The following is a 72089-nucleotide window of genomic DNA, read 5'->3' as shown; positions in this document are numbered from 1 at the left end:
AATTCCAAGCAAACTCATCACCAAGTTACGAGACCTAGGACTCAACACCTCCCTTTACAACTGGATCTTTGACTTCCTGACCAACAGACCGCAATCAGTGAGGACAGGCAGCAACACCTCCGCCACGATTATTCTCAACACTGGTGCCCCACAAGGCTGTGTCCTCAGCCCCCTACTCTACTCCCTATACACTCATGACTGCATGGTCAGATTCTGCTCTAACTCTATCTCCAAGTTTGCAGATGATACCACCATAGTGGGCCATATCTCAAATAACAATGAGTTGGAGTACAGGAAGGAAATGGAGAGCTTAGTAACATGGTGTCATGACAACAACCTGTCCCTCAATGTCAGCAAAACTAAAGAGCTGGTCATTGACTTCAGGAAAGGGAGCAGTGCACATGCTTCTGTCTACATCAACGGTGCTGAGGTCAAGAGGGTTGAGAGCTTCAAGTTCCTAGGAGTGAGCATCACTAATAGCCTGTCCTGGTCCAACCATGTAGATGCTTACTAGCACTTCTACTTCCTCAGGAGGCTAAAGAAATTTGGCACGTCCCCATCAACCCTCACCAATTTTTATTAATGCAACATAGAAAGCATCCTATCTGGATGCTTTACAGCTTGGTATGGTAGCTGCTCTGCCTGTGACCGCAAGAAACTGCAGAGAGTTGTGGACACAGCTCAGCACATCACAGAAACCAGCCTCCCCTCCATGGACTCTGTCTACACTTCTCACTGCCTCACTAAAGCGGCCAACATAATCAGAGACCCCACCTACCCCAGACATTCTCTCTTCTCCCCTCTCCCATCAGGCAGAAGATACAAAAACCTGAAAGCACGCACTACCAGACTCAAGGACAGCTTCTATCCCACTGTTATAAGACTATTGAATGGTCCCCTGGCACGATAAGATGGACTCTTGACCTCACAATCTATCTCGTCATGACCTTGAACCTTATTGCCTACCTGTACTGCACTTTCTCTGTAGCTGTGACACCTTACACTGCATTCTGTATTGTTTTACCCTGTACTACCTCGATGCACTGTGTAATGAATTGATCTGTATGAACGGTATGCAAGACAAGTTTTTCACTGTACCTCGGTACAAGTGACGATAATAAACCAAATCCAATTCCTAAATTAATTGATGGCCACTAGGGTGATCAGTCTGCTGCTGTACAATGTGCTAATCTTGCTAATGGGCCCACTGCTTAAAGTCCAGTACTGCCAACAGCTCAAGGCCAAGGCCTTGGTGCAACCGAATTGCCCTCCCTCTGTGTAGTGTCTGGTTACTTGTGTAACCACTTGGTAAGAAAGTGAAAAGACTCACAAACTCAAGAATGCTTCTGCAGACAAGTGACACAACCCAAGCAAAAGTTAATCATGTGAGTCCATGCTGAATGAGTCACTACTTTAAAACCACAATCTTTAGTAGCAAATACTGAATACTTCACTCCTCCTGAGAAAGTCAGCATGTTATTTATACATATACGTCAATTACAGATTTTAACTGTATCTGAGGTCTTTTCATTCCCGGACCTCCACAGTACTGCTCTTCACCTGTGTTCCTTGGATGTCAAATGTTCATCTCCTTCAGAAATGGCCAGGATTTCTCTCAGCCTCTCTGTTACATCTTCCAATGCAGCAACTTCTGCAATAAAATCGTCTTCAAGCACTTTTTGGGAATCACAGCTGGGCCCATCATTCCCCTATATTCCTCTGTTTTTATAATCAACTTGTCCAAGTTTAGCCCAAATTTCCTGATCTCTGTCAAATTCAAAACTGAGGCCTACTGTTCAACTACAAAAGACAAAAAAAAAGACATCGTCAATCACCTCATTCACAAAATAACCATTTTCTTCAACAAGTAGCAATGTTCTCCTTTCCAGTGCTGCTGGTCTTTCGCCCTTGGATCATTGAAACAGTGAACTCTTCATTGTTTCTTGCACTTGGATTGAGGACGGGTCAGATTCAGACACTTCCCATCCTTACTTCAACAGGTTTTGGATCACATTCCTGCAAAACTCTGGAATTTTCACAAGCCTTATTTCTGGTGCTCCCACCTTCTGATGCTTTTGTTGACCCTCTTCTGCTGGTCGCTTTTATCCTTGCTTTGCTGCCTCTCTTCTAGAGTTGCTTCTCCTCATCAGTCTTGTTACTGCTGCTCCTGTCTGTCTCTCTTCTGGTTCTGTCAACTGCCTTGTCTCTGGTACCCTCGTCGGTTGAACTTCTAGTATTATTGTCCAAGTTCTGGTTCCTCTCATTTGTCTTGCTGTTATTGCTCCCTTATGTCCTCCTTCTGGTGCTCTTGTCTGCCTCAACTCTACTGTACTCATCTGCCTCATTTCTTCTTCTTTCATCCACCTTGCTTGTGCTCCCTGCATGTCTTGTTGCAGTAAACTTTGTCTGCCTTGTAACTGTTGCTCCTGCCATTCTAACTTCAATATTCTCATTCTCTTCTGGTTATCCTTGCTTCTGCGGCTCTCATCTCTCTCGTCATAGGTCCTCATCAGTCACCCTTCCAGTCCTTTTTTTTTGCCTCGTATATGTGTCTTGTTTCTGGTGCCCCTCTCCATCTCACTCGTGGTACTTCCACAAGTCTCCCTTCTATTACACTTGTCTGCAGCTCTCATTTGCCACGCTTCTAATGCCCATATTGTCTTGTTTCTGTGTTCTTACCTGTCTCACTTCACAAAGTCATACAGTCATACAGCACAGAAACAGGACCACCCTGGTCTTACGTTCTATGCTTGGCTAATGAAGGCAAGAATCACATATACCGCCTTCCCCACCGTCAGGAATCCTTGGACTTCTACCCCAAAGTCCCTCTGTTCCTTAATACTCTCCAGTGCCCTATCATTCATTCAAGATTCAAGATTCAATAATTCTTTATTTGTCATTGTACTGTTGCAACAACAACACAACGAGATTACGATGGCACTCCCTCGCCTAATAAAAACCAAAACAGTAAATTAATAAGAGCAATTATAACTATAAAATAAAACAAACATATTTACACAAATATAAAGTATAAAAAAAGGCAGTGTGCAAATGAACCATGATAATAATAATAATCAGCTGCATATCAATATCAATATATTAAATAACACCATGATGAGTCCAGCCGGTAAAGGGGGGAAGACATAATATGTGTATGTATGTATGTATGTATAGGAGGTGTCATGGTGTATGACCTTACCCTTATTAGCAATAAGAGACCTTGCAGGAGTTGGGAGTTGGAGAGCGAGGTTTGGAGAGGGAGATTTGAAAGAGATGAGTCCTTTGTGCTTGGGAGTTTCACTTTGCAGGAGTCTAAAAGAGGCACATTTGCAAGTTGTTATAGTTGATTGGCTCATTGGCTAGTTAACAGCAGCCAATAAAAAGAAGTAAGGGTCAAGTGGAGTGGCCATTTTTGGAGTGTGCCAGTGTTAGAGTGGGGAGCTGAGGCTTTGGCAAGAAGAGGGTGGAGGCTAAGGAGTTGGTGACTTGGAACAAGAGCAGGAGATTTGAAAAGAAGTTAGTCTCCTTGCTTGTGAGTTTCACTTGCAGAAATTTTAAGAGGCAATTCAGCTAATTGTTAGTTAGTAAGTGATTAGCTAATTAGCTAATTATCAGCAGCTAATAAAAAGTTAGGGTCAAGCAGAGTGGCCATTTTGAGAGTGAATACCAACCTGTGAATACTGGGCTTCAGTGAGGAGGGTGAGCAACGTAAGGTAAGGTGAGGGTAGGTTCTTATTCATTTTTTCTATCTTTTTTTCCTCAAAGCTTTTTAGTCATGGCAGGTGAGCTCCGACCCATGTCATGCTCCTCCTGCACAATGTGGGAACTCAGGGAGGCTGCCAGTGTCCCTGATGACCACATGTGCGGGAAGTGTGTCCATCTGCTGCTCCTGAGAGACCGCATAATGGCACTGGAGCTGTGTATGGATTCACTTTGGAGCATGTTGTGGATAGCATGTTCAGTGAGTTGGACACACCACAGTTTAAAGGCCTAGGGAATGGGTGACCAACAGACAGAGCAGTAGCAGGAAGGTAGTGCAGGAGGTTCCCTCTGTGGTCTATCCCTCCAAAACAGATATAATGCTTTGGATGCTGTTGGGGGAGATGGTTCATCAGGGGAAGGCAGCAGCAGTAGCCAGGATCATGGCACTGTGAGTGGCTCTACTGCACAGGAGGGCAGGAGAAAGGTGGCAGAGTGATGGTGGTGGGGAATAGGCAGGAGCTTCTGTGGCCACAAACAGGACTCCTGGTTAGTGCCTTGCCTCCTGGTGCAAGGGTCAGGGATGTCTCAGAGCGGCTGCAGGGCATTTCTGGAAGAGGAGGGTGAACAGCCAATTGTCGTGGTGCATGTAGGTACCAATGATCTAGGAAAAAAGCAGGGATGAAGTCCTACAAGCCAAATTCAGGGAGTTAGGAGATAATTTTAAAAAGTAGGATCTCAAGGGTAATAACCTCCGGATTACTACCTGTGCCACGTGCCTGTCAGAGTAGGAATAGCAGCACAGTTTAGGATGAATAATAGTGGCTTGAGCGGTGGTGCAGGAGGGAGACAGAGTCTCAGATTCCTGGGGCATTGATGGAACCGGTTCTGGGGGAGGTGGGACCAGTACAAACTGGACAGTTTACACCTGGGATCAATGTCCTAGGGGGGGGGGGGGGGGTTTTTTTGCTGGTGCTACTGAGGAGAGGTTGAAACTAATATGGCAGGGGAATGGGATTACCATGCAGGAAAGACAGGGAAGCAGAGCAGGTTACTAGATTCTAAAAGAACAACGATTGGTAAGGGCACTTTATCCGAATACCTGTAGTATTCGGAGCAAGGTCAATGAACCTGTGGCACAATCCATACAAAGGGGTTATATCTAGTGGCCATCCCAGAAAAATGGTTTTCAGGGTGGGGATGAGTGGGAATTAAATATCCAAGAGTATCGGGCAATATAGAAGGATAGGCAGGAAGGTAAGGGAGGTGAGGTAGTGCTCTTTATTAAGAATAAGATCAAAGCACGAGTGAGAGATGATATAAGATCCATGGAGCAGAATACTGTCCATCTGGATGGAGATTAGGAATAGCAAAAGGAAAAAATAACTGGTGGGAGTTGCCTATAGACTAAATAACATTACAGTCGCACAGGCAATAAACCAAGAAATGTTCAATGCCTGTAAGAATGGAATGGCAGTTGTCACAGGGGACTTTAACTTCCACACAGATTGGGTGAATCAAGTTTGTTGCAGCAATCTTGAGGACTTCCTAGAATGCATCTGTGATAGCTTTCTTGAACAGCATGTGAGTGAACCTACAAGGGAAAATGCTACCTTAGATCTGGTCCTGTGCAATGAGACAGGTAAAATTAATGATCTTGTAGCTGGGGATCCTCTTGGAAAGAGTGATCATAGTATGATTGAATTTATCATAGAAATGGAGGGTGCAACCAGTGCTTTATTCCTAAACAAGGAAGACTATAACGAGATGAGGGAGGAGTCAGCTAGTGTAGACTAGGAACACAGGCTATACGGTGGGACAGTTGAACTGTGAAAGACTTTCAAAGGTTTCATGGTACTCAACAAAAGCATATTCCAGTTAAAAGCGAGGACAGTAAGGGTGGGGAGAGCCAGCCTTGGATAACTAAGGAAATAAAAGAAGGCATTAAGCTAAAAGCTCACGCATACAAATCACCAAGAATAGTGGGGAAACTGGAAGATTGGGAAAACTAAGAACCACTAAGCAAGCAATAAGGAAAGGGAAGATAGATTATGAAAGTAAACTAACACAATCTAAAACCAGATGGTAAAAGCTTTTATAATTATATAAAACAGAAAAAGGTGGCTGAAGTGAACTTGGGTCCCTGAGAAGGTGAGAAGAGGAAATTAATATTGGGTAATGTGGAAAATGGCCAGAGTCTTGAATGACTATTTTGTGTCAGTCTTCATGGTAGAGGACATGTCTAACATGCCAAAGAAAGATGTTATTGATACAATGGGAGGTGAGGACATCAACACAATTGCTGTCACTAAAGAGGTAGTGATGAGCAAACTAGTCGTCCTAAAGGTAGACAATTCCCCTGGTCCTGATGAGATGCATCCCAGGGATACTGAAAGAAATGGCGGAAGTTGTAGTAAGGCACATGATAATTTACCAAAATTCTCTGTACTCTGGGCAAGTCCCAGCAGATTGGAAGACAGCGAATGTCACGCCATTGTTCAAAAAAGGATGTAGGCAAAAGGCAGGTAACTAGGCCAGTTAGCTTAACATCTGTAGTTGGAAAAATGCTTTGAAGCTATCATTGAGGAAGAAATGGTGAGATATCTGGACAGAAGTGGTTCCATCAGGCAGGACACAGCATGGATTCAGGAAGGGTAGGTCCTGTTTGACAAACTTACTGGAGTTCTTTGAAGGATATAAGGAGTGCAGTGCATAGAGAGGGGAAACAGATGGATGTTGTATACTTGGATTTCCAGAAGGCGTTTGATAAGGTGCTGCATAAAAGACTTAGCATAAGATAAGGATGCATGGAGTTGGGGGTAAAGTATTAGCATGGATATTGGTTAACCAATAGAAGGCAAAGTTGGGATAAATAGGTGCTTCTCTGTTGAGCAATCAGTGGTGAGTGGGGTGCTGCAGGGGTTTGTGCTGGGCCCACAACTGTTCACGATATACATTAATGATTGGAAGAGGGGACCGAGTGCAGCGTATCTAAGTTTGCAGGAATGACACTAAATTGGGTGGAAAAGCAAATTGTGCAAGAGGATGCGGAGAGTCCTGCAGAGAGATATAGACAGGTTAAGTGAGTGGGCAAGGGTCTGGCAGATGGAGTACCATGTTGGTAAATGCGAGGTCATCCACTTTGGAAGGAAAAATAGAAGATCAGATTATTTAAATGGTGAAAGATTGCAGCATGCTATTGTGCAGAGGGACTTGGGAGTGCTTGTGCATGAATCGCAAAAGGTTGGTTTGCAGGTGCAACAGGTTATCAAGAAGGCAAATGGAATGTTGGCCTTCATTGCTAGAGGAAATGAATTCAAGAGCAGGGAGGTTATGCTGCAACTGTACGGTGTACTGGTGAGGCCACACCTGGAGTACGATGTGCAGTCTGGTCTCTTACTTGAGGAAAAATATACTGGCTTTGGAGGCAGTGCAGAGGAGGTTCACCAGGTTGATTCTGGAGATAAGGGAGTTAGCCTATGAGGAGAGATTGATTTGCCTGGGACTATAATCACTGGAATTCAGAAGAATGAGAGGGGATCTTATAGAAACATACAAAATTATGAAAGGGATAGGTAAGATAGAGGCAGGAAGATTGTTTCCACTGGTAGGTGAGGCTAGAACTAGAGGACATAGCCTCAAGATTTGGGGGAATAGATTTAGGATGGAGATGAGGAGAACTGCTTTTCCCAGAGAGCAGTGAATCTGGAATTCTCTGCCTGGGGGAGCAGTAGAGGCTACCTCATTAAATATATTTAAGACACAGTTAGACAGACTAGGAGACTTAATAGTTGTGGGGAAAAGGCAGGTAGGTGGATCTGGAATCCACGGCCAGATCAGCTACAATCTTATTGAATGGCAGAGCAGGCTTGACAGGCCAGATGACTGACTCCTGCTCCTATTTCTTATGTTCTTATTTACACAAGATGATTCATATCACATTTAATGGATTAAATTCCATCTGTCATTGCTCTGCCCACTTTACCAATATTGTCCTGTACCCAAAGACCACCCTCCTCAATGTTGACACCACCAAATTTGACCAGGGTTTTGCATCCTGTTGGAACTCAGAGCCCCCTGCTGGATGTGGTTTAAAATCACAGCAAAGTCAATGATGCAGAGAACGCGGCAATTTCCCCCTGCGACACCATTGTTGTGTTAGTGAGAGTGAAGTGAGATTAAAAACACTTCCGTCTCCACTGTGAGCCTAAAAACGATTCAACCACAGGATGTGTAACATCTATCATTTCACTTCTCTTCCCACCATCCAGGATTCCAAAGAGTCTTTTCCAGGTGAAGCTGCAATTCACTTGCATCTCTTCCAGTCTTGTGTACAGGACTTCCCTGGGTAATGAACAGATGTCTGTAAGTCAATTTTATCCATAAATTGGAAAATATGCAAATCACTTGATATTTTAAACCATATCTCTACAATGTTGTAATAAATTGCATCAAAGCACATAGGACTGGTATCCATAATTTGGGCATTCATAACCCTAACTGCATTTGACGTTCACAAAGCAGATTCCTCTTCACTGGGGAAACCAGACATAGATCGGGTGACAGTTTTGTGGAGCACCTGCTCTCTCCCTGCAGGAGTGACCCTGAGCTTCCATTTGTCTGCCACTAATTCATTATCCTACTTCCACTCTGATCCTTCTGCACTGTTATCAGAATCAGGTTTATTGTCACTGTCTTATATGATGTGAAATTTGTTGTTTTGCAGCAGCAGTAGTGCAAAGACATTAAAAAAAAATTACAAAATAAAGCAAAAACAAAGGAACAATGAAGTTGTGTTTGTGGTTTCGTGGACCGTTCAGAAATCCAATGACGGGAAGAAGCTGACCTTGAATCATTGAGTGTGGGTCTTCAGGGTCCTGTACCTTCTCCCCAATGGTAGTAATGAGAAGGGGGCATGTCCTGGATGGTGAGGGTCCTTAATGATGGATGCCACCTTCTTGAGTCACTGCTTCTTGAAGATATCCCCAGTGGTGGGGAAGGTTATGCCTGTGATGGAGTTGGCTGAGTCTACATCCCTCTGCAGCCTCTTGTGATCCAGTGCATTGGAGCCTCCATGCCAGGCTGTGATGCACCTGTCAGAATGCTCTCCACCCTACATCTACAGAAATTTTCAGCAGTTGTTGGTGACATAACAAGTCTCCTCAAACTCCTAACGAAGTAGAGCTTCTGGTGTGCCTTCTCTGATTTCATCAACGTGTTGGGCCCAGGACAGATCCTTGGAGATGTTTACACTCAGGATCTTAGAGCTGGGACCCAACACAAGCTTGAGGACAACACTGATATCAAAAGAATATCAAGGAATATAGAGTGTAGGTGAGAACTTTAGGTATGTAATTAGGAGGGCAAAATGTGGCCATGAAAAATCCCTGGCAAGTAAGATTAAGGAGAATCCTGAGACATTCTATCATTCTGTCTGAAGGATATATCAGGGAAAGAGTGGCTCCTCTTAGAGACCAAATTGGTAATCTATGTGTGGAGCCAGATGTCAGCAAGGTCCTAAATGAATACTTCTCATCTGTATTCAGCAAGGAGAAGGATATGGAAGATAATGAGTTCAGGGAGGGGTAAGTGGATGATCTGGGGCAGGTCAATATTGGGAAGGAGGAGGTGTTAGATGTTATGGGATGCATAAGGGATGATAAATCCCCAGTGCTGGATGAGATCTGTCCCAGGTTGTGGTGGAAAGTAAGGGAGATGATAGCTGGGGTCCTAACACAACCGGAAGACTGGAGGAGAGCTAATGCTGTTGAAATCAAAAACTGCTTTAGATGCTGGTAATCCAAAATAAAAACAGAAAATGCTTGAAGTACTCAGCAAGTGAGGCTACATCTGTGGGAAGAGAAAGTGTTAACATTTCAGGTCAGTGACCCTTTGTCAGAACTAAAAATGAGACAAAAGAAGCTTGCTAAGGGAGGGTGGAGGTGGGGTTGTCTCCACCAGGTGACCATGGGGATAAGCAGTAAACAAGGGATCTAGCCAGTGAGTGAATGGGAGTGGTAAGAGGGTGAGAACAAAAGCAAAAGAATGGGGGAGTTATGAAATGCAGAGCAGGGGGACAAGCCCAGAGGCCATGTCCAGAAGGAGGAAATAGGGAACTGCTGAGCTAGTATTACAAATGAATGACCGATATAGAATGAGAAGTCAAGTTGTAGACTTCAGCATTGAGTCCAGAAGGCTGCAATGTGCCCAGATGGATAATGAGGCACTGTTCCTCAAGCTTGCATCAGGCTTCATTGGAAGGCTGCAGGAGGCAACAGACTGATAGACCAGAGTGGGATGAGGAATTAAAGTGGCAGGCAACATGAAGTTACTTTAATTCCCTGCCACATTGCCTGTCAATTTAATTTTTGGAAAGTTAAGTAGAAGTAGGACATAGAGGAGTCATGGAGTCATACAGTACAGAAACAGGCCCTCCAGCAGAACTCCTCCACGCTGACCAAGGTGCCCATCTAAGCTAGTCCCATTTGCCCAAGTTTGGCCCATATCCCTCTAAACCTTTCCTATTCATGTACCTGTTCAAGTACCTTTTAAATGTTGTTAATGTACCTGCCTCAACCACTTCCTCTGGCAGCTTGTTCCATATACTGACAACCCTATGAGTGAAAATGTTGCCCCTTAAGTTCCTATTAAATCTCTCCCATCTCACCTTAAACCTATGCCCTCTAGTTCTTGATTCCCATACCCTGAGAAAAAGACTGTGCATTCACCCTGTCTATGCCCTTCATGATTTTATACACTTCTATAAGATCACCCCTCATTCTTCTACACTTCATTGAAAAAAGTCCCAACCTGCTCAACCACTCTCAATAACTCTCGCTTGAGTCCAGCAACATCCTCAAATCTCCTCTGCACTCTTTCCAGCTCAATGGCCCCTTTCCTTTAGCAAGGTGACCAAAATTGAACACAATATTCCAAATGCAGCCTCACCGAGGTCTTGTACAACTGCAACGTAACATCACAACTTCTATACTCGATGCCCTGACTGATGAAGGCCAGCGTGCCAAAAGCCTCCTTCACCACCCTGTCTACCTGTGATGCAACACTTAGGGAACCATGTACTTGTACTCCTAGGTCCCTCTGTTCTACAACACTCCCCAGGGCCCTACCCTCATTTGTCTTCCCAAAATGCAACATCTTGCATTTATCCGAATTAAACTCCATTTGCCATTCCTTGGCCCACTTACCCAATGGATCAAGATCCTTCTGTAAACCCTGATAACCATCTTCCCTGTCAATGACACCACCTATTTTGGTGTCATCTGCAAACTAACTGACCATGCCTTACATTCTCATCTAAATCATTGACCTAGATGACGAATAGCAATGGGCCGAGCACCGACCCCTGGGGAACACCATTCGTGACAGGCATCCAGTCTGAAAAACAACCTTCCACCATCTCCCTCTGCTTCGTACCATTGAGCCAATTGTGTTTCCAATTAGCTAGCTCTCCCTGGATCCCATGCGATCTAATCATGCACTAGAACATATAGATCCCCCTGAATCTGCAGTTTCTCTCCGTTTAGATAATAATCCACCTTTTGATTCCTCTTGCTGAAGTCACACTTCCCCACGTTAAACTCCAGTCACCAGGTTTTCTCCCAATCACTCAATCTATGTTTATCCCATTGCAGAATCACATTGTCCTCATCACAAGCACTTCCACCTAGTTTCATATCATCAGCAAGCTTGGAAACTTTTGTTCCCTCCTCACGGTCACTAATATAAGTAGTAAACAATTGAGGGCCAAGAGCCAATCCCTGGGTACTCCCCTAGCTACATCCCTCCAGCCTGAAAAAGACCCATATATTCCATCTCTTTGTCTTCCATGTGACAGTCAATGTTCAATCCATGCTAACACACTTCCTCCAATACTTTGGACTTTTATTTTATGCACCAGCCTCTTATGTGGCGCCTTGACAAATGCCTTTTGGAAATCAGAAGTACTACATCTACAGGTTCCAATCTATCCCTGTCGCATCACCAAAGAATTTAAACAAATTTGTCAAACATGATTCAGCTTCCATAAAACCACGTTGACTAGGTTTAATTCGTAAATGATTAATTACTTCCTCTTTGATTATTTATTCGAGCATTTTGCCAACGATAAATGTTAAATTAACTGGCGTATAGTTCCCCACCTTCTGCCTTCCTCCCTTTTTTGAACAAGGGAGTCACATTGGCCGTTTCCTAACCTTCTACTGCCCTCTGGAATGTAACGAGGTTTGAAAGTTTTCAACCAATGGGTCCACTATCTCTGCAGCCACTTTCCTTAAAACCCTTAGGTGCAGGCCACCAGGTCCTGGCAGCTTGATGCCTTTAGCCCCGTGGGTTTCTTTAATCCTTTGTGATTGGGATTTTTACAAATTCCTTCCTGTTATTTGAAATGATGCCATCTGTTAATCTGCTTCCACCTGCCATATGACTTCACCCTATCAGAGAAATGTCCTTCAGTCCACCCATCACCCTTCCCCACATTTCTCTGCTACCCAGACTAACTCGTTTCTCTCTTTCTCGTCTGAAGAAGGGTCCCTCATCTGAAACATTAACTGTTTCCCTTTCCACAGATGCTGCCTGACCTGATGAGTTTTTTTAAGCATTTTCAATTTTCTGTTTTTATATCATGTTGGCTCTGTTTGCTTGTCCTACTGTGTAAGTCTGGTCTGCTAGGCAGGTCCCAGCACCTTACCATTAACAACACATGACACGGACCAAGAAGCTCAATGTGCTGGGAACTGTCACCATTAGGCCATTTTAACTCATTCTATCACAGGCATTCCCTTTGTTCTACACATCCCTCCCTCACCTGCTCTCCTACTGAAAACTACCTAACAGTTCTGACAAAGGGAAACATTAACTGTTTCTCTTTCCACAGATGCTGAGTGACCTGCCAAATTTTTCCAGCATTTTCTTTTTTCACTTATTAATGCTCACTGTTTCATCTCCAACTTAACTACTCTAGAAACCAACCACTGTGCCACCATTGTACCATCCAACAGCGCACGTCTCTCCCAGTATTGCCTGTCCAACTGTCCAGCAACCCCTCGGTACTGCCCCTCCAAGAGTGCAGCGAACCCCTCAGTACTGCCCAGCCAACATTGCACTACCCTCTGACGGTGTGCTATTCTCCCTCTACACTGTTCTTCAGACAGTGTAGCAGTCCTTTGCCATTGTTCCTCTGACACTGGAGTGCTCCCTCAGTATTTCCCTTCTGACAGTGCAGCAGTCTGTCCGTCCTTTCCCTCAGCACTGCTTCTCTGACAGTTCGGTACTCCTTCAGCATTGTCCCTCCAGCGGTGCACTGCTCCTTCAGCACTGGCCCTCTGATGGTGTAGCAGTCCTTCAGTATTGCCCTTCCAATAAGGTGTGTGACAGTCCCTCAGCACTGCCTCTACAACAATATGGCACTCCCTCAGGACTGTCCTTCTAACAGTGCAGCAGTCCCTCAGGACTGCCACTGCAGCAGTGTGGTATTCTCTAAGGACTACTGCTCTGACTATTCAAGGTTCCCATTGGTGTTTTATTAAGTTCCAATTCAGATTGTTTTTATTTCAGATTTCCAGCATAGAACATAGAACATTACAGTACAGTACAGGCCCTTTAGCCCACGATGTTGTGCTGACATTTTATCCTGCTCTAAGATCTATCTAACCCTTCCCTCCCACACAGCCCTCCATTTCTCTGTCATTCATGTGTCTATCTAAGATGTAATGAGCCTGGTTGCTACTTGGTGAATACCCCTTTAAGGCACCTGGACAGTAGTGTGTGTGTGTGTGTGGTGTTATCTAAGGACTGCAAGATTATAAATGGAGCGTACTGGCTATTGCACAGAGAGTTAGAGAGAGAGAGAGAGACATTGACTGCTGGTCTCTGTATCTATGGATGAAGAACAATAGCTGTGTCTGTCACTATACAATCCATGTATGGATTTTTGGTGCAATCTGTGGAGTCCATTTTGTCATTAACCTGTACTGGAAAACAGGTATTTCTGTGGGTGGCCACGTATCAAATGCCCTTGGTGTGGCAGATACTTTGGAACAAAGCAGTGGAGATCATCGGTGATTGAGGTGTCGTATTGGTTCCATCGTAGAACATGTGAGTTTCGTAAATTCTCTCTACATTCCCTCTACAATCTACTGTGGTTTTTCAAAAGCCTTTGCTCATCCTTCTACCTTATGACTTACTGAACTGAACTTTAAGAGCTATTCCTAGACTTGGGGTTTGGGAATTTGCCACACACACACTTCCAGTTTATATTTTTGGGGTCATTGTTTAATATCCAATGCTTTTATTTCTCTTACTATTACAAGTAGTTATTAATAAATAGATTCTGACACTTATACATGGCTCTTCGTGTTTCTATTGTTGCTGGTACGCAACAAAGAGTCTCATATATCCCTAATGTATCTACCCCCACAACTTCTGCCGGCAGTGCGTTCCACGCACCCACCACTCGCTGTGTAAAACAAAAACTTACATCTGACGTCCCCCTTATACCTTCCTCCAATCACCTTCAAATTATGCCCCCTTGTGATAGTCATTGTCACGCTGGGAAAAATTCTCTGACTGTCCACTCAATCTATGCCTTTTATCATCTTGTTCACCAAGACCTCAACGGTGGAACAGGCGGACAAAGTCATTTTGAACTCAACAGCTGTGAAGGCAGATGAAGGCTGCAACAAATCCATCAGCTCTAATTGTCGTGGTTTCCATGCCATTGGAATCAGTTGGTTGATTTGTGAAGTATCGTGTACTTTTTGTAGGGCAACATCAAGTAAACGTTAAACAAATACACGCACAGGCGTGTTCGCTCTGTGGGTTTAATTTTCAGAGCCAAGATTGGACTCATAAGCCACTTGAGAGCCCATAAATAGATCAACGGAACGAAGACCATCATCCTCAACCTCGAGGGATAGCCACGACGACGACACCTCTATCAAGTTTCCTCTGGTCCTCCTTTTCTCCAAAGAGAAAAGTCCTAGCTCACTCAACCTATCCTCATAAGACATGCTCTCCAATCCAGGCAGCATTCTGGCAAATCTCCTCTGCACCCTCTCTAAAGCTTCCATATCCATCATATAATGAGGCGACTAGAACTGAACACAATACTCCAAGTATGGTCTAATCAGAGTTCGATAGAGCTGCAACATTACCTGTCAGCTCTTGAACTCAATACCTCAACTAATGAAGGCCAACACACCATATGCCTTCTTAACAACCCTATTGATCTGCGCCGCAACCTTGAGGGATTTAGACCCCAAGGTCCCTCTGTTCCTCCACATTGCTAAGAGTCCTGCCATTAACCTTGTATTCTGCCTTCAAATTGATCTTCCAAAGTGTATCACTTCACACTTTTCAGGGTTGAACTCCATCTGCCACTTCTCAGTCCAGCTCTGCATTCTATCAATGTCCTGTTGTAATCTACAGCAACCTTCTACACTATCCACAACACCACCAACTTTCATGTCATCAGCAAACTTACCAACCCACCCTTCCACATCCTCATCCAAGTCATTATAAAAATCACAAAGTGCAGGGGTCCCAGGACATATCCCTGTGGAACACCACTGGTCACCGACCTTCAGGCAGAATACGCTCTGTCTACAACCATTCTCTGTCTTCTATGGGCAAGCCAATTCTGAATCCACATCCAAGGTTCCCTGGATCCCATGCCTCCTGACTTTCTGAATGAGCCTTCCATGAGGAACCTTATCAAATACCTTACTAAAAGCCATGTACACCACATCCACTGCTCTACCTTCATCAATATGCTTTGTCACATCCTCAAAGAATTCAATCAGGCTTGTGAGGCACGACCTGCCCCTCATAAAGCCATGCTGACTGTCCCTAATCAGCGTATGCTTCTCCATAAATCCTGTCTCTAAGAATTTTCTCCAGTAATTTGCCCACCACTGAAGTAAGACTCACTGGTCTGTAATTCCCAGGGCTATCCCTACTCCCTTTCTTGAACAAATGAATAACATGTGCCCCCTTCAATCATCTAGCACTACTCCTGTGGCCAGTGAGGACGCAACGATCACCGCAAAGGCACAGCAGTCTCTTCCCTCGCTTCCCGTAATAACCTTGGATATACCCCATCTGGCCCTGGTGACTTATCTATCCTAATGTTTTTCAAAAGTTCCAGCACATCCTCTTTCCTCACGTCGACATGCCCTAGCGTATCAGCCTTTGGTACGCCATCCTCACAAACGTCAAGGTCTCTCTCACTGGTGAATACTGAAGCAAAGTATTCATTAAGGACCTCCCCTACCTCTTTCGACTCCAGGCACATGTTTCCTCTTTTATCCCTGATCAGTCCTACCCTCACTCTAGTCATCCTCCTTTTCTTCATATAAGTGTAGAACGCCTTGGGGTTTATCGTAATCCTACTCGGCAAGGCCTCATGCCCCCATTCCAGCTCTCCTCAGTCCATTCTTAAGGTCCCTCCTGGCTACCTTGTAACTCTCCAGACCCCTGTCTGATCCTTGCTTTCTAAACCTTAGGTAAGCTTCCTTCTTCCTCTTGACAAGATATTCTACGTCTCTTCTCAACCACGGTTCCTTCACTCCACCATCCTTACCTTGCCTCAATGGGACAAACCTATCCGTAACCCCATGCAAGTACTCCCTAAACAACCTCCACATTTCTGCTTTGCACTTCCCCAAGAACATCTGTTCCCAATTTACACTCCCAAGTTCTTGCCTAATAGCATCATATTCCCCCCCCCCCCCCAATTGAATAATTTCCCATATCTTCTGCTCCTATCCATCTCCAAGGCTATGGTCAAGGAGTTATGGTCATTATCTCCGAAATGCTCTCCCACTGAGAGATCTGAAACCTGATCCGGCTCATTGCCTAGTACCAGGTCCAGAATGGCCTCTCCCTCAGTTGGCCTGCCCATATACTGTGTCAGGAATCCTTCCTGTACACACCAAACTCTGTCCCGTCTATCCCCTTTACACTAAGGAGGTGCCAATCAATATTAGGGAACTTGAAATCACCCATGACAACAACCCTGTTATTTTTGCAACTCTCCAAAATCTGCCTCCCAATCTGCTCCTTGGTGTCTCTGCTGCTATTGGGGACCCATAGAATACTCCCAATAGAGTGATCGCTCCCTTCCTGGTTCTGACTTCAACCCACACTCTCAGTAGATGATCCCTGCCGTATTTTGCAGTAATAATGAGGCTGGAAAGAAAAATGTGGAAGAGGGCTCAGATCTTTCCACAGCAGCTGAGCAAACTGAATTTAGTCAACAAATAAATCTGGAATAAAAGCAAGTTTCAGTTTTAGAGAAAATGAAACTACCCAATCGCCATATGATTTACTAATGTACATAAGAGAAGGAAACTTGACATTATACTCATGGTCCAGACCTTGAACTGCCCTCTGAAAAAGCCCAACAGGCCTTTCAGTACCAAATCAGAGCAAAAGTTAATAAGAACCTGGCACTGGATTCAGACACCAGCCAACACCACCAGAGAGATTGTCCTCACCGATATCAACAGTGCGAAGAGAGTGCTGCACTGTTGGACGGGCAGTACTGAGGGAGGGCCCCGCTGTGAGAGGGATAGTGCTGAGGGAGTGATTCCCTGTTAGAGGAGCAATACAGAAGAAGTGTTGCATACAGAAGAAGAAGCTGCAATACAGAAGAAGAAGTGCTACACTGTCAGATGATCAGTACTGAGGGAATGCTGCACTGTTGGAGGGTCTGTACTGAGGGAGAAGTCACTACTTGAGGGAGGGGCTGCACTGTTGGAGGGTCTGTACTGAGGGGGCTGCACTGTTGGTCAGTACTGAGGGAAAAGTCACTACTGAGGGAGTGCTGCACCTGTTGGAGATTGTTGTACTGAGGTGAGGTCAGTACTGAGAGCGTGCTGCACTGTTGGAGGTCAGTTACCGTGGGAGTGCTGTACTGTTGGAGGGTCTGCACTGGAGGAATGCTGCACTGTTGGAGGGTCTGTAATGAGGGAGAGGTGACTACTGAGGGAGTGCTGCACTGTTAGATGATCAGTACAGTGGGAATGCTGCACTGTTGGAGAGTCTGTACTGAGGGAGTGCTGCACGGTTGGAGGGTCTGTACTGAGGGAGTGCTGCATTGTTCGAGTGTCTGTACCGAGGGAGTGCTGCACTGTTGGAGGGTCTGTACTGAGGGAGAAGTCACTACTCAGGGAGGGCTGCACTGTTGGAGGGTTGGTATTTTGGGAAGGGCCGCTGTGTTGGAGAGGCATGAGGGAGCACCCGTCAGTCATGAGGAAGTGCCGCACCGTTGGATGGTTTGTGCTGAGGGAGTATTCCAGTGTCAGAAGAGCTGAACAGAGACATGCAGCGTTGTTGGAGGTACTGTGCTCAGTAATCAACACCCAGTCAATGGGGAAATAGTGAAGGAAGCACTGCACTGCTGGAGATGTCACACCATTTGGAGTCCTGTCGCACAGTCGGGTCGATGGTTATATTCGTGGAGCCATTATCCCAGATAACCTGCACTACTGTCAGAACAGTTCAGCAGAGGTGGTTTCTGTGTCTTGGAGTAGGTCACCGGGCCTTCAGCAATGATCTCCGACCACCGAAAGTTTCGCAGCATCAGATCAAATAAAGTCAAAGAAACCGACTACAATTTATGGGATTGTAGAATGGTAGGAACAGAGAAGGCTGTTTGGCCCATTGTGTATGTGCTGCCCAATTGACCCCAAGTCTGTTGATTCTTCCCACTGTCCTGCAAATTGCCCACTTTCAAACAATTATTCAACTAGCTTTTGAAATATTTGCCCCCAACACTCTTTTGGGAAGTACTTCCCAGATCAAACAACCAGACTCAAGGATACTGTAGCCTTTATCCCGCTGTTTTAGACTATTTAATGTTCACCTCGTTCGATAAAACGGACTATTGACCTCATCATGGCCTTGCACCTTATTATCAGCCTGCACTGCACTTCCTCCTTAACTGTAACACTTTATTCTGCATTCTGTTATTTTCCCTTTGTACTAAATGCACTGATGTGATGAAATGATCTGTACGGATGTCATGTAAAACAAAGTTTTTCACTGTTCCTCGGTGCATGTGACAATAATAAACCAATTTACCAGTTAGTGTAACAATAAAAACCTCATGTTCTACCATTCATTGACCTTTTATTTCGACCCTCCAGTTTGCAGAAATAGTTTCTTCTAATCCATTTTAGAAAAGAAACTGATGATTGTGCACAGTAAATCTCTCTCTGCCCCAAGAAAAGCAACCTGAGCTCTTTTGCTTGTGCACATCTGCAGCCCCCACCGCCATTCCCTCCAGCAGCCCTTAACATCTCCCTCAACGCGGTCCGGTTTAACAGATGCACCCGATGATCAAAGAGCTGGTCGCTTCTGCGCTGAGACTCGTGTTGGAACCGCCAGTGGGTTTAAAGAGTTAAATTTGAAAAGCAGCTCAAACGAGTGACGTGTATGAAAGTGAAACCCAGGTTGAATTTCTTGGAAAGACTGTGCGTGGCGGAGTTTCTGTGAAATGCAGAGAGAGAGAGAGAGGAGGGCGGCGCTTCAAACGGCTTCACGAAGCTGACAAGCCGGCCAGAGAGTGAGGTGGTGGTGAGCGCCCCACCCCGTTCGGCTCAGCCGCCTGGGGCCCCAGCACTGGCAGGTCGGACACACGGTGGGCAATGCTCCGCCAGGAAACCCCCGTCGCCACAAAGCGCAGCGCCCCCGTTGCCCGACCCGCTCGCCGCTCTGGGGACTGTGTGCAGATCTTCCAGCACCCGAACGACCCCCCAGCTCCCCGGGGCTGAACCACCCGCTGGCCAAACACTTAGCGGGCAGCCTTTTGTTTAATTACCGTTGCGTTTAAAGGATCTTGAAGGAACGACATGATTGCATGATCGGGGTAAGTAAACTTTTAAAAAAACAAGCCAACCCTTTCCAAAAGTCTCTGCGGACCGTTGATTATTTTCTATCTTTTAAATACTAAGCAGATAAATATTAAGGAAAAATGTGGAGTTTAATTTTCTGCATCAAAAGTTGCTATCAGTTGGGTAACGCAGCCTCCTCGTTGCCTCGCACATTGAGGACTAACGTTGCAGTCACCAGTGATAACCTGACACTTATTTCTCAGACAACAACTCAAGCGGCTTCTTTTGGATGTCGTTGGTTCTGATCAGCTCCCGGGATGGGTGGGACAGTGTCCCGGCTGAGGTGGGTCCCATGAGAATCTGCTGGCGACAGACCATTGCCACACATCAGACCCTGAAGCAGCCGCCACATCACATTGTCTGCCAGGGTGTGGCGGGAGTCCTCCTGCGCCGATGTCGGGCCTGGTCCTGGATGCGACGGAGCGGGTGGGTGACCGGGGTCCCGGGGAGTGCGGATCTCCGCCGGCCACGGTCTCCACCTTCCCATGAAGGGTGGGAGGGGGAGAGGGTGCGGAGCGGCGCCGGGTGTGACAGGGAAGGGCCGGTGTTCACACGGGGGTCCCGGGGAAGGTCTAGCGTACAGAAGGACGGACGAGGGGGTCCCGCTGAGCCTTCTCCGCCGTTCAACATCACAACTGATCTCAGTGCCATTTTCCCAACACTATCCCCATATTCCCTCCCCTCTCTAGTCCCGTTTGAAGGTCTCGACCGAAACGTTGACTGTCCCCCTCTCCCTCCATAGATGCTGCCTGACCCTCTGAGTTCCTCCAGCATTTTGTGTGTTGCCCTATATTCTCTTGATTTCCTTAAACACTTTTTCGATTTCTGTTTTAAGTAAGCACAACTTTCCAGAGCAGAGAATCCCAAAGGTTCCCTGCCCTCTAAAGACCTTTTGTTCTCGAATCAACTGAACCTTATTCTCAGACTGTGCTCCCTGGTCCTGGACTCCTTACTCAAGGGAATTAACCTCCCCACATCCACCCTTTTTAAGAGTCTGGTTGAGCTGAGATGAGATCTCCTCTCATTCTTCTAAACCCCAGAGGACACAGGTCCAATCTGCTCAGTCTCTCCATAAGGCAGACACTATTTAGGCATCACTGCACACTCACTATGGCAATGCATCCTTTCCTGGGTAAGGAGAATAAAACCGTGCACAATGCTCCAGGTGCATTTACACCAAGGATCAGTACAGAGGCAATAAGACTCCCTCTTGCCTGCACTCAAACCCTCTCTGAATAAAGGCTATGTTCTACTTGTCCTCCTAATTGCTTGCTGCACCTGCATGTTGCCCTTCCCAAACTTACGAGTCATACAGCACAGAAAGAGGCCCTTCGGCCCACTGTCCATCTACATTAGTCCTATTCACCAGCACTTGGTCCACGGCCTTCTATCCGTTGGCACTCCAAGTGATCATCTAGATACTTGTTGCCTGCCTCCACCACTCACTCAGGCAGTGTGTTCCAGATTCCAGCCACCCTCTCAGTGAAAATGTTCTTCCTCAGATCTCCTCTTGTTTCTTGCCCTAAACCTATGCCCTCTAGTTTTAAATACCTCTGCTACATGGAAAAGTTTCTCACTATCCACCCTATCCGTGCTCCGTGTAATTTTGTGTACTTCTCTCAGGTCCCCCTCAGCCTCCTGCACTCCAGAGAAATCAGACACAGCCTAACTAGTCTTTCCACATAACTGAATTGTTCCATCCCTGGTGTCCTAGTGCATCTCCTCTCCAGTGCAGTTGGGTCCTTCCCATAGCGCCTCTACCAAAACTGCACACAGTACACCAGCTGTGGCCTAACCTTCCTGCTCTAAGCTTTGGCTAACAAAGGTATTTATCCCAAATGCTTTCTTCGTCACCTCATCTACCTGTACTGCCACGTTGGACTTGTACACTGAGGTCCCTTAATTCCTCAGTATTCCCTAGGGCCCTCCCATTCATTGTTTGTCCTATCCCCATTCGTCCTCCATTGGTATTGGTTTATTATTGTCACGTACCAAGGTACAGTGAAAAACTTGTCTTGCATATTGTTCGTACAGATCACTTCATTACACAGTGCATTGAGGTAGTACAGGGTAAAAATAATAACAGAATACAGAGTAAAGTGTCACAGCTACAGGGAAGTGCATTGCAAGTAGACAATAAGGTGCAAGATCAAACAAGGTAGATTGTGAGGTCACAAGTCCATCTCTTCGTATAAGGGAACTGTTCAATAGTCTTATCACCATGGGATAGAAGCTGTCCTTGAGCCTGGTGGTACATGCCTTCAGGATCCTGTATCTTCTGCCTGCAGTTGATTTTCTCCATCACCTTGCACTTAAAGGATTAAATTCCATCTGCCATTGCTCTGCCCATCTTACCAACTGATTAGTATCATCCTGTACCCTACAACTATCCTCACACTATCAGCAACATTACCGATTTCATACCTTCTGCATACAGGCACATGTAGATTCCCTTTAGACATCAACGCTGCCTAATCTTTCACCATTTAACAGATATTCTGCCTTTCTGTTCTATGCACCAGAGTGGATGACCTCACATCACCTTTCATCCTTGTCTACTCACTCAGCTTCTCCATTATATCCTCATCCTTTCTCACATTTGCATTTAAACTTGGAAATATGTATATGGCCCCTCAGCCAAGTGACTGATATAGGTGGTGATGCAGTACCCTACCAGTCACGGCCTGCCAACCCTGGAAAGATCCCTTCATTCCCATTCTTTGCTTTCTATCCAATAACCAATTTTCAGTCCAGTGTATTACCTCCAATCCCACATGCTCCTGTTTGGGACAATACTTACTTGGAGGGGGGTCTGGGAGCGTGTCAGTATTTACATGGGGTCCAGGGAGTGTGTAGGTATAGGGGGTCCAGGGAGTGAGCCAATATTTACATGAGGGATCCTGAGAGTGGGTCACTGTTTACATGGCGGGGGGGGGGGGGGTGGGCTGGGTATAACAGTATTTACATGGGGCAATTCCAGGAGTGGGTCAGAGGCTAGGGGGGTCCCGGGAGTGTGGTTGTGTGCTTACCTAGGGGGTCCTGGCAGTGTGTCAGTACTTGCATGGGGTCCCCAGGAGTGTATTAGTGTTTATATGGGGCAATCCTGGGAGTATGACAGTGTTTACATGGGGGTCTTGGGTGCCCGTCAGTATTCACAAGGGTTGTGCTGACAGTGTGTCAGTATTTATCTTGAGGTTCCAGGAGTAAGTTGGACCTTACTTAGGTGTCAGTATCTGTATAGGGTCCCATACATGTATCAATACTTGCAGAGGTTCCGGGAAGTATCTGCAAGTTGTTTCTGTCCAACAAAGATGAATACTGTATAAAAGTTTCTTTTCATTTGCACATTGAATAGCCATTACATGACTGCTGAAAAGAAAGGATTCAGTTGTGGGAATACTCAGAATGTGGGGCAGCAACTGAAAGTAGTGATCATATAATTCATCAGCATTTTGTGCAAAATTATTAACTCTTTCAGTATCGGAAATGGACCTCTTAAAATTTAAAGGAAATTGAATTTGCCTGTTAATGATGAATATTTGAGCAACTGTTCATTGAGCAATTCTGCAATGAGTTCATTGGAATAAGACTCAGAAGAGGCATAGGACCAGTTTTACACCAGTGCTGAAATCAAAATGATCTTGTGGAGTGTTATGCTTCAATATGTCATCCCTAGTCACGTTACAAGGCTTTGTGGTTCCTCTGGTCACTGCATGCAAAGCATCTAGTACGAGGATCTTTTTTTTACACAGTAAGTGGTTGGTGTCTGGAATGTGGTGCTGGGGTAGGAGTGGTAGCAGATTCAGTTGTAGTGTTCGAAAGGAAACTGGGTCAGTGTCTGAGAGGAAGAAACTTGCACAGTGTGGGGAGAGGTTCAGGGAGTGGAATAAGCCAGATTGCTCTGGTTGCAGCACAAAAGGCATTCTCTGAATCTGTTTCTCCCTCCTGAATGCGCTGATGTGAATGAATGGATTTACAGACGTTGAGTACTTCCTCGGGCATGATTTGCATTTGTGAGTCTGCACACAAAATAATTGACACATTAGGCGGGAGATTACCATCATTTGGTATTGCCAATCGCTAGGCCAATCCAGAAAGAGGTCAGTAGATAGCAATTGACCACTGAATTATACCTCTTTACCACACACTGCTAGAAGTAATTGACTAATCCAAAAATAATTAGCAAGTATTGGATCAGGGATCAAACCTGAGACATCCTAGATGATTACAGGAAAACTGAATACAGCCAGAACCAAATGTGCAGGTTCCCCTCCATTAGCCATCAGGAACATAAGCATGCTCAAGTTCCAGGAACTCGTTGCATCATAGATTCTTGAAATTTGATAAGAATTCAGTTGAAGACAGATGTATGGCGTGCTTTTCTGCTCGGGTTTGCAGGCACCATGAGAGAGAGGTCGAGCAGTCCAGCCAGGAATTGTTGATTTAGCCACTTCGCTGTCCTCAAATGCTGTCAAATTAAACCAACTTTGCTGTAAACCACGTGTTTGTTTTCCTTTTCTCAATTGTTTACTGTATTTTGACCCAGCCTAACACTGAAGTGAGATAAAAAAAGAAACAGTTCCAATATTTTGCTGTGTGTTAAAGGAGTACAGTTCAGTCATTTGGACACCAGCCTGACTTTTATTCCCCAATGGGCCATTACCATGATAGTTGCAGATTTGGAGAGGCACAGGTCCCTACGGATTGACTGAGGTTCCAGAGGAATTGCGTCTTTCACTGCTACTATATTCCTGTTTGTAGGAACTTCCCATATTCATTTGGATGAGCATTTTCTACATTACAAAATAACTGTATTGCAAAAGTACTTTTTTTGTAATATACTTTGGTAAGTCTTGAAAGGGATCTGAAAAGTGCTACAGAAATTCACCTCGTTCTTTTTCTTGCTTTTCTCTTTTCTTCTTCATCCTCTTCTGCTCTCTCTTACACCACCTTCAGCCAACCTGAGCCCTAATGGCTGTCTCCACATTTGCAGAGTTTCCGTGCACCAAGTTCTCTTTGGCTCACAGCCACTTCCAAGTATTTTTAGACCCTCAGCTTCCTCCATGTCTTCATATGTTCCCCTGGCTTTGCAGTCTTCCCCATACTTGTATCCCAGGATACGCAAAAGTTAACTATTTGCTTTAGCCTTTAGTTTTAAACAGCAATCTTTATAAAGGAATGTTGCTCATCAGAGTTGACCCTGACCTTGGACCATTGACAGCATCACTGAGTTCTAAAAATCAGATGTTCTGGGTTTAATTCTGAGAAGGTGCTTTGTTACAAGGCTGGTTGCTGCAACTGGTCTAAATATGTATTTTAGATTGTACAAGGTGGTGATCATGGCTGTGGTCTGGGGAATGCATGATGAGAGTGAGTGCTTCAGTAATGGTGGTGGTGCCAGTGTACCAATGGAGAAACACACCAGGTTTGATGTTCCTTGCTTTCTGAAGATCCTTGTTAGGCAGTGGTAATTTGTGGATGACGGATGTGAGCCAGTTTATGATGATCTCACAGTTGATATCTAACCCTAACCCTGGAGTCTCTCTCTCTCTCTCTCTCTCTCTCTCTCTCTCTCTCTCTCTCTCTCTCTCTCTCTCTCTCTCTCTCTCTCTCTCACACACGCACACGTCACAGGTGAAAAGCAAGTGGTCTCAAGTAGACTTGCTCAGCACAAGGTTCAGGAGTGAAATGGACAAGATATAAAAACATATATTGATACCTGGGAGCAAAAGAGGACTAAATACATTCCACTTTCCATTGTTGCTATTTCTTGCATTCATAAAAAAATAATTATTATGATGAGATATTTCATCTTCAGTCTCTGAGGGCTTGCAAAGCAATAATCTGAGCCAGAGATGAAGTTGCTCTTTCTTTTAGAGGCTTTTGAAGGTGTCTGGGGCAGATGCCAATCAAATCCCAATGTGACAAATGCAAGGGGAGGAGGTCCATATGTTCAATGAATGAATGGTCCTTCTGCAAACTTTTGAGTTTTAGTGAATCACCTTGTGCTAAACAGAGCTGCAAGATTTTGTCGCATTCTCTGAGAAATTTTAAAGGGTGTTCACTTCCAGGATACATGTATTCCAGGCAACGCAAGGAGAGCTTTTCTGGATTCTGGTTCTCATGCCAACTTTGATAACTTACCCTGCATGTTATATCCTAGCCCAGGGGAACTGGGTTAGTGGAGCTTTTAGATCCTGATGACATGAAACCTGAAATTAATACCAATGAAGTCCCAAATTCCTGGGTCTTAAAGAATATTACTGAACCAGTCATAGATAATCTGAAACTTCTTTTAGTTTATAATTTGTTAGGATCTGAGCATCACTGGCAAGACCAGCATTTATTGCCCATCCCTAATTGACCTTATTACTCCTTCAAAGGTGACATTTTAAAGTCAATCACATTGGTGGGTCTAGAATCACATATAGGCCAGAATGGGTAAATGTGGCAAATTTCCTTCCCTTAACCCAATTATGACAAGCCAGCAGTTTTGTGTGGTCATCATTGCTAAAATCAGTTATTCTTAAAACTTCTAGATTATTAACTAAACTTAAATTCCACAATAGGATTTAAACTCTGGTCTTTGGCTTGTCAGTCCAGATCCTTTGGGTTACTAAGGCTATAGATTAACCATTGTGCCACCAATGAATTAGAGGCAGCTTTTTTAAGTCTTGGGTTTGTTCATTATATTTAAATGAACCTCTCGCAGTATCATAGTAGAAATGGAATATATGTTTTCTGAATTATTAATCCAGCATCACAAGCACCACTGTCCCAAGGGCATTTGATGCCTGACTTTCAATGGAACCAAATCCAACAGTGCTTCTCTCCCTCTCTCTCTCTCTCTCTCTCTCTCATGTAGGGAAGACTTTTGGAGGAGTCCAAAACTAACATTTATGTATATAGGACAGTCATTAATAAATCAATGGGGAGTTTAGCAGAAAACTTTTTCTTCTAAGTGCTGAGACTCTGGAATTTGCTATAAAATGGAATTTTGAATGAAGACATTACATGACTGTAAGAGGAGGTAGAAAAGATCAGAAAGCTTTATTGATGAGAGTTGGAATGGAGGAGGAGAGGTGTTCAATGTATTGGGATGCATAAAGGTGGATAAATCCCCAGGGCCTAATGAAATGTATCCCAGGCTGCTATGGGAGACAAGTGAGGAGATTGCTGGGATCCTGACAGACATTTTTACATCTTTTAGCCACTGAAGTGCAGGATGATTGGAGGGTAGCTAATGTTGGTTCTTTATTCAAGAAGGGCGGCAGGAATAAGCCAGATAACTACAGGCCAGTGAGTCAATGGTAGGGAAACGATTGGAAGAAGTTCTAAGATCTATCTTCACTTGGAAAGGCAGGGGTTGATTAGAATGATCAGCATTGCTTTGCTTGAGGGAAATCCTGTCTTAAAAAATTTGAATTTTTTTGAAGAGGTATCTAGGTATATCGATGAGGGGAATGCAGTGGATGTTGTCTACGTGGACTTTAATAAGGCCTTTGCAAGGTCTGCATGGTAGGCTGGTTCTAAAGTTTAGAGCCTAATGGATCCAGGGCAAGCTGGCTAATTGGATCCAGAATTGGCTTGGTAATAGGACACAGAGAGGGTTGCTTTTCTGATTGGAAGCCTGTGACCAGTTTGGTACCACAGTGATCGTTGCCTGGACCTTTGATGTTTGTGATATATATTAATGACTTGGATGTGAATGTAGGAGGTATGATCTGAAAGTTTGCATATGATAAGAAAATTGGTGGTGTTGTGGATAGTGAGGATGGTTACCTAAGGCTACAGCTTGTCATGTAGATCAGCTGGAAAGTTGGGCGGAGTTTTGGAAAATGGAATGTAATTCTGACTAGTGCGAGGTGATGCATTTTGTGAGGCAAACAAGGGTAGGACATGCGCAGTAACTAGGGAGTGTTGATGAACAGGGGGACCTTGCATCCATAAATCCCTGAAAGTGGCAACACAGGTGGATATGGTGAAGAATGCATTTGGGATGCTTGCCTTTATTAGCTGTGGCATAGAATATAAGAGCTGGGATGTCATGTTAAACCTTTGGTTAGGCTGCACCTGGAGCAGTTCTAGTCACCACACTTGTAGGAAGGATGTGCTTGCACTGGAGCAAGTGCAGAGCAGATTCACCAGGATGTTGCCTGGATTGGAGCATTTCAATTATAAGGAGAGACTGGATAGGCTGAATTCTTTTTCTCCCCCTAGAGGAGAGTGAGCAGGACCCGATAGGTATGCAAAATTATAAGGGGGATAGATAGGGTAGAGTGTAGAAAATTTTCTCCCATGGCAGGAATGTCTAAGACAAGAGGGGATAGATTTAAAGTGAGAGGAAGGAGGTTTAGAGGGGATCTGTGGGGGATTTTTTTTTCCACAGACAGGGTGGTTGAGTCTGAAATGTGCTGCCTGAAGAGGAGGTGGATGCAGATACTCTCACAACATTTAAGAAGCATCAGACAAACACTTGAATCACCAAAGCATAAAAGGCTACAGACCTAATACGGGTAACTGGGATTAGTGTGGGTAGGTACAACAAGCAGCGTGGACGTAGTGGGCAGAAGGGCCTGTTTCTGTGGTGTATGACTGTGTGACTCTGTCTTGAATAACAAATATCAGAAAAGGATTGACATGAAGCATAAAAACTGGTATAGAGTTGGCCTGTTCCAGTGATCGAAGTGACATGTCATGTCAAACTCTGCAAGAATTTACTCATACAGATTAAGAGTTTTCCTTTTATTTGAGCACTCAGCAGTTTTCAAGGTTAAAGACGTATTAATGCATTACAGCCAATTGTAGTAATCTGCTAAGGTTTATATAATAGCAGATATAAGGTTCATATCTGCTTAAGTTTTATATAGAGTTTATCTATAAAGGTGTGCTACAAATTGTGACGCACTTTGTAATGGTATGTTACACTTTGTCATTCACTTGAAACAATCTGTTAGTTAACTCTCTTGGTTGTCACCTGGACTGGAAGAAAGTTTTCTTGGTAATGTTACAGGCCAACGCTTGTAAAAAAAAACATTCCGGGGTGGGCTTGGCTGAAGGGTTCGGTATTTGGTGGAAGGCATGGATACTGGATGGTCTCTGGTATTTGAGGAAACAGCCAACTTCAGCCAGCATCTTCAAGGGGAGGAAATTGGGAAAGGAACTGTGGGAAGCATCAGAGGAGTAATAATAACATAAAGAACAAATGCAGGGCCACATGTAAATTGCAGCAGAGAGGTAGAAAGTTTGCAGATCATCTATCAAATGGCAAAATCTTCAATCCTGTCAAATGCACTCGCACAAATGTTCTCTTTCCTGAAAAAAACACATTAAAAAGTGATGCATATGCCTGCAGTCAGTAGTTTTTAACTTGCATCTAGTTTATTCAACTAATGTAATGTCTCAAATTTACAACTTAGCAATGAACATTGTTCTCTCTAAGTTATTCCTCCACAAAGAGCGTTTAAGCAATAACCTTAGACTTAACCAACAGCTAAAATCCTAGACAACCTTGAGGAATACTCTGAGGAAAGGTCATCAACCTGAAACAGTAACTTTCTCTCTTCATCGATGCTGCCTGACCCACTGAGTATTTCCACCATTTTCTGTTTTTATTTGAACAATGCTAGCTTTCATCCAGTAGTATTTCATGATTTAAAAGTATCAAAAGTATTTTTTTTAAAAAAGGAGAAAATGGGTATTTTTTTTATTGGGAAATCAGACTTCACTGGATTTGTACAACTGTGTCCCTCACCAATTTCCTTCTACCTGTTTAAACCACACTTCCTGACTGAGGACTAACATATTAGTTTTAAAGAAACAGATCACATTAAACACAGATGCAACTAAGTAACCAAACATCCCAATTTTACTCCAGATCTAGATTATCTGGGAACAATGCCATGAGAATTATATAATAAAACAATAGCTTTCATTTATATAGCAGTATTAATTTACCAAAATGGCCTATAGTGCTTCTATTCGAGCAAAAATTTTTTTGTTATTCAAATTTTAAGGAGAATCTTGAATGAGGAAACAGGAATTTTCAGAGCTAAGAGCCTTGGCAACTGAAAGTGAGGGAGTAATTAAATTAAGAGGCTAGAATTTGGAGTGTGTAAAGGGGTTTTGGGCTGGGGAATATTAGAGAGGTAAAGAATGCAAGACCATAGAAGAGGGAAATGGACAGTTGACCTTTTGGGTCAAGACCCTTCATCTGGACTGGAAAGAATGGACACCGCCGAGTTCCTTCAGCGTATTTTGTGTCGCTCCAGAGTCCAGCATCTGCAGTTTCTCCTCTCTCTGAAGACCAAAGAGGGAGCTGAAAGCAAGAATAAGAAATTTGAAATCAGGGCATTGTTTACCTGAAGCCAATACAGCTCAATGAGCAGAGGGCTACTGGGTGATTGGTAGATGGTGCAAGTTTAAAAACATGGCCAGTCTCTGTAAATCTACAGATAGCAGGTGAGGGGGCTGGCCAGTACTGTATTGGAATGGTTAAGCCTGGAATTAGCAAAGGCATGGCCGAGACTTTCAGCAGCTGATGGGTTGAGATAGGAATGAAGTTGGATGGTGGATGAAGTCAGATCATATTTGAAAAGCAATAATAGGGATGTCTTGTGTGGGCCAAAGCTCATTTTAGGCATATTTCAATTAATTATATGAGTAGCAAGACTTCTGTAGCAAAGTCAGACAAGTTCTTACATAGCATCAACATGGAGTCATAAAACCCTCCAGTAAATTGTCAAGTTGTCAAAGTGCACCAGCAAACATATCAAAAGACCCTTCAAAATAACTTCAGACTTATTTTAAACACTAAAATGCCACACCATATTTCTCCAAGAGTATTCATTTGTTGGAAAGTTTGCTGAGGAAAAAAATGGTAAAATGATTCTCCATTTCATCAGAAATTTCTGTTGCTGTTAAACTGAGTGGATTCATTTCAAGACGCAATGTTTTAATGCCACACCTGGAAACACCTTTAAGTAACAGACATGATTTGTCATCTCAGACCTTGATTTATTTTCTCTCCTCCCATGGCTTAGTTTGAGCATTCGTGTTTCTGGATCTTAAGAGGTATCCTTGACTGAAACTCTAGTGTTGAAACACAAAGATCTACTCCAATGTAGTACCGAGAGAATCCTACACTGCTGGGGTGCTATCTTTTGGATGAAACATTAAATCAAACTCTAGTTTGCCTTCTGAAATAAATATAAAATATCCAAGCCATTTATTTCAAAGAAGAGCAGAAAGCTATCTCTGGTGTCCTCACCATGATATATTTCTCAATTATCATAAAGAAAGATTATCTAGACACTTAACTATTACTGTTTATTTTTATACAAAAGTTTCCTACTGCATTTCTCCCACAGTGACTCCTCTTCAAAAGCACCTCAACTGACTATAAAATGTTTGGGGATCTCCAGAGGTCATGAAAGGAGCTTCTTTTTTTCTTCTTCCTTGTTAGTTTTCACAATACAGTGATATTTACCTTATGTTCAAATGTATAAACCTCAGCTCATATAGAGAACTACATAGATGTTGCTGCTGTGGATCCTCTAGACCAGCCAGCATCACCCACTAACATTTGTCCATTTGCAAAACCTCAGAGGTCTATAACTAACCGCATCATGATACCTCCTATTTCATGCTCCTGCTCATGATGTACTCCTCCCCTCTATTTCTGTTTGTCTTGTCAAAGCAAAAAAGTGTGGAGTTCAGGGGCCTTTTGTAATGATTTCGATCAGCCAAGCGATTCTATTTCCCAGCTCTTCCTGTAACACTGCAAATATTTCCTTTTAAACTAGACATCCAATTAACTTCTGAAAAGATGTTATTGAATTTGCTTACATCACCCTTTCGAGGAGCATATTCAGGATCAAAACAGGCATTTGTATAAAAGCAACACACAATGTGCTGGAGAAACTCTGGGTCGAACAGCATCTATGGAGGGAAATGAACAGTCAACTTATCTCTCTGTCTCCATCTCATCAACTTCACAACCAACTTCTACCTCGCCCTCAAATTCACTTGGGCCATCTCCAACACCTCTCTTCCCTTTCTTGATCTCTCTGTCTCCATCTCAGGAGATAGATTATCCACTGACAACATCGTCAACTGTCCATTTCCCTCCATAGGTGCTGCTCGATCCGCTGAGTTCATCCAGTGCTTTGTGTGTTTCTCCAGGTCCAAACATCTGCAGTCTCCTGTGTCTCCACTTGTATGAAAGGATATTTTCCTCATCTGTCCTCCAGTTCCTTTGCAACTTGCACTTGCCCCCTCTGCTTACTGGCTCATCCACCAATGGAAACTTGCTCTTTATTTACACTTTCAAAACATCTTGTGACACTTCAAATGATGAATGCATCTTATCTCAACAATACAGTAACTGAAAGGCATTAATGAAATAGCAGATCTGTATTGTCCCAGGCAGGCAGTCTCCCTGCTCGCTAACCAGCACCAGGGGATCTTTCTCATTAAAAGAGGATCAGACATGGACTTCAGCTTTATCTAAAGTATGGTAGATCTAACAATACGGCACCAGTACTGCCATCAAATGCCACCCTGGGGAGTAGTACTCCCACACCAGCCCCATAGCTAATTTGGTGCACAGTGGGTAATTTATGCATGCAAGCTTGGTTTCCAGGGTGAATTTACAGCAACAAATGGTATTCAGAGGAAACCCGTTCTCATTTGCAAAAAGTTCTTGAATGGGATTTGAATGTTTCAAAGTCAAAGTCATTTATTATTATATGCACAAGTACATGTGTGCACAGGTGCAGTGAAAAACTTACTTGCAGCGGCAGCACAGGCAAGTAGCATCAGATAAACAGCATTCACAAGAAAATCATAAATTAAACCCAATTTTTACAAGAAAGAACACAATTAAAACAAAACAAAGTCCATTTTAGTGCAAAATGATCAAAGTGGTCATAGTGTTGCTAAACTCTGGTGATTAGGGTTGTGCCGGTTGGTTCAAGAACTGAATGGTTGAAGGGAGGTAGCTGTTCTTGAACCTGGTAGTGTGGGACTTCAGTCTTCTGTACCTCCTGCCCGATGGTAGCTGCGAGAAGATGGCATAGCCCGGATCCTCCTCGTGACTCAGAGCTCAGATTCAGGTTTATGCTACAATACTCCAATTGTTCGTGTAGCTAAGAATTAATATTGGCTCTTTGGTCTACACTGATTGCACAATTTGGGCGCCTACCTGGTTTGAACAGGTGACTGTTCTGCTTGTGAGGCATCAGTAGGTTATTTTGTTCTTGGAGTGGGGGTAGGGGAGAATGGTTGGTGGGAAGTTAGTTGCATCCAAGCCATATTCCCCTTTTTCATGCAGACCCTACATTGACATTGGATAATAGATAGGAGACCTTCTGAAATCATACCGGACCTTTAAGGGTTAAATCATGATGCAACACTGCACATAAATGCCTTGTATAGTAGGTTGAAATGTTGAAAAGAGTCACTAGGATAAATGCACTCATCTAGGGAAATCCAAGACAGGGGACCACAATCAATTTAGACCAGCGATGGAAAGCTTTCCAATCTAGAGCAACAAACAACCTGTTGGAGGACCTCAACCAGGTGAGCAGCATCTGTGCGAGGAAAGGAATTGTTGACGTTTCGGGTCAAAACCCTGCATCAGGATTGTTGCTCCAGATTCCAGCATCTGCAGTGTCTTGTGTCTCCAGCAGCCCGATCTATACAATGATCCCACCCCCCCACCATTGTAGCCGTTCCGTTCGATCATCCTACTTTTAGGGCAACCAGGGATAAGTAATAAATACTGCATTGCCAGTCATACATGCATCATAAAAACTAATATTAAAAAATAATGCAAGGACCAAGTGTAAAGCAGGGAGTGAGCAATGATTGTGAAGTACCTTAAAGTACAGATCTTTACAGCCACAGAGTGATTTCATACACTATCCTCTTCTAAACAACGATGGGGACATGTTCTTGCAGGTCCTGCATTCCCTTTAGAACTGAGGAGATTTTGTTTTGTTTCATATTTTACCCCATTGTCGTGTGTGATTTATTGGTTGAAAATTGTGCTGGAGGTGTGAATCGCCGGGTCAATTGATTTTGTGTGGTTGACAAAGAGAAAGGGCGGGGAAACAGTTTTCAAGATTCAGTGTCATTCGAAATCTTGGTGAAATGACCTAAATTACACAATATAATAGGTCAGTGTGGAGAATTTTATTAAAGTGAATTGTAAAGCACATTACTCAAGGATACAGTGGCATTGTACTGCAGATAATACTCTTTCACCTTTGGTTCTGCATTCAATTTGAGTGGGGATCCCTTTCTAGTTTAGTTTGAGAATTACAAAAATAATGGAGAAAGGGAAGTAGTGTTCTTCTGTCGTGTGTTATTAGTTCAGCACACAAGAACCACATTATAGCTCTACTATTCTGGACCATTGTACGTCCTGTTTATTTACTCTATTTTAGGCCTTGGTACTTACCTATATCTCAGTTAAATTTCTCCTTATCTGCTATTTCCAGGAAAACAGCGTTAGTTTATCTAATCTCTCCGCAGAGCTACAAACTTTCTAGCCCTGTCAACATCCTCGTAGATCTATGCTGGACTCTCTCCAGTGTAACCACATCATTTCTATAATGTGGTGTCCAGAATTATATGCTGTACTCAAGCTGAGGTCTAACTTGCGTCATGCACGGTTCCAGCATAATGTCTCTGCTCTTGTATACAATGAAGGAAAGCATCCCATTTGCCTTTTTAACCCCTGTTACAGACTTCGCCTGCTAACCTGTACTGATCTGTGGCCATACGCTACAGGTCCTTTCGCTCTTCCACATGACTCCATATTTTCTCATTACATTTGTCCAGTTGTAATCTCCAAATGCATTACCTCACATTTCCCTGGATTGAATTCCATTTGCTGTTTACCTGCCCGAGTAAGCAGAGAAGCTCCTGTAAGTGAAAGCTTTCCTCATGATCGTCAATTTTTTGCATCAACTGCAAACATATTTATTGAGCTCCTTTACTACAAGCAAGTTATGAATATATTTTACAAAAGGCGGATTAGTTAGCCTGGTAGAACCCCAAACGCTTCGTTACAGCTTTCCAATTAAAATAATAATCATCACACAGTATTTTCGTCTTCCTATGTCGAGCCAAAGTGACAGTTTTGGATCTTAACTTTAACACTGGAGTTGTCCTCAGCGTCTTTGGCACATGCTGGGATCTGGCAGAATCTGGAAGGATTCCTATTTCCTAATTGCTGACTCGGGACTAAAGTTACAAGGTGCATTTGTGTGCAATATCAAGTAAAGACAGATTCCCCTAGACTTTGATTTCTTGCAGTCAGATAGCTTGTTGGGACTCACTATCACAGCTCACAATGATTTGTTTGGAAAGGAGGGACACATGACCTGTATGCCAGCAAGAGGTAAGATATTGGCTAAGGATGTCAGTGATGGGGAATTCATTGGTTACCAATATATTACACTAGCATTGAGTTATATGCATGATGTATAGAGGGGTGCGATGTACAGGATGTATTTCTCATCGCTGAGGAGTCAAAAACAAGGGGGCATCGATTGAAAGTAGTTTGTAGAAGGATTACAGCAGAGAAAAAGAATGTTTTCACCTAGAAGATGGTGGTAATCTGGAACTCACTGCCTGAAAGGGTGTCATAGAGTTGTACAGTACCGAAATGCACCATGTTCATGCTGGCCTTTTTGTCAATCAAGGCTGGAGAGGCAGAAACTCTCTCATCGCATTTAAAAACTACTCTGTGTTCTGGAAGAACCACAACCTGCAGGAAGGTGGGATTAGGCTGGGCAGCTCGTCTTTGAACAGCATGGGTATGTCTCCTCCTGGGTCATAAATGTTCTGTGATTCTATGATAGCAATCTAGGCAGCGCAAGGAGCCTTGCTGAATATACTCTTGGGTCACTAAAGTCTGCCAGTGGGATGATGGGGGGGGGGTGGGGGGGAACAAGGTGGTGACTAATCATTTAGTCACACGCCAACGCAGGAGCATAAGTAGACAACTTAGCCCCTTCAACAACTTGATAGGATATTAACCTTTACATGTAAAGGGTTTGACGGAAGTTTGGCCGCATTCTAGGTTTGACCTCATCCGGAATACTGCCTACTGCATCTTAGGAAGTATTTGTTTGCATAGCAGGGAATGAAATATGGAGAACGAAGCTAAGGATTGAGATGAGGAGAGAATAGAACTCTCTCCCTGGAATGACAACAAATCCACAATCACTTTCTGATCAGCTGAAACTTCTTAAGGTTTTCATTAATCCTTTCTTTAATTATAAGCTCGAGTCATTTCCTGACAATAGATATTAGACTAACTTGCTATAATTCCCTGGTTCTTCTTCCCTCCCCACCTCCCGAACATCCCTCCCCCACCCCCAACACCTCTCTCATTTCTTGAAAAGAAATTAAGGTAAACAGGTTTCCAATCTCAAAGAAAACAGAGACTGCATGAAATACTGAGCACGTCAGGCAGTATCTGTGGAGAGAGAAACAGAATTAATGGTTCAGGTCAATGATCCTTCATCAGTTGGTTCTGATCCAAAACATTGGTTCTGTTTTTCTCTCTACAGATGCTGCTTGACCTGCTGAGCATTTCTAGCACTTCTAGTTTTCCAGCATCTGTAGTCTTTTGCTTCAATTCCAATCTAAAGGAATGATTTCTGAATCAAGAGAACTTTGGAAGATTACAGATAGGATATCTAAAGTGTTTTGCCTTCTTTTGATATTGAGATCTAAATATCTGGTCCAAGTTCATTTGTTACCATTATCTTTTAATTACTGTAATTTTGCCTACTGTTTATGAATTCACTCCCCAATTCAAAATTTATCACCTTGGGAAAGATGCCATTCTCCAATTGTTCTGCAAGTACTGACCTGAAGCATTAACTCTGTTTTTCTCTATACAGATACTCACAGTCCTGCTGAGTAATTCCAGCATCTTCTGTTTTATTTCAGATGCCTAGCATCTTTGGTGTTTTGCCTGACGTACATTATTTTGTTGGCCAGCTGTATCTAAATCTAAAACTTAAGAACAGTTTCACTTTCCTCCCTTTCAAACACATATTTGTGACTGATCTGTTGTTCTGAACTTGCAGCTGCCTGCCCTGAACTGCAGTTTCTTCCTCTCTGAGCCCCAGTGCAGTCTCCTGTTACAGCCCAGCATCCTACAGAATAGGAGCTGCCTCAGTGCAAGCAGTCAGCTGCAGTCACAGAATGGCTTTAACAGCCGGTGAGGACCTACTCTCGGTCTCACTGGCTGATAAAGCTGTTGGTGTTAGATTTATGAATGCCAGAGTCACTTGCCACGCATCAATTGTTAAAGAAATTAAAATGTTTTAAAAAATATTTTAAACAAAAAAAGTTAAGAATATTTAATAACTTTGGAACTGATTTAGTTAAATAATAAGCTCCCCTATCCTTTGCAAAAATAAACAAACTACTGAAGGAACTCAGTGGGTTGAGCAGCATCTGGGGAGGGAAATGGACAATTGATTTATGAAGGGTCCAGATGAAATGTCTCAACCCAAAACGTCAACTCTCCATTTCCCTCCACAGGTGTTGCCTGACCTGCTGAGTTCCTCCAGCAGTTTGTTTTTTGCTCCAGATTCCAGCATCTGCAGCCTCTTGTGTTTCCATCCCTACGGTTTCTTCTGGCAACCGATGTCTCCTGTTCACCTCAGTAGCCCTACTGTGCTAGGGGCAAGTCTAATCCCCCGAGGTGGGGGGTAGAGCAGATTTCCAAGGTGAGAACTGGGAAGTCTGCAGAAATTCACACTGCCCCATTGACCATGAGGATGCAGTGCAGCCTTGCATGGGTGGCTGGCAGCTCAGACAGCTGGGCAGAGGTGCTGGGAACCAGACTTCCGCAGAGAAAATAGAACAATCCCAGCTTATCTCGGCTGTGGGCCCTTTATGATTGCTCTTAAATAAATAATCATGTAACGTGAGATTTGAACCAAACTTGGTGCATTACTCATTGCTCTCTTTGATAGGGTCTGTCCCTTGTTGGTTCCAGGCCACTGCTGCAGAAGAGCTTCAGGAAATTCACTACCTTCCTGCTATGTGCTCAGCACCTTATTCAATCTATGTGGAAGTTAAAATTTTCCATTAAAGCCCTTTGTTACATATTTGTGGAATGACTCAGACCTCGTAATCCTCTGCAAGTCTTTGCAGCTTGGCATTTGTGTTTTTTGACTCAGTATTGCACTTCTGATAGGAAAGAATTATTGAATGAAAACAGAAATAGACCTGACAAGAAATGTTAGAATTTTTGGTAACTGAGACACATTAGTAAACACAGCTGACTCCTGACTTGAGGTGTTTCTTCTGAAAGTATCCAAAATGCTGTAAGTCTCACCCTTCATATAAATCATTATTCCTTGTAGTATCCAATGTACGACTTCCATTGCTTTAACATCACTTGAATAATTGAATACACAAATCTGAGCTCCACAGCCAAACTTCAAACTACTTTAGGTCTTTAAGGTCACCAATTAACCCTTTTCTGTGTCCTGCTTTAGAGACAAAAGCAAGAATTCCATTGCCCCATTTTGATGCCTTCTATCTTTCTGTTGGCACTTGTTCCGGTCAGTACATCCATATACAAAAAAAAGTCCATTCCTGTAATTTTTTTTAGAAAGAAGCAAAGAACGACTAATAAAATTATAATAAATGAAAAGAGGGAGAACATAGACTGTGACAGTAAACTAGCAAATAACTATATAAAAATAAAGAATTTTTACAAGTATATAAAAGAGAAAATAAACATTGTTGCCTTAGAGAATGAGACTGAGGAAATCAATAATGGGAAATAGAGAAACAGCAGTAGTTCTAAATAATTATTTTGGATCAGTCTTTCGAGGCAGTAGATGTTAAAACGGCCCACTATTAACAGATAATTAAAGGGCTGTGGAGAGTGAGGAACCTAAAACAATCACTATTACTAGAGAAGATGTATTAAGCAAACTAATGGGGCTGAAGATCAACATGATCCTTGGAGCCCTAGGCATGACAGCCTGCAACCTAGAGTCTTAAAGGAAGTGGCTGCAGAGACAGCATATACCTTGGGGGCAATCCACCAACATTTCCTGGAGTCTGGAGATGTCCCATGGAATTGGAAAAGGACAAATGTAATGCCGTCATTCTGGATTTCTGCCTCTCTCTTTTCTTGAATGTAAGGCCCAGTTAGTCTAACATCGGACATGAATCCATCATTATTGAGGTGACAGTAGGGCAGAAAATCATGAGGCAACCAAGCAGAGTCAGTGTGATCAAAGTTTAAGTGAAATAGTGTTTGGCAAATTTGCTAGGCTGTAACAAGCAGGCTGGATAAAGGGGAACCAGCAGATGGAGAAGTATTTGGATTTCCAGATGGCATTTGGTTGGTGCATTATAAAAGGTTACTGAACCAGATGAGAGTGCGTATGCTTATGATAATGGATAGGGGATTGGATAACTTACAGAAAACAGAGCTGGGATAAATGGGTTATTTTCAGGACATCAATCAACTAGTTGGGGTACCATAGGGAGCAGTGCTGGGCCTCAATTATTATTGACGGGTGAAGGGATCAAGTGTACCATAGATTTACTGATGGTGCAAAGATAAATGCCCACATTCCATACAAAATATCTCCTCTGCTAGCGCCTGGTTGATGCATTTTCATTATGCAGATACAGAACGTTTTCGATCTCCTGGTATTCTCAGTTATCTTTTCCTCATTCTCAAAAGGTGGGAACATTTCCACTGGAGATCCCATTTGTGCCACCAGTGGAGTTGAAATGAAGCATGTGTGTGACACCGTAAAGGCTTTTTAAACTCCTAGTAGGGCAGAAGAAGATACAAATAAACAAAAGTACAAAAATAGCTTTAAGTTTCTTCCTGAAATCTGGTTTACCAGAAATCTGATGCCCATCCTGCATGTATTATTAACCAAAGTGTTGGAAATGGCCTGAGGTTCAGTGGTATCATTTTCCTAATTTTTCATTATAAGGCCTTGAGTAGACCATTCAGCCATTGAATGTCAAATAGGGCCATAGAGTTCTTGGTTTTATTTCTAAATCAGGGAGTAGAGAAAGGGGTGAATTGGTGAGACATGCTTGTGGGAAATGGCCATTGCTTGACTAGTGGCACACCTGGTAGAGCTGCTGCCTCACAGTGCCAGAGACCCAGGTTCAATCCTGACCTTGGGTGCTGTCTGTGTGGAGTTAGCACATTCTCCTTGTGATCGCATGGGTTTCCTACCACATTCCCAAAAACATGCGGGGAGTTGATGAGATTTTGGGAAGAATAAAAAAAAATGGAGTTAGTGTAAATGGGTGGTTGATGGTTAGTGTAGACTCTGTGGGCACAAGGACTTGTTTCCATGCTTTACGTATCTGTGACTTTGAGTGTTACTTGCCACTTATCAGGTCATACCTGAATGATACCTTGATCTTGCTGCATGCACATGTGTGTTGAGGGTTTGCAAATGAATTTGAAAACTGAAATTATTAGTAAATGCCCTCTCTTCTCACCTTATGATGGAAGGAAGATAAAGTAGCTGAAGTAGATGTAGGCTGTTGGGGTCTGGGAAGCTGCTCTGAGGAACTCCTGCAGTGACAGGTTTGGATGGCTGACCTTGAGGAACCATCTTTCCCTTTGATGTCTGATTTCAGTTTTATCTGGGCTCCCCAATGCCACACTTTGCTCACGCGTTGTCTGAACATCAAGGGCAGAAATTGTCACCTCAGCCGAATGTTTGAAAAAAGGATGTAATGTAATCTGGAGCTAAATGGTTCTTGCAAAATCTAGTCAGGGATGAGCTGGTTATTGGTGAGTAAGTGATGGCACGGTCAATGTCACCTTACATCACTTTGACAATGATTGAGAGTGTCCTGATGTAGGGTTTCAATCTGAGACGTCGTTTTCACCCCCCCCCCCCCCCCCCACAGATGCCGCTCGACCCTGACGTTCTCCAAAAGGTGTTTGTTGCTCCAGATGCCAGCATCTGCAGTCTCTTGTGTCTCCAAGATCTCAAGACAGTTCCATTGAGAGTGAATTGTTTGGACAGTACTTCTGTCTGTTCTCGTAGCCTTTACTGTATCCCGTTCTCAACTTTCTTAATATTACGTGGAATGAGTTGAATTGGCTTCTGAGATAGTGTGGAGAGGGACCATTCACTTAGCATTTGGTTGAACAAGGCTGCCTATTGCTTCAGCCTTGTCTTTAGTACTCGCACACTAGGGCCGCTTTTGTTGAGGGTGAGGATGTTGTTGCACCTCCACCGCCATTCATTGCCTAACACCATTCACAGCTCACTGTGGCATGATCGCAAAGATTTAATCTCAACAGTTGTTTGTGGGATAACTTTATTTATTGCAGGTTGATTTTACTGCTCAGTGGACAAATAGTCCTCTGCTGCAGGTTCACCATATCTGTGATGTAAGGTTAAAAATATGGTGTAAAAGCAGAAAATGCTAAAAAAAACTCGTGTTAGGAAGCATCTGCAGAGAGAAAAAAAAGTTACTGTTTCAGGTCGATGACCTATCATCATATAGAAATAAAATAAGTTTTAAGTTGGGGGGGGGGAAGGGCAAAAGGACAGCCCTGTGATAAGATAGAGAGCAGCAGAGGTCAAATGATGCAAGTTATTGTGTGCAATTCTGGTCGCCCCGTTACAGGAAGGATGTGGAGGCTTTCGAAAAGGTGCAGAAGAGGTTTACCAGGATGCTGCCTGGATTAGAAGGTATGCACTATAACTAGAGGTTGGACAAACTTGGGTTGTTTTACCTGGAGTGTCGGAAGCTGAGGGGAAACCTGATAGAAGCTTATATAAAATTATGAGAGGCACAGATAAGGTAGGCAGAATCTTTTTCCCAGTGTAGAAATGTCAAATACTAGAGGACGTGCATTGAAGATGAGAGAGGGAAAGTTTCAAGGAGACGTGTGGGGAAAGCTTTAGTTACACAGAGGGGTAGGTCCCTGGAACGGGCTGCCAGGGGTAGTGGTGGAAGCGGGTATGATAGTGGCTTTTAAGAGACTTCTAATAGACACATGACTATGCAGGGAATGGAGGGATATGGATCATGTGCAGGTAGGGAGATGTAGTTTAATTCAGCATCATGTTTGGTACAGACATCGAGGGCTGAAGGGCCTGTTCCTGTGCTGTACTGTTCTATGTTCTAACAAATGGTGGTATGTTGGTTGGAAGAGAGCAGTAAAGGATAGGGAGATGGAGGACAAGATTGACATCTGAAATCTCCAGATGAGAGAGCAAAACAAAAACTGAACGCTGGAACTGTGAGGTAGGAAACTGCAAAGGCTGATTATCTGAAATTGTTGAGTTAAATGTTGCATCCTGAAGGGTGTAAATGTGCCAAGCTGAACAAGGAGAAGCTGAACAGTACAGAAGGCTGAATATGAGCAGGTTATAGAAGGATACAGTACGGAAACAGGCCCTTCAGCTAAATTGCACCGACCATCAATCACCCACTTACACTAATCCTAGATTAATCCCAATTTGTTTAGAGCCATAGAGATGGAAATGGGTCATTCAGCCCATGTCCATGCAGACCAGTGCACCCATCCGTGTTAGTCCTATCTCCAACACTTGGTCAAAGTGGGAATGGGATGGAGAATTGCAATGCCCAATGACTGGAAGCTGAGGGTAGTCCTTGTAGACTGGTTTGGTTTCCACAATGTAGAGGAGACCATGTTGTGAGCACCAGATGCAGTGCACCAAGTTGGAAGAAGTACATGCAAATTGCTTGGACTACATGCATGCTAATCAGCAACATCAGCATGCACCAGGCAGAGCTAAGCAATCCTGCAACCAACAGATCAGATCAAAGCTCTGCAGTCCTCCCACACCTAGTGAATGGTGGTAGATATTAAACAGCAAATGGGTGGAGGAGGATCTATGAAAACTCCATTGTCAGCGACGGCAGGACTCAGCCTGCCAAAACATTCTCAGTTATGTTCACCCAAAAGTACCAAGTGGATGATCCATCTTGGCTTCCCCTCGAGGTCCTCACCATCACAGGAGCTAATTCCACTACAATCAGCCTGGGAGTCGCCACTGACCAGAAACTCAACTGGATCATGCCTATAAATTGGTATTGGTAGTGGTTTATTATTGTCACTTGTACCGAGGTACAGTGAAAAACTTGTCTTGCATACCATTCATACAGGTCAATTCATTACACAGTGCAGTTACATTGAGTCAGTACAGAGTGCATTGAGGTAATACAGGTAAAAACAATAACAGTACAGAGTTAAGTGTCACAGCTACAGAGAAAGTGCAGTGCAATAAGGTGCAAGGGCACAACAAGGTAGATCGTGAGGCCAGAGTCCATCTCATCGTATAAGGGAACCGTTCAATAGTCTTATCACAGTGGGGTAGAAGCTGTCCTTAAGCCTGGTGGTACGTGCCCTCAGGCTCCTGTATCTTGCCCCGTGGGGACGTCTCTTCGCCCTGCAAAGGCTTCCATGTGGACGGGCCTGTCCTAGGCCGCACTGGTTGTTTCCCTCTGGGTCCGGGAGTCGGGTCAGCTTCACAGACATTCCTGGAGGTCGGAAGATCGCCTGCCCAGTAAGTCTACAAGACCATGTCAGAGACTAGGTATCCTGAGGCAAGCCACTCACCTCCTAACGCCCCAGAGCCTTTCCACTATCTGTAAAGAGTGTGATGGAATACTTCCCACTTGTCTGGATGAGTGCAGCTCGAACACGCTGAAGGACACCAACATCATCCAGGACATAACAGCCCTCCTCCACCACCCTAAACATTCATTCCCTCCACTGTTGATGTCCTATAACTGCAGTGTGTACCATCTAGCAAATGCACTGCAGTTACTTGCCCAGGCTCCTTTAGTATTCCTGGTGATGCACTGCAGTTACTTGCCCAGGCTCCTTTAGTATTCCTGGTGCATGGGAACACACATCACCTGCAAGTTTCCCTCCGTGTTGCACACTGTTCGAACTTGGAAGTGTGTGACTGGATCTAAATTCTGGAGTTCTTGCCCAGCAGTATGTAGGAGTACCTTTTTAATAGAAAGGGTTGAAGTGGGTCAGCATGGAGGCTCAGTGTTGCCCTTATCACTAGTCGCATCCCACAAAATGAATACTTAAAAACAAAATCCAGGGAAAGCCTTTCATCCGAAAATTGTCTTTACGAGCTCTGGAGAGTTCCCATTGCTCTACAGTTGAATAACTTTAAGTGTTGTCATTATTTTAATTTAAGAGACACAGCAGTCAATCTCTTAAGTAAGCTCCCAATATGAGAATGACCAGTTACAGATCATTCCCAGGTAATGAACAAATTCCGCTCTTATAGCCATCCACAAGTCAATTTTGTCTGTAGGTCGGAAAATAAACAAAATCACTCTATATGGTAACCATATCTCCACAATATTGTAATGAATGGCATCCAAAGAACATAAAATTGATAGGAAAGAACAATTACTAAGAGTGGGGAGAAAGGGAGGAAACTAGTTTTGTCATTCGTGGCAACAAAATATATATACGTACGTTGGACTTTTGAATCTAATATTATGCTTAGCTCGTTCTTGTGTCCATAAATTGGGCATTCTTAACCTGGGGATTGCATGTAATCTGTTTTGTATTTATATTGATTGAGGTATAAATATTAATAAAGGCACCAGTGGTAACTACACTGCTTTCTTTTATGCCTCTTAGAGAACAGACAGGGCCTCAGTTTTTATTCCTAAGGCAATATCTTCAGGAATGGGCAACCTCTCGGTACTGTCCTGGAGCCTCAATCTGGATCTGTAAATTTCCCACTGGAGTGGGACACTTGCCCACAACTTTGACTCAGCAGAAGAGTTAGAGCTGGCACCCTTCGTTAGAATGGCAGCTCTACACAAGGGAGCTGTGATGAAATCTGATCTTGTCCACAGGTCAGAATCCAACCCAGCTCCCAAACTCTACATTTTCTATGAGTATTGCTTTCCATTGGGAGTATGGGTTGGTGAATTTAACTTGAGGTCAACAAACTCCAAACCCATGATCTGTTTGCATTGCTAGAGTTCAATCACCTTCACAGTACTAGCCAACATTCATTATATGAATGTGTGTCCTTGGCATCCATAGTATGAGAACTGCAAACCAGTAGTTTGCAAATAGAAGCTACCGTAACGACGGTAATATTAAACGGAGGCAAGATAATACTAAATGGAGGCATGCTGACGCAAATCTTTGGGGGGAGTTGGGGGGAGGGAGGCTGACTGGTTTGATGGACTCGAATGAATCATCATTTGGTGTTAATGGTTAGCCAAGTAGTATTTTTAATCAGGGTGCAGAACAGAAAGTCTGAGAGATGGAAACAATATACAGATGAAGTGGAAGCCACATATAAGAGACCAGGGTATGTTATATAAAATTACATAGAATGGACAGCACTGAATTTTCCCCACCAGTCTGTTCCAAAATTCAGGTCTTCACCCACTCTTATTCATCCATCCATCCATCCATTTTTTCTTTCATATATTCCCCCAACCTCCCACAAATGTGTCTGCACAATCCACCATGTGTTCCTAGTAGTAGGGAGTAGAGGATTCCGCAGACTCATGGTGCTTTTGAATTCCCTTTGGGTTTCTTTACAAATTTTAATGAAACGTAGAGTTTGAGCAGGCTGGAGTTACTTCCTTTGGAACAGGAAGTGGTGGTGAGGTGTACTTGAGTTTTAGATAAAGGGCAGCCTAGCAGATGTAATTAGCACCTGTTCACCACAGCAGAGAGGTCAACAGCTTGGTGAGTGGGGGGAAGAGGAGATAGGAGAATGAGAGAGGAGATGACGATAAAGCATGATGGTGGGCTCAGTAACTCCAGTTTAGAGGGTTACGTGGGCAGAAACCTCATCACATTTGAAAATTGCCTGGATGAGCAATTTGTGTGTCACGTCCTTCAAGATTACAGAATATGAGCTAGGAGGAACAGTTAACCTGAATACCTCTTTGTCATCTGGCATGCATGTGTAGGGCTAAATGGCCTCAGTAAATTTCTCTCACATGGCCCCTTTTCTCACTCTTCCCCGAGATCCCTTCATTTGTTCACAGGATGTGGCATCAATCGTTTATTGTCCATCATGGACCTGAGGAGGCAGCTGAAACTCAAACAACTTTTGTGACTCTGGGGTAACAGTAAGGTCAGAAGTGGCGAACCAAAATCCGGTACTGACACTGGCTTCTTCATTCCCGAATTTCATTCCCAACTTCTCCTACAGTGCGATTCAAACATATCTTTGTATTAGTGCCTCCTCCTTAGGGTGTCACTCCAGTAACAACCACAAGGCCACATCCCTAGGTAGAAATACTCTGTTGTGTACACTCTGTTAAAACATCTATTGGATTAAAACCCCCTATTGGATTACTCCCATGCTATTTCTTGATAAATACAAGTTTATAATTTTAGCACCAATTTTTCTTGCACCCTCTCAGGGTGCCTCTATATTACATGATGACCAGAGCAGCTCACAGTATTCCAAGTATGATCCAACCAAGACTGGTACAGATTTAGCAGATCTTCTGTACATTTTAGTTCTCCTAGAAATGAAACCTGGTACTTGCCTCATGGATGAGTTAAAAGAGCTAAACTGTTCTTTGCCTCACCTGGAGACATTTCATGGTTTGGAGTAGACAGTTTTGCTCTGCTTCTAACTACTGCTATATCTAACTTGTACTACAAGGCAATGATGGAAGAAATTAAAGAGGGAGAACACCAAATTATGTAAAGAAACTTCTTGTGCCTGCACAAAGTAAATTACAGGAGCAGTTAGTAACATGCCCATTTACTATTGCATGGACCTTACTACATTCTTCCTCTGTAAAACCTGCATAGCTGCAGAATGTTAGCTCAATTAGGAGCCACATGTATGACTCGGATACCACACAATTTGTGTCCCCGCACCAAATGAAGAAATAAAGCAGGCTCTTGCATGTCTTGTTACTGGTGAGGATAGTATGCATGTGTATAGTGATGGTTTCATGAATGAATTACTGAACTAGTAATCCAGAGAGCGAAGTTCAAACTTTCCCATGGCAACTGAGGAAATTGAACGCAGGTTAATAATCTGGAATTTAAAGAAACTAATCATTGATAATGATTACCAAAAAAAACATTGGATTGTTATAATTTCCTTGGAGGAAGTGTTGGCTGTACCCTGTCTGGTCAAAGAGTCAGTGTTGTACAACTCAGAAATGTGTCCTTCAACCCACAACTTCCATGCCAACGCCCAGAATCAGAATCAAGTTTATTATCACTGACATATTTCGTGAAGTTTGTTGTTTTGCAGCAGCAGTACAGTGCAAGACATAAAAATTACAATGTTACATAAATAGTGCAAAAGAGGAATAACGAGGTAGTGTTCACGGGTTCTTGGACCGTTCAGAAATCTGACGGCGGAGGGGAAGAAGTTGTTCCTAAAACATTGTGTAGTCTGAAGACCCACCCTCATTCCATTTGCTTGCATTAGGACTCTTATCCTTCTAAGTCCGTCTGCTAAGAGTGTCTGTTTAAATGCTTCTTAAACATAGTAATTGCATCTGCATCCACCACGTTCTCTGGCAGCTTGGTTGGATATCAACCACCATCTTCATAAGAAAATATTATCCCTTAGATCCCCTTTCAAACTCCTTTCGTTCACCTTAATTCTCTGCCCTCTTGTTTTTGATACCACTACCATGGGATTTTGACCATCTACCCTATCTGTACCTCACATATCCATCAGGTCACCCCTCAGCCTCCTTCACTCCAGGGAAAACGAGCCCACCTATCCAATCTCTCCCCATAACCATTGTCCTCCATTCCAGGCAACATCCTGGTGAACCTCATCTTCACTCCCTCCAGTGAAATCACATCCTTGCTCTAGTGTGGCAATCAGAACTCCCAAGTATGGCCTAACTAGTGTTTAGTAAAGTTGCAAAATAATGTCCCAACTGTTTGACTCCAAGTGACCTCTGACATGGCCTGTTAAACCATCAGTTCAAGGGAAAATTTGCTTACATCATTAAATAATAAAATGTTTACAGCACAAGAGGAGGCTATTGCAGTCATCATATCTGTGCCTGTTCTCTACCAGAGGCACTCACCAGGTCAACTGCTCAGCCTCTTCTTCATGACTTTACAAATTTTCCTTCACAAGACTTTTGTCCAGTTTTCTCTTGATGACTACAATGGAACCTGCCTTCACACATCTGCAGCAGTGCCTTGTGTGTTCCAACCACTAAAACAATTCTTATGTCATTATTTATTCTCTTTTTATACTCTAGTTCACAACCCCTCCGCCAAAGGGAACAGCCTCCCCCTAAACACTGTTTGGAGCCCTCATCATTTTACATACTTCTCCCAAACCTGCCAGCCTCTGTAATCTTTCCTTACAACCAGCATCCCTCATAACTCTAGTAAACTCTCTTCTGGATCCTCTCCATTGCCCTTGAAATGAGGTGACCAGAAATCAACACCATCAGCTGAGATCCAAAACAAGTGTTCAGTATGACTTTCCTGTTGTTAAACTTTATGCCGCTATCAAAATGCTCAGAACTGAGTATGCCTTATTAACCACTGTCTTGACCTGCCCTACCGCTTTCAGTGACTTGTGCAAACATATCTACAGTTTCCTGTGCTCCTGAATCCCTTCAAAATGGTATCCTTTATTCTTTATGCCTCTCCTCATTCTTCCCAAAAATTCATCCCTATATTTTTTCTGCATTAATCTTCATCTGCACATTCTACCAGCCTGTTTATATTCTGCTGTGATTCATCAATATCCTTGTCGCATTTCTCTACTGCCAAGATTTGTGTCATCCACAAACTTAGAAATTGTGGCTTGCACACCCAAGTCTGTTATTAATATAAATCCAGAAAAAAAAGCAATGGCTCTAACATTGATCCCTAGGGAACTCTGCAAATCACCTTCCAGTCCAAAATAAACAACCATTCACCAGGACTTTGTTGTCTGTAACCCAGCCAACTTTGTAGCTGTGCTGTCAATGACCCTTAGATGCTTAAGTGTTTCAACTTTGCCAAGATGCCTGTTATGCAGTACATTATCAAAATCTTTCTGGAAGAGCATGTATACTACAACACAAAATGCTGGAGGAACTCAGCAGGTCAGGCAGCATCTATGGAGGGAAATGGACAGTCAGGTTTTGGGTCGTGACTCTTAATCTGGCCTGGTGAGGTGTTGACCCAAAACCTCGATTTGTCCATTTCCCTCCGTAGATGCTGCCTGGCCTGCTGAGTTCCTGCAGAGTTTTGTGGGTTAGTCCAGATTCCAGCATCAGCAGTCTCTTCTGTCTCCATATATATTACATCGACTGCATTACCCTCATCAACCGTACCTGTTATATCTGATCAAAATAACTCCACCAAATTGGTAAGAAGTGATTTACTCCTGTGTAAAGAAGTTCCACCCAATAACCATAATCAGGACTTAATTATTTCTTCAATTTTAACAAGATAAAAAAAAAGTAAAACTCCCTCAAGGTCCACTCAGAAAAATGTTATTTTTAATCTGATAAAGTTCTCCGCTGACAATAATTGGCACCCATGTAGGATTTACTTTTAAAATGATGCATGTGGTTTTCAAACACTCATTTCAAACACTCATTGAGGTAACCTGCTCTCCTACGTCCCATTCCTCTATCTACCCAGCTCATCCTACATACACCCAACACACCGCCACCAGCCCCCCTCCCACCCTTTTACCCAGTTTCTTTCCCTCCTCCGCCCACTCCCTGCCCGTCACCCACACCCTCCTCCCACTGGGTCTCCTCCCCCCACTGTTCCCATCTGCCCTCCCCACCTCCATTGTTTGGTTCCATGCTCCACCTTCCTGCCCTATCAGATTCCATCATCTGCAGCCCTTTGTTGCCTCCACCGATCACCTCCCGGCCTCTCGCTATTCCCACTCTTCCCTCCTCCATCTGCCTTACACCAACTGGATCCACCCATCACTTGCCAGCTCTTGCCCTGCCCTTTATAGCAGCTATCTCCCCTCTACTATTTCAGTCCAGATGAAAGGTCTCAACCCAATACATCGACTGTCTATTTCCCTCCACAGATGCTGCCTGACCCATTGAGTTCCTCCAGCAGTTTGCTTTTTGCCATTGACTAATCCTGTCTGTCTCAGTGGCATGGTAATAGAGAAAAGAATTGGGTAAGAAACCAGGGATGTGTGTGATTACCGGATGAAGGTTTTTGCCAGAGTTATTCAGTCTGATAGATCTCTCCCTGGACCCTCAGAACCTTTGTGAATGGTCTCCAATATTCAAACAAGCGTTTAACAGCTTCACTAACTGAAAACCGATGAGGCATTGTGACTGACAAGATCACTTTCAGTGCCAAATCTATTTCCTGGCAGATTACGAAGTAGTCTTGCTTAAGTTATTGTGCTTGTTTGAATAAAGCATGAATGATGAAACCAGCCACCTCATTAACAGAAGCAGAGCTAAGTCCAGCCTGTATCCTACATGTGCAACCCTGTAAAATCACCAGAATTAGTGCACAGACATCAATCAGCCCACAACTGTTGTTATTTCAATTTAGTTAGGCTAATGGAGCCCAAGAGACTGAAATGCTTTATTGACTGAATTTATTTTTAAATAATTAAAATTAACCAATTTTGCCAAGTGTTAATAAAAGCTTAAAAAGTGTTTCCAAGCTGAACTAAAAATAAAATCTGTACAAGTTCAAACCCAATGTATAATGTAACGAAAATATTTTGTTTGCACACTCCTTCTGTCAATAGATTACTTTTGGTTGTCAATGTTTTGTACCAACATTTCTCCAACGTAAATTCCATCCACCTCTCTGCAATTAGATCTGTCAGTGCAGGAACAGGAGGAGGCCATTCAGCCCTCGATCATTCTATCATTTAATTAGATCATGGATAATCTGCATCACATCTCTAAACCCACCTTTGATCCATGTCACTAGATTTCCCCATGCAACTAAAAATCTACTAATCTCATTTGAATGTTTCATTTGACCCACTATATTTTGAGAAACCTTCCTCTAAATTTCTCCTTTTCCCGTTGCTTGCCGGCGATGTTTTCTGTATCCCAGCACTTACGTGAAGATAAACTTCTTAATTCCAAACTGTAAGAGTCAAAAAGATGACTCAAATATCCAGTCCAGATCCATTTGGTCATCATGATGCCTGTCTGACGACTATTAAATGCCAAATAAAACTACCCCCAAAGCATTATATAAAGTGACAGAATTCACTAAGTACTGTAACACCCATAATAAACTGGGTGCTGAGCTATGCGTGCTCACTAACCCAAGTATTTTATCTGCCCTCTAATCTTGCTTTAGTTGAAATAGTAAACTTAGTTTTTACTCCAGGTTTTGCAAGAAGTTGACGAATCAGTCTTGTAATGTACTTTTATGTCCATGGAATGTAATGTTGTTGGGGCTAGAAATCGACCCTGCTTTGAAGTTAATGCTTTGGATAGCCACAATCTTTTCCCCAGTGTAGGGGAGTCCGAAGCTATAAGTTTAAAGTGAGAGGGGAAAGAGTTAAACGGGACCTAAGGGGCAACATTTTCCACCCAGAGGGTGGTGCATATAAAGAACAAGCTGCCAGAGGAAGTGGTAGAGGTGGCTACAATTGTGACATTTAAAAGGCAATTGGACAGGTAATGGATAGGAAAGGTTTAGAGGGATCAGGGTCAAACACAGGCAAATGTGACTAACTCAGTTAGGCAACTTGGTCGACACGGACAAGTTGGGCCAAAAGGCCTGCTTTCTGTGCTGTGTAAATCTATGACTTGAAGTAATGGCGTCAAGAAAGCTGACGGGTCAGCATGGAGGTGGCAGTATTTACCACTGTACCTGTCAGGAGATTTGTGACCCCCGTACAAATGTACATAAAGCAGCAGCTTAGAACATCCTTCATTGCTCATCACCACTGTCATTCCAGCTGCACTCTGACATTGGTTCCGAGGCGGAGCGCCATATTGCTGCAATCTCCCAGCACTTGCCCTGGAGACTGTGTCCACTGAATCTGTGTTAGTTGGATCAAGTTAATAAACCCATGCAATTCAAAGGACAAGAATGACTGGGAGGGAGAGAGGCTGCAGGTTTTTTGAATTGCTTGTTAATTAAAATGTAATTAATAATTTAGTCTTAATTGTTTTAAATTTTATTTTTAAGCATTTTAAAATATTTCACAACATTATAGAATGGTTATGCTGAGTTATGCATGCTCACTAACCCAAGTATTTTATCTGCCCTCTAATCTTGCTTTAGTTGAAATAGTAAACTTAGTTTTTACTCCATGTTTTGCAAGAAATTGATGAATCAGTCTTATAATGTACTTTTATGTCCGTGGAATCTAATGTTGTTGGTGCTAGAAATCGATCTTGAATAGCATTTGAAAGTTTCTGAATGACAGGCACATTCAAAAATATTCAAGCTGTTTGACAGCTTTGATCATTGTTGAACCTGGAGCCTTGGCTTAACCAGCTATCAAAACATTTGATAGGCCCTGTGTTACTGATCAGGTCAGAACCAGCTTTACTGCAGAAATTCTCAAGGAGATCTATGCGAGGTAAGGGGGTTTCCTGAGTAGGTAGTTGATTAGGTCAAGCTTGCTGCTAAATGGAAATTCTGAGCCATTATTCAAAATTCTAGGTAAAGAACTTGCATTTATATTGTAACTTTCATGATCTCTAAGCAACCTGAAGTCAATGAAGTACCTTAGTTGTGGGTGGCACAAAACTACATCAATGTGTCTCCACAAGTATAAGAAAAATGTCCAATAATTACTGGATAAGTATTGGGGTGGAAGTCATTGAAAAGTCCCAGGAGATCTTTACATTCAACTAAGAAGATACAGAGGAACATCAGTGTAATGTTTCATCAGAGAAATTTTCAAACTGGAACTTGAAATAATTACACGTTTGGATTATGTTTTATTTATGCATTTTTACCATAGCCTCACAAGAACATTGCATTTTCCAGACTGAAACTTCTATTTGTACAAAATTGTACAAACTTGTATTGGAGAAACAAACTCTTGCCAGATGAGTGCAGTGCAAAATTGCCCTGATTTGACTGTATTGACTCCAAACTCTCAAATTTATTCAAAGTAGTCAAAAAGTAGTGTGAAAATTAGAAGCCTTACAGTGGAGTAGGATGTGGTCTCAAGAGGAATGCTTTTTAAAGAAAAAGACTTTTATTTACATATATCACAGCCTTCATGACTTCAGGTACTCCAAAGTGCTTTGCGGTCAACGAAGTCATTTTGTAATTTATGTGCTATTATCATGTGGCAGCTAATTTGTGCTTGTACAAACAGCAGTGAAATCAAATACCGGATGATCTGTTTTGGGTAACTATTGTGGAATAAATCTTGCCCAGGACACTGAACTAAATCCCCTTTTTTTGAAGAGGTGCTATAGAGCTCGCGTCTCCAGAAAGGTGGGGTCAGTTTGAAATCTCATCAAAGGGTAACATCTCCCACCAGCACAGTAATGCGATGAAATTTCAAGCTGAATTAGGTGTCTAGGTTTCAGAGCTGAGACTTAAACCAGCTCTGAGCCACGGTTGATAATATTAAGAAGCAAGATGAGATGCAGCTCAAAATCATGGATGCTTTTGGACTAAAGAGATGGTTTCTGTAACATGGACCACGTGAAACATGGCAGTTTTATTGAGAGCTGTACTTTGGAATCTTAGGGTTTTCCGAAAGGGGCCTAGGAAGCAAATGTGCAATCTTGTGATTTGCACAGCTGTGGCTTTGACAGAACTTGGTATCTGAAAAGTCTCATTGTCAGGGAGGGACTGCACTTACAATGCAGACAGAAAATATGATAAGATTAAAGACTCATTTTAAATGCCTCAAGGATAACGCTATCTCTCTGGTCCAGTCAAAACTCAGGGTTTAAAAATATATATTTAACTATGACAAGCTCCATGCTTTTCTGGGCTAGGAAAACTTGAAATGTCCTCATCTTGTAGCTGCCTGTACTTTTATTCAGTCCTTTGTATAACAAGGAGATCCTTCTATAAAGAACACTGCTGCAGCTGGAAATTGAAATAAAACAATATTTCCTCTACTTTTTGATTTTACTCAAGAAGGTGTCTCAATATTTTTCAGGAAGCAATGAGTTTAAATTTATTCTTGTTAGAGGTTGGAAGTGGTGCTGACAAGGCTCGCATTTATTATCCATCCCTAATTGCCCTTGAGAAGGTGGTGGTGAGCTACCTTGAACTCCTGTGGTTTTGTCTCCGAACTTAGACAACTGTTGCTCATGAGGCGGACTTTGTAAGGTTGAACGGGCTGGAGGTAACTTTGCTGTTTCTGAATTCAGTGCCAAGGTCAATGCCAGGTCATCTATTTGTTTTTAATTTCATTCTGTTTTAACATTTGCAGTTTTTGATACGATTCAATGGGCAATTAGATTCAACCTGCTGCGGGTCTGGAGTCACATGTAGGCCGAAATGGTTAAAGAAGGCAGTTCTCCACCCCTGATGGACATTCACAAACCAGATTAGATGAGCCTATTTTTATCTTAATTTAATTCCAGGTTATTTTCAATTAACTGTCCTGGTGCAATTTCAACTGTTGGTCCAAGTCTCTGGTCAGCTTGTTCTGTAATTTAAACACTAAGGCCAGTGTTCTACTGTTCTATTTGTGGGCCCTAGAGCTATGGAACTACTTATAGTAAGCTATTCGTCACGTAAACGTGCTTGCCTACTTGTACGTGGAGAATTCACAGCTCGGTCTGAACCCATCCAAATCAAGTCTCCCGCTCTTACTTTGTCAACATGATAGGTCTCCATCACTCATTTTGTCCCTCCTGGTTTCTGAGAGCCTGTCTGTGTGCATCCATATCTCTGCTAGCCTCTTCACCCACCCAGCATACATGACTATCTATCATGTCTGTGTCCATCTTTCTGTGTTTTTGTCTTTCTGCCTGGATCTTTTTATTGACCCATTTCACTGTTTCCTGTCTTTGTCATCCCTTGCATTAGAAGCCAATCATGTCAAATTCAACCACTGAGAAAGTTGCATGATGCTAAGATGTGTCCAGCTTTTCCACTGTTTTTGTGTTTCAAACACTACACCAGCATCAAATGAAATGGGGTGTAAAGACCCAGTCACAACTGTACATCAACACAGTTGCCTGAGAAATATGTAAGAAACCTCCCCCAAACTGACCAGATGTGTCAATTGATTAGGATATGGAAATTGTCAATGACCCACAGCGACCTTTACATGACATCACACGCTTTCCCTTGGGTTCACACCTTCTGTTGCATGCTGCAGCACGGTGCTCTGCAATGCTGTAGGCTGGACAAGGGACATGCGCCGATTCAAAGATTACAGTGTCGTCTAAAGCGGCAGTTCCTACTTGGGAGTGAATGGCAGCAAGACCTCTTGCTGCCACAGCAAGGTGGAGGATGTGCTGGGCTCTGCATCTGTCTTTACAAAAGAGGGGATAATGTGGATGTTGTAACTAAGAAGGAAATGTGTGAAATATTGGCTGAAATAAACTTTGTAAAAGAGGAAGCATGCAGGGGTTATCTTTCAAAGTGGATAAATTGGTAAGAATAGATGAAATATATCCCAGATTGTTAAAGGAAGTAAGGGACAAAATACCGAGGCTCTGACCATTGCCTTCCGATCCCTCCATCTGCAGGAGTCGTGGTGAAGGATTGGAGGGCAGCTGACATTATTAAAAGGGAGGAAGGAATAAAGTAATTGCAGGTTGTGAGCTTAACTTTAGTGGTTGGCAAATTATTGAAATCCATTCTGAAGGATGATACAAACCTTCATTTAGTAAAAAAATGACTCAAAGCTTTCTTATGGGAAGATCATGTCTGACAATCATTGAATCTTTTGAGGATGTAACGAGTTTTGCCGTGGATGGTGCATTTGATGTGAACTACATAGATTTCAGCAAGGCTTTTGACAAGGTTCAAAATAGTAAAAGGATCAAAAACTACAATATAAATTGGTAGGAGGATTAGAGGGGAGGTGAGGACTTAATTTCTCCTAGAGGATGGTAAGGTCTGTAACTCGCTTCCTAAATGGGTGTTTGAGATAAAAAAAAACTTTTACCACATTTGAAGAAATATCTGGATGTATACCAGCAGATCATTGGCTCAAAAGTGAAAGGTGAGATCTTTTACATGAGCACAGACCAGATGGGTTAAATGGCCTCCTCCTGTGATTCTATGACCCCAGTGTAAATAAGGGAGGGGGGGGCTCCTGGAAAACACTGTTGTGTCATGCATCATAACCATGCATACTGCGCAGAGAGGGCCAAGGTTGTTCGTTAGTCCCTGGGCCCCGAGACCTCATAATCAAGGTCTTGCTCTGCAATTTCTCCAAGGTGGAGGAGGGTTGGTTGTACCTCTGTACCCCTGGAGACAGTGCATGGAATTATCTAAGATGGTCGTGTTTCAATAATTTAAAGATACTCTTGGTGCTTTGCCTCATAAAGGAGGTATGAGGATGAGAATCAGGTTTATTATCACTGACATTTGTTGTTTTGCGGCAGCACTACAGTGCAGAACATAAAAATGACTATATATTACAAACTAAATAGTGCAAAAAAAGAAATAATGAGGTAGCTTTCATGGGTCAATCGAGCATTCAGGAATCTGATGGTGGAGGGGAAGAAGTTGTTCCTGAATCATTGAGTGTGGGTCTTCAGCTCCTGTACCTCCTCCCCGATGGTAGTAACGAAAAGAGGGCATGTCCTGGATGGTGAGGGTCCTTCGTGATGGATGCTGCCTTAAGGCACCACCTCTTGAAGGTATCCTCTATGGTGGGGAGGGTTGTGCCCATGATGGAACTGGCTGAGTCTACAACCCTCTGCAGCCTCTTGCGATCCTGTGCATTGGAGCCTCCATACCAGGCTGCTGTAGGAACCAGGATATTGTAGGAAGCACTCGTATAAGTAATTAAGGAGACAAAGAATTCAACCTGAAAGGTGAGAAGGATATAAATTTACATTACAAAAGGTGTTGCTGCCAATTATATGGATGCATAGCACCTTTTGATATTGTAAAATGCCCCAAGTCTTCAAAGGAGTGAATTCAAACACAAGTTGACATGAAGCCATCTAATGTGTTAGAAATGGTGACTAGTGAAGTATTCCCTAAGGATCCTCTTAAAGGAGCAGAGGACAGAGAGAGGTAAAGAACGCAAAGGTTTTGTTGGGGGGGGGGGGGGAGTGGGATTCCAGAGCAGGTGAAGACATGACCACCGCGGTGGGGTGAAGGAAATCGGTGTTGCACACACCAGCGGTGAAGAAAGTTTGAGATGGCAGAGAAAGTTAAAACAATAGGAAAGAGTGAAATTGCAGAGAGATTTGTGAGCATGGAAGGTAATTTGAATTTTAGGTGTTTCTTAACTGAGAACCAATGTGGCTTTGTGAGAACAGGGGTGGTGATGGACAGAACGTGGTGCAGAATTAAATGTAGGCGGCAGAGTTTGGACAAACATTGATGGGGATGGAAGGGGGACATCCGGCAGATTGAACTCCAGCTGAGCTGAGGTTGAGGTGCAGACGGATGACATTGACGATAGTTTCAGGTAATTTAGTGATGCCAGAAATTTGGAGTCCAACAATCGTCAGGGAAGGGGGATCATAGGTTGTCAGATCTCTTGATAACTGGGCCTTGTATGATACTGTTAGTATTAATATGCATATAGAAATTTCAAATACAGCTAAAATGTATTCATATTTTCTTGTGACATTGAGAGAGGCTGTCAAGGAAATTCCATCAATTCTGTTCCCCAATCTTTCTTCCTATAACCCATTCTCTCTCCTTCAACCCACGTGCACCAGAGGTAATTTGCAATGGGCAATTAACCCACCAACCAGCAAGTCGTTGGGATGTGGGAGGAAACCAGAGCACCCGGGGGAAACCCACATGGTCACAGAGAGAGCGTGTAAACTCCACACAGACAGCATCAGAGGTCAGGATCACACTAGGGTCACTGAAGCTGGGAGTGAGCAGCACTCTTTGCTACACCACTGTTACGCCCATATTACTGTTCAAAGGAACAGTGACTGGGAGGCTGCCCTGGGATCTATGATCCTGATTATCCAGGGTTTAACTGCAGGGAAGATACAAAAGTGCTGCTAGTTTTAAGAGAGAATGTTGTCAAATGTTTGCACCCTCTAAACTGTTGATTGGAATCACACAAAAAGAGATCCTTCAAAGGCAGTTTCAAGAAATGAATTTTTCAGCTTTGGTGATGAAAGCAGGGCCTAACTTCTGTACAAAACTGAGTTGTTGGAAACTAGTCAAGGAAATAAATGAAGACAAATGAGATATTTCTTTGTGCTGAAGGATTGAAACATTAAGGGATTAAAGTTTAAAAGTGAGTATTGTCAGGCTGGGAGGAACAACTTATGACTGAGGTGATAAAGCTGTGGAGTGTGGAATAAATGACCCAAGAAAACCATTGAAATGAAAATCATAGTTGAGAAGATAGACCTTAAGACCAAAAGATATAGGAGCAGAATCAGGCCATTCGGCCCATCAAGTCTGCTCTGCCATTCAATCATGGTTGATATTCTCCTGCCTTCTCTCAGTAAGATAAGATGAGATTTGGTATTGGTTTATTATTGTCACTTGTACCGAGGTACAGTGAAAAAGTTGTCTTGCATACCGATCGTACAGGTCAATTCATTACACAGTGCAGTTACATTGGGTTAGTACAGAGTGCATTGAGGTAGTACAGAGTGCATTGATGCAGTGCAGGTAAAAACTTATTAGTCACTTTATATAGTTTATAACGTTATAGTTTATATAGTTTCTTTAACTTTATATAGTTTCTTCATTGGTCACACGTACATTGAAACACACAGTGAAATGCATCTTTTGCATAGTGTTCTGGGGGCAGCCCGCAAGTGTCACCACACTTCCCATGCCAACATAGCGTACCCACAACTTCCTAACCCGTATGTCTTTGGAATGTGGGAGGAAACCGGAGCACCTGGAGGAAACCCATGCAGACACAGGGAGAACATACAAACTCCTTAGACAGTGGCCGGAATTGAACCTGGGTCGCTGGCGCTTTAATAGCGTTACGCTAACCGCTACACTACCGTGCCTGCCCCTTTACCAATCAAGAACCTATCGATCTCTGCCTTAAATACACTCAATGACTTGGCCTCCACAGCCCTCTGAGGCAACGAATTCCACAGATTCACCACCCTCTGGCTGAAGAAATTCTTCCTCATCTCAGTACTGAAGGGGTGTCCCTTTATTCTGAGGCTGTGCCCTTAGATGGAAGAGAAAAGAAAGGTGGATGAGTTTAATATCTAACAAGCAACATTGGGGTTATGGAGACAGAAACATGGGTTTATGAGAGAGAATTGGACAAGTATTTGGGGAGAATAACCAGAGAGGTTCGGGCTGAATACAATTTTGCCATTGGACTATGGGAACCATGAGGTGATCTTTGTCAAAGGGGAATTCTATACAAAGGCTCACCAAAAACATCTATCGGTCTTCACAGGCTTGGGATGTTCAGAAATGCTTAACAACCAAAATGTTTGGACTATCAACATTTTTATTCTGTGCAAAATGTAGCAGCTTATTTACACAGTAAGATCCCACCAATGTCAAATCATGATCTGTTTTTATGCATTAGTTATGGGGTAAAGAGAAGACATCCCTTCCTGCCCTCCAAGTCACACTACAGGATCTGTAACATCCACCAAAAGTAGACAAGACTTTGGTTTAGCATCTCACCTGAAAGAGTGTATCTCAGGCAGTGTGGCCCTCCCTCTGTACTGCCACTGGGAGCCTCGGACTAGTTTTTGAGACACTTCATTGGTAAACTGATTCATGTGCTTAACAGGAGAGTAATTTGCAGCAACACTTGTAATGTTGACTGGCTTTATCTCACACATCTGCCCTCTCCTTCCCACAGGACGTTTATCCACGAGGAGGTTGAAGATGGGACCTCTCTGGAGCTGGAGGTCCGTCTGAGATGGTCGGAGGGACAACTCAACTGGATGCCCTGGCAAACGTGCAACAATCCGCTCCGCCTCGATTCCAGCACCCTCCGCCCGAGTCGCCCACCCGCTTCCGCACATTCCAGAACGAGGAGCGGGAGATGGTGGAGCGAAGCCTGCGCTCCCTGAATGAGGGCGGATTCTACTGGGGGCCGCTGCCCGTGGAGAAGGCTCACGCCATGCTGATAGCGGAGCCTGTGGGCACCTTCCTCGTTCGGGATAGCACCCAGGCTGATCACTTGTTCAGTCTCAGCGTCCGGGCCCACAGGGGGCCAGTCAGCATGCGGATCCAGTTCAAGAAGGAACTCTTCTGGTTTGACAACACTCACTTCGACTGCATGGTGAAGCTGCTGGAATACTGTGTGGAAAGCAGCCAGCGGAAGCCCTTCGTATTCGAGGGCGGCGACACGATCATCTTTTCCACCCCGCTGCGGAAAAACCCTGTTCCCAAACTGCAGCAGCTATGCAGGAAGAACATCATCCGCCATTTCGGGAGAGACGGGGTGACAAAACTTCCTCTGGTGCCCAGCCTCTTAAAGTACATTGAGGAATTTCCATTCAAATATAACTCCCAAGCCCGAGGGATGATAATGATGCCTTTCCTTTATCGTCATGGAACACCCAGTCTGGAATTTGACTGCAGGGAGTACTGCCCGTTCACAGCGGAGCAAGGTGATCCTGATTGCCACTGATATCCTCAGTCTGTTCCTCAGCCCTGGATCGGGCCAATGAAGGGGACCACATAAAGAGTCCGCAAGTGAGACCCTTTCACAAAGGGGATGCCTGCTGCGTGGGGCCAACGAGCTCTGCGGTGACAGACACTCGCTGAGTGAGCAAGGAGCATGAAGTAGAGAGAAATAACATTCAACAGGACACAGAAATCATCGCCACACGACATTACGTTTCATGATTTCACTTGAAGCCGAAATAGTTTAAATATAATTCATTATATATTTTAATTATATAAATAAATATATTTTGATACATAATCAAAGATGTAAAATTTGGTCAGATGTTCCATGAAATGGCAAATGAGGAACTGTCATATGAAATATTAATTAGAACAATGAGCTCTGAGGAGAGATTGGATAGGCTGCAAGTGTTCACTCTGGGACAGAAGTGAAAGAGGGAAGACTCAATTGAAGTCTGTAAAACCATCTAGATACAAGAAATAGGAAGGGCATATTTCACTTGCAGAGGGGTCAAAAAAAACAATGGGCACAGGTTTAAAGTAATCAGTAGTTAGAGAGAAGAAGTCTTTTCACCCAGAGGGTGTTGGGGGTCTGGAACTCACTGCCTGAAGAGGAGATGGAGGCAGAAATCCTCATCATATTTAAAAAAAAATATACCTGGACGCGAACTTAAAGCTGTGACCTGCAAGACAACAGATGTAAAAGGATGGATCGCAATGGGTAGATCACAGGCACAGTGGGCCCAATGGCCTCCTCCAGTGTCATAACCACGATGACCTGTGAAGTTGGTGGATTTCCATTGGTCTTGAATCAGGAGGTTGCTGTTGACAGTCAAAGGCCTGGGGTCGGGTACGAATATCGGGCACATTGTGGTTTGCTTCCTCTGTTGGGATGACAGGTGTACATTAGGCTGGTTCTGCTGTGCTGTCCTCTGAGTGGTTAGTCCATCCATCGTTGCCCGGTCAATGTTAGTCCATCCATTGTTGCCTGGTCAAGGTAACAGAGCCCAATTGGCAGCCTAAGGAAATATTCAGAATGAACACAATCTTTGAAGAAAGGAGTGTGAATTTGGCTTGTCAGGACACTTTATCGCAATGCTCATTTTATGTTCTGAGTTAATTTCCTTGAGAAACTTTATGTTGTTCAATTCCAAGTTTTGATGCAAAGTTATTGAAAAATACTATAAAATTTCAATATTGTATTAACCAATTCTATCCCAACATTGCTTCTTTCATATTTTCTTGCAACATGGAAGGAGGCTGTTCAGCTCAAGTCTGTGCTGCCTCTCAGAGCAATCCCATCACCCCACTTAATTCACTTATTTTCTCTCTCTCTGCCCATTTACACCGTCCCTGCTTCTTGTACCTAAGCATGGACTAATTTACAGTAACCAACGAATCTGCTAAGCAGCACATCTTTGGGATGTGGGAGGAAAAGGGAGCACGGAGGGGACATCGCAAGGAGAACATGCAACCTCTAGACATTATCCAAGGTGAAGATTAAACCTGGGTTCCTCTCCCTGCAGCACCATTGGGTCAAAACAAGTATTTGTTAGTAATGCTCCTGTGGAGCACCTCAGGGCATTTTTACTCTGGTAAAGAGTCAATACAAATGCAAGTAGTTGTTAGTGATGCATTGGGTCAAACTGGATAAATGATGTGCCATATTTTAGGAACTATGGAATTGGGAGAATGTGTGGGTCACGTTAATGCAGCTGTGAGTGCTCATCAACTCTCAACAGGCACAGAAGTAAGTAAGTCTCTGATGAGAACAGTTTGCTGATGTCTTCACTGTCTCTGGGAGTAGTATTCACTCACCCTTTCAAGGTTGGGACCTATCTCACAACCTTGGGTTTCATGCTATCGAAAAGGGAGAGCAGGAACTTGTGGCAATTGATCTATGTCTTTGGATTTTACTCTCAACAATCATAGGATACCTAGGAATGTGTAAACTGTATTTCATTTCTCCACCTGTATTTTATCCCTCTGGAAATCCATCTGCAATCTTGATTTTTCGAGCTGCCAAATGACCACATGATAACTAGGGAAGGATAAATCCTCTGAAGCATTGAGTGGGGTTGTGTTTTAAACCATTGCAGCATTATCCTGCTGCCTTCTTTTACAATCTCACAGTCATCAATTTGACAATTGGATTCCTGCCTGAAACTTGCTTTCTGTAGCTCCCAGTCTAATTTTAACTTTTGCAATGCTTTAAAATCTTTTTGCTGTACATTTTTCTCTTGTTCGGTTTCATTGTTTTCCTCCAGAAGTTACACTAGCATAATATGAATTCCAGCTCTGCTGCCCTCTATTGATGCTGGTGTTTATCAAGGAACTGAGCCACTTTTGCTATTTTTTTTGAGAAAGTAGCTATTAGTAAAAAGTAAATAGTTTTATTAATAAGAAAATTAGATCAAGGAGCAGATACAGTCAACACAGCCCCTTAGACTTGTTCCCCCATGTAATAAGATTAAAGTTTGCCTCCAATCCCATATCCCTTGAGTTCTTTAGAGTTCAAATATATTTTTATTTCAGCTTTGATTATAATCAATATTCACAGATCTTTGCAAAGAGAATTCCAAACATCAAAACAATTTTTTGGTTGATTTGTTGTGTGAATGTCAGGGCTGCCAATTGGACTAGTAAATCTAGCCAGGCCAAAAAGGCAAGTATCAGATGATCAGGGATTGCTACTCAAGTAATACTCCGGGCACTTGATAAATTGAAGCGTCCTTTGTTACTGTGTGCCGTGTGCCTTATGTCAAGTGTGTAAGGCCAAGAATCCAATGAAATCTTTTATAATAAAAATTGCAGCTTCTGGTTTAAATAAAAAGAAATGTGGCATCTTTGGCATTCCCCAGACAGACTGCCCAGAACCAGACCTATCAGCTTTGAGTAGCAACTCTGGGAGAAAGTGACTGGTTCCCATTGTAAGACCTTCATTTATCTTAAGACTGAGAATTACCAAGATAATGATTCAGTTAGAGTTAAATCAAGCGCTTCAGCCTTTATCAGTGAATTAAACATAGGTTATGTATGAAGATGGCAGGAGAACCAAAAAAAATGGCAATAGTTAGGCCCAATATGTTAATGAAAAAAGCAATGATTATACTCTTTTAATAAAGATACCAGTAAATACATCTGATATTTTAACAAAGATGACAGTAAATGACAGGTCTTGACCCAAAATGTCGACCGTCCATTCCCCACCACTGCTGATTTCCCTCCGCAGTTTGTTGGTTGCTCCAGATTCCAGCATCTGCAGACCCTTGTGTCTTGTGACAGTAAATGTGCTCAGTTTGGCAATAACTATGGTCAAAGATGACAATAACAAGGCCCATCATTGACAACAGATACAGCCTCAGTCCTAGTTGTAGGCCCATTGGGTCTAACTCGACTAAATCAACAGTCTTGTTCCAACTGTAGTAACCAACAAGGTGAGAGCGAGTGGTCAGTTTGCCTCCATCAAGCAAACCCAAGATTGATAGCCTGATGACTGCACTAACATCCACTTGTGCTCTGATACCATTTCAATGCATCATCACCACAGTAGTTTCCCTCTCTCTGGGTTCCTACATTTACAGATCCTACTCTTACCCTCCAGTTGCTTGTGCATTGTAAACCTAAGAGCAGGCTTACACAACTTGTCTTTGAGTTTAGTTGTCCAGTTGCAGAGAACACCTAAAGATAGAGAGTGTTCCCATCCTTCACTCCCACAAGTCATTGAAAACCCATTGATCTCTCAAGGGAAATAAATGGCTTGATACTGTTCAATGTTCTTGGTTGCTTGAAAGGTGGATTGGTTATAGGTGTTGATACCTGTATTTTGGGCTTATTGACATTCCAATTATTTCATGAACAGTTTAGATCTCATTACATCAAATTACACCTCGAGATCTTGGTGTTGGCATGTCATACATATCCGTGACTATTTGCAGATATAACCCCATGTTCCTTAATATCTAAACACAAATACAGACTTGGAGATACAGAAAGCTGCTGCCCTAACATCCAATCCCAATTGTGGACATATAGTCCTTTAATGCTCTTTTTTAAAATTGTAACCATCCCATGGATAATTATCGCTAGGTATTAGCTCTTTGGTTCTCAATGGTAAATCTAAACTCCCATGTCTCCGTCCAGTCTGATGACTGAAACAATCCAGTTAGTTTCTATGGGGAATGTCAGTGCCTTCGTAATTTAAAATACTCTCTCACTTCACAGAGTCACATTAACCCTTCCACATTGTGCCTTTTTTAAGTAACTGCAACATCTCCAAGACCAGTCCAATTCAAGATGCATTATCACCTACGTGTTACCCTATATAACCAATTATATTTGCCTCTATCCTGGTCAGGCCACACTTGTTGCCCAACACAAACTACTACTTCTAGTGAGATCTTGGCTTATAATCATTATCCTAAAGTGTCAGGAGTAAGCAGGTCATCAGTTTGCATTTCTTTTAAAATTAAAACAAAACTTTATGGGCAGTGTCAGAGAAACAGCAACACAAGAGACTGCAGATGCTGTAATCTGAAAAAAGGGTCAATATTCTATATGCCTTCCTAACAGCTTGCTGCAGCTGAAACTTAACTTCCAATAATCCATGTAGAAGGGCACCTAGATCTCTCTGGACACTTTATGAACAGCTATCAAGCAGTTCTATCAAGCATTTTTTTGTCCCCTGAAGCCTGGTGGTAAATTTAGTTTAAGTCTGTCAACACACATCCCGTTAGAGCATTGTTCCTTAGGCCAGCCTGTAAGCCTTTAAGACTGTATAAATGTAGAGTCCAAGTCCCAAAGAAATGACCTTTATCTGGAAGTAAATGCACATTATGCATCTGAAAAACTCAATATCTGGAGTGCACGCTGATACCCTCCTTTTGTTGTTTCTGTGTGAACTGAATATCTTCCAAGAGCACTGGAAACTTTCAGAATTGATTAGATGCAGCTTAAAGTTGCCTTGTGCTTCCTGGTAAGTGGAAGGTACTCTTTTGTGTATAATTTTTTTAATTGGGTTTTTTCATTCTCCATTATCTACACACACACACACACACACACACACACACACACACAAACATGCATGAATACATGTACAAGTGTATGCATCTGTATGCCTCTCTGTTTGTGTCCCTCCTTGACTCCATTCCCCCGGTAACTATTCAGGCCAGCCTTACTGCCACTTCTATATCAATAAGAAGTCAAAAAGACCGTGTAGCAACTCAAAGGTGACAAGAACTCAGGAACAGATGGTCTCCCTACTGAAATTATAAAATTGTCACTGAAGCTCTTCATTATCTCAATGTCCACCTCTGGGAATAGGAGACACTATAATCATCACCATCTTCAACTGGGGTAACTACAGAAGGATTTCCTTGCTGTCTGTCACATGACCAGGGTCCTCCTCTACCACGTCTTCCTAGTGGCTGAAGAGCTGCTCCTTCAATCAGTGTGCTTCCATCTATGTATTGAACACGTTCTTCATGGTGTGACAACTAAACACATGAGAAAACACCTGGCCTTCTTTGACCTCACTAAAGATGTTAACTCCATCAGTTGGGAGGGACTGTGGAACATCCTCCTCAAATCCAGCTGTCCACAGAAATTTCCCCCATAGTGACATGCAAGTCACAATGCTAACCAATGGATCTACAACAGAACCAACCTCAGTGAAGACTGGTGTCAAACAAGGCTGTGTCATTGCACCAACACTTTTTTCAATTTTCCTCACTGAAATGTTGTGCCTCAACTGCAGTAAGCTTCTTATAGGAGCAGAGCTAATCTTCAGAATAATGGGAAGCCATTCAATCTATAGCAACTACTCTCCACAAGTAATCCTCAGTAATCGAGTTGGTCTATACAGATGATGTTTGCGCTTGTGCATGTTCAGGGTTGAGTTCCAGGATATTGTTCACTCTATAACTAATGCATAGAAGAGGATGGACCTTACACTCAGCTTCTGAAACACCACATTCCTCCACCAATCTGCACCTATTGTACCCACAATGTCCTCCAACAATAAAGGTACATGACAAGATCCTGGAAAACATGGACCAGTTTCCATACCTCCACCAGTCTGTGAAGGCAGCCATCGATGATGAAATTCAGCACTGGAAGGATAAGTGACACAACTTCATTGTCCACTCCCAGGCTGTTGCCTCGATCATTGAGGCTCTAACTACTCTCAGCCACGTCTGACTGGCCACTTTTTTCACATGCCTGACATCAGACTCCTGAAGCAGACACACTATTCCAAGGACGACTGTGGGCGCAGATTACCAAGTGGGTGGCGAGAAAGATTCGAGGATGTGCTTCTGAAGAGACGCAACATCCCCAGTGACTCGTGGGAACCTCTGTTTCATGACTGCTTAAAATGGAGGAGGAGTGTCCAGGATGGTATTGAGAACTTCAGGAGGACACAGAAGCTCCGCATCAGCGGTGAAAGGAACCCACCACCTCACAACCTACCTGCCCACTCCAACAGCGACTACCTGCCCCATCTGTGGAAAAGTCCAAGGCCCACACACCAGCCTCATTGGCCACCTCAGAACCCATTAAACTTGGAGTGAAAGCAAGTCATCCTCAATCCCAAAAGGACTGCCTGAGAATAAATATGTGTGCATATGGGTGCGCATCTGTGTTTGTGTGTTGGGAGTGGGGTAGATGCATGTGTGTGCATGTGCTTAATGTGCAATCCCAAATTATTTCCATTACATTTCCAGCTTCCAAATGGAAGTACAAAATTTAGTGAAATTCCAGAAAAGGCACTTGCTTTCTCATTTAAACCAATGCTTTCATTTGTTTTAAAGGATTCGCTGGTTCGTTTGGCACATGTTTTATTTTCAAGCCATATTCTATCATAAGTTCTAGATCCCTGATCTACACTGTCACCCATTTAAGCAGTATCTCAATTTAAAATTTTTCTGGTGTCTCCTTGCTCTTACCTATCCTTGTAACCTCTTCTAGCCCGACAACCCTTTGAGATAAAAATACCCCTCCAATTCTGACCTTTTGAGATCCTTGGTTTTTAAGTCTCTGCTCATTTCTTCAGCTTGCAAGATTCTGGAATTCCCAGCCTAAATCTATTTTCCATCTGGTTTTCTCTCCTCTCTAAAAACCCACATTATTTGGCAATCTGCCGTATTGGTCAACTTACATTACGTGTCAATAATGTTCTGACTGAAATGCCTGGAGGTTGTTGTTTCTGTGATGAACTTTCATTTTGCACTGTATATTTTAGCTGCTCAGTTTACATGTACAGAATATTTATTGCAAAAAAAATAAATGTATTTGTATTAATTATGCACGTGATGCTGCTGTTTGATGTTTGTGGTACCTTGTCTTAGCAGATGAGTGTTGATCAAGTGGGGAGTTGTGGCCGAGCAGGGGGATAAGAGATTAGACTGCTTTAGTTCAGCAAGTGAATGCACAGCCTATTTGCAGGAAATAACCTTTCTGCTATTTAAATTAGATTAAGAGTAATGATTTTGTGCATACTGTCATCCAGTTTCAAAGCAAAATCCAGTTACTGAACGTGGGAACAAGGCATCTCAGGAATATGATGGAGTGCTCTCCACTTGCCTGGATGAATGCAAACTTGACACCATCCAGGACAAAGCAGCTCACATGATTAGCACCCCCCTCCATCACCATAAACATTCATCCTCTGCAGTGTGTACCATCTACAAAATTGCACTGCAGTTACCCATCCAGGCTACTTGCATCACCTCCCAAACCTGCAGCCTCTTACCACCAAGATGGGCTGGGCAGCAGCCACATGGGAACACCATCACCATCAGGTTCCCCTCCAAGTCACTCATTACCCCAACTTAGGAAATGTATCACTGGCCCTTCATCCTTGAACTCCATACCCACCAGTACTGTGGTGGCACCTTCACGAGAAGGACTGCAGTGATTCTCGGAGGCATTTAGGGATGGGCAATAAATGCTGGGCTTGTCAGCGACACCCACATCCCACGAGAGAATAGAGTGAATTGCATCTATGATGTTGTAAACCTAAAACAAAACACTGCAAGATGCTAGAACTCTATTTAACCTCTCTATATCTTTTGGAAGCTGCCATTCTTCCTCTTCACAGTCCTACATTCCTGCTTAGCTTTGTGACAGTCACAAATTTAACAACCATACTTCCAGCATCTTCATTCATTTTTAATATGAATTGTTGAAGTTGAGTCCCCAGCAGAGTCCCTGTGGCACACCACTTTTTACATATACCAACCAGAGAAAGGTTCATTTATGCCGATGCTCCATATTCTGCTAGTCAGCCAATCTTTAGTCCACTCCGAAATATCATCTCCTCCATCGTGAGCTTCTATTTTCTGCCATAACCTTTTGATGGGGCAACTTGTCAAATGCAATCCAAGATTCCTCTGTTCCACCACACCTCTCAAGTGTCCTCCCATTCATCAAGGTTTCCTTGTACCTGCACAACTGCATCACCTCACATTTCTCTGGATTAAGTTCCATTTGCCTGTGTAGCTGGAAAAGAGCAGCATTCCAAGATTTGAGCAAGGAAGAGTAGATAAAGAGGAGGAAGCCCAAGATGGGGAACAAAGTCCAGTTTAAAATAATGGCGAGACACATACCTGGTCACAGTTATTCCTGGTCGTCAGTGTTGGAGTGCGAGATCACATATCTCTAAATATTTCTTCCTTGCCTCTTCTGATTGGCCAAGGGATTTAAATCAGTGGATATTATTCTAGTCAAGACGTGTTGCAGGTTAAAATAATTCAATCCAATTCAACCTGGTCACCTGGGTATAGGAAGAAAGTTATTAAGCTGGAAACGATGCAGACAAGATTCACAAGGATGTTACCGGGATTGGAGGGCTTGAGCTAGGAGGAGAGACTGGATGGGGTGGGACTTTTTCCCTGGAGCATAGGAGGCTGAGGGGTGACCTTATAGAGGTTTATAAAACCATGAGGGGTGTAGATAAGGCGGGCAGTCACAGATTTTTACCTGTAGGGTAGGGGTGTCTAAAACTAGAGTACATAGGCTTAAGGTGAGAGGGGAAAGATTTAAAAGAGATCTGAGGGGCAACTTTTTCACATAGAGGGTGGTGAGTAGATGGAACAAGCTGCCAGAGGAAGGGTAGAGATGTCCAATTACAATGTTTCAAAGACATTTAGACAGGTACATGAATAGGAATGGTTTAGAGGATTGTGAGCCAAATGCAGGGAAATGGGACTGCTTGGTCAGCATAGACATCTATGGGGCCTGTTTCCATGTTGTTTGATTCTAACCTAATCTAATTAAATAGAACAGAAATGACCAAGCAGGGGATGTGTTGTAGTTGCAAATGTGGGACCTGGTGGACCTCATTGTGGTTCACAGTGGTCACACCTGCAGCAAGGGTTAGCTGCTCAAGGAATTTCGGCTCAAGAATTGTTGAGCTTGAGTCTGAGCTCCAGAAACTGTGACATATCGGGGAGGGGTAGAGTTACCTGGACACTGTGATCCAGGATGCACACATATGCCTCAGATTAATTTCTTCATGTTTGATCAGGATGGCTTGAATGCAAAAGAGGCAGGTAGAGGGATTCAGGGGCAGTCCTTAGATGACCTCAGCCATCACCCTTGTCTAACAGGTACAAGGTGAAAGATTTGATGGCTTGTATGATCTCTTGTTGAGGTGCTTGTGTTGATAACATGATCGTGTTTGCTTCCACTTTAGAGGATTTCCTGTTCATACAGTTCTTTGAAGCCCTCCATCCAGACAATGATCCTGTCAAACCCGCTGTCCTTAGCTACCCAAGAATAATCACATGCAGATGCTGGACATCTGAAATAAAAATAGCATCCACAGAAAAGAGAAATGAAGTTAAAATTGAAGTCAAAGACACATTTTCAGAATAAAGGAGCCCTCATTTACCTGTTACCTCCAAATAAAAAATCATTAGTCAGACGTGACCTTCCTTAAGAAATTCATGCTAACCACTCTTGATTAATTTGTGCCTTTCTAAATGGAAGTTTATATTGTTCCTCAGAAGTGAGTCCAGTAATATCCCCACCACTATAGGTAACTAACTGCCCTGTCATTATATGGTTTATCCCTTTTCAAACAACATTGCAACATTAGCAGTCCTCCATTCCTGTAGTCAGGAATGTTTATAAAATCTGATCAAAGCCTTGCAATGTCCTACTTTGCTTCCTTTGAGAGACTGGCATATATTTCACCTGGATCTGGGGACTTACCGATGCTAAACTTCTTAATACTTCCTCTTTTCCTATGCCTACCCCAACCAATATTTTGCACACTTCTTTAGCTACAACAAGGGTGGTGTTGTCCTCTTTTATAAAGGTCCTGAAAATTATTCATTAAGAAATACACCAACAACTCCTCCTCCAAACATGCGTTACCTTTTTGGTCTCCAGTAGTCCTACTTTTTTCCTTAGTTATCCTATTGCTCTTTGTGTGTTTATAAAACATCTTTGGATTCTCTTTAATTTTACCTGCAAGATTTTTTTTACATGCCGTTTCTTTGTTGGTGTTGGTATTGGTTTATTATTGTCACTTGCGCTGAGGTACAGTGAAAAACTTGTCTTGAATACCGATCATACAGGTTAATTCATTACACAGTGCAGTTACATTGAGTTAGTACAGAGTGCATTGAGGTAGTACAAGTAAAAACAATAACAGTACAGAGTAAAGTGTCACAGCTACGGAGAAGTGCAGTGTAGGTAGACAATAAGGTGCAAGGTCATAACAAGATAGATTGTGAGGTCAGAGTCCATCTCATTGTCTTATCAATAGTCTTATCACAGTGGGATAGAAGCTGTCCTTGAGCCTGGTGGTATGTGCCCTCAGACTCCTGTATCTTCTACCTGATGGGAGAGGAGAGAAGAGAGAATGACCCGCGTGAGTGGGGTCTTTGATTATGCTGGCTGCTTCACCAAGGCAGCGAGAGGTAAAGACAGAGTCCAAGTAGGGGAGGCTGGTTTCTGTGACGCGCTGAGCTGTGTCCACAACTCTCTGCAGTTTCTTGCGGTCCTGGCAGAGCAGTTGCCATACCAAGCTGCGATGCATCCAGATAGGATGCTTTATATGGTGCATCAATAAAAGTTGGTGAGTGTCAAAGGGAACATACCGATTTCTTTAGCCTTCTGAGGAAGTAGAGGCGCCGGTGAGCTTTCTTGGCCGTGGCATCTACGTGGTTTGACCAGGACAGGCTGTTGGTGATGTTCACTCCCAAGGACTTGAAGCTCTCAACCCTCTCAACCTCAGCACCGTTGTAGACAGGTGCATGTACACCGCCCCCTTTCCTGACGTCAATGCCCAACTCTTTTGTTTTGTTGACATTGAGGGAAAGGTTGTTGTCATGACACCATGCCACTAAGCTCTCTGTCTCCTTCCTGTACCCCATTTCATCATTGTTTGAGATACGGCCCACTACGGTGGTATCATCTGCAAACTTAATTCCCTCTTTAAATTTCACCCCGACACTACGTACATTCTCTAAGTTTTCTACAGTGTTAGGTTCTTGATAATGGAGACGAGTCCTCTTTTTCCTTACCCAACACTCCATCGTCAAGCAGGGACCCTACTCTTTCTCTTTGTGGGAGTATGTTTACCCGAAACCTCTTGAATCATCTTCTTGCATGGGTGAGTCTTTGATTGTGTTGGCTGCTTCACCAAGGCAGCAAGAGGTAAAGACAGAGTCCAAGGAGGGGAGGCTGGTTTCCGTGTTCCTCGCTGTTCCTCTCGCTGTTCCTCGCTGAAGACCACAGGATTATTTTGTTTCCTTTTCAGGCAAGCA

General features: G+C 43.2%; 1 protein-coding gene across 1 annotated transcript; it reads left to right on the top strand.

Moving 5' to 3' along the window:
• Positions 1–19217: 19217 nt before the first annotated feature.
• Positions 19218–67554, top strand: LOC127585616 (suppressor of cytokine signaling 1-like). Its single transcript, XM_052043219.1, has 2 exons — positions 19218–19588; positions 59537–67554. Exon 2 carries the CDS (start codon positions 59597–59599, stop codon positions 60311–60313), a length of 717 nt encoding a protein of 238 aa, XP_051899179.1. The 5' UTR covers positions 19218–19588; positions 59537–59596; the 3' UTR covers positions 60314–67554.
• The last annotated feature ends 4535 nt before the right edge of the window (positions 67555–72089 follow it).

This window comes from Pristis pectinata, chromosome 33, assembly GCF_009764475.1.
Source record: "Pristis pectinata isolate sPriPec2 chromosome 33, sPriPec2.1.pri, whole genome shotgun sequence".
NCBI classification, from domain to species: Eukaryota; Metazoa; Chordata; class Chondrichthyes; order Rhinopristiformes; family Pristidae; genus Pristis; species Pristis pectinata.
The sequence above is the reverse complement of the archived record's forward strand: the minus strand, read 5'-3'. Positions and strand labels throughout refer to the sequence as shown.

Bases quoted from the DNA above. Each gene is read 5' to 3' on its own strand.
- LOC127585616 (XM_052043219.1), top strand. From the start codon at position 59,597: ATGGTCGGAGGGACAACTCAACTGGATGCCCTGGCAAACGTGCAACAA.